Below are 72089 nucleotides of genomic sequence, written 5' to 3' on the forward strand. Positions count from 1 at the left end.
ATCGAATCGAATACGAATCGAATATTTCTATGACTAGCCGCTACTTGCTGAAATATTCGTAAAGACAACTATTTCTGCGAAACGACGAAGAGTTAGATAGTAGAAGAGTTGTGGCTCACGGAGTCAAGCCTGCAGCCGTAGAAAGATGCAATTCTGATATCCACTATGAGGCACCCGGCACGAAGGTTATACATAAGCATGGGGCCTTCCCTTCATGTGCCTTGGAAAATTAGCTTCTGCTGCTGACGATGGCGTAGAACAAACTAGCTCCGCATCTAAATGTATGGTCCGGTACGATGCAGTACGGTACGGTACGGTACGGTACGGTATGGTATGGTATGGTATGGTATGGTATGGTATGGTATGGTATGGTGTGGTGTGGTGTGGTGTGGTGTGGCATGGCATGGCATGGCATGGCATGGCATGGCATGGCATGGCATGGTATGGTATGGTATGGTATGGTATGGTATGGTATGGTATGGTATGGTATGGTATGGTATGGTATGGTATGGTGTGGTATGGTATGGTATGGTATGGTATGGTATGGTATGGTATGGTATGGTATGGTATGGTATGGTATGGTATGGTATGGTATGGTATATGGCGTTCAACGACCCAAGTGACATGGGCTTTGAGGGACACGGGAACATAGCGTTTCGCATCCATCGATACGCGATCGCCGCATCCGGGATTGGCATCCGGGATTGAACACGTCCATACGGGCTGATCGAGCGATCGAGCGCCCTTATCACTGAGCCTCGTCTTGCGGTCTCGGTTAATGAGATATATGAGAGAGACGAACACAGCCTCCGATATCGGGCATGAAGGAAGGTCTCGCTGGATCTGGCTTCACCCTTCCGCGTCGCCCAGTGTTGATGGTCATATGTTTGACCATTTTGGGTTCTGGCCCACGAATGGACCATGTCGCAGCGCTGTACGCGCAGACCAATAGTGACAGCATTCTTCAGCGACGTCGGATCAGCCCTCTTTTTGAAGCAGCCATTGAAAGATACTTGAGAGTGCCCAATTCAAACTTGGTTACTCGAAAAGCGCTTGAACGCCTGATACCCTATTCGATTCGTTTGGAATATTTTTGAGTATACACTGTTTAATTCGTTCAGTGAATCAAGCGGAATATATTCTATCTGATACTTGAAAATTTGAACAATCGCATGCACTCAGCACACTGAACATTTTACTCACGGACCGCTGAGGCTCAGTGACAGACTGTGCACTAACATGACGTTTATAGGAAGCACCGCGCATTGACTTGACTCATCTATTAGCCGTTTGTCGTTAAGAAATTATGCGCTGCAACAGCCGCCTTTGTTGACTAGGCATTGTCGAGCGAAGCCCGGCACGGTAAAAGAAGCGGCATCCGTGTTGTGTCCCATATTTTTGCGAGCAAAAGTTCCCGGCTTCTTGACGTATACTACAAAAGAATAGCAACGACAGTCCAGACAGCTCAAGTGTACTGTTTGAGTCACAGTTCAAGGACACGTACTTCGAGAGTACACGAAATTTCTGCCTACACTCAACAGACGCCCTGAAAATGAAATGTACCTATACATCTGCCTAAGTCGTTCACAACACCAATGCCAATTTTTCGTTTACAACGCCAACGCCAGCGCCGGCGCCGCATTTTTTCGATGTACGGGGCCTAACTATATAAAGCCACGCTTAGGATCTTAATCTCATGAGTCATTGTTGGGTTAGTCATCGTCAGTATATATACTTGCCACCTTTCACTGGTTGAGTAATCCCAAGGCACGTTTATTGTGCCTAGTCATGATTAGTCATAGTCATAAGTGCAATCATCATTAGAGTTCTTATCTACTAGTTGCCATCAACTCTTACTCCTGCCACCATTTCTATCATCGCTGCTCACCTTACACGCGCATTAACTAGCGAAGCTTCAGGCAGACGTAAATGGGCAGTTTTCGCCTTCATGGCACTCTTAATTCTTCGTGCATGAAAAGTTCCCATAGCAGTTTCCCGCTTCTTTAGCCCTTCCTGCGCGAGCATGGCCGAAAATGCCGCTTCATCGAGTTTTGCCTCGCTACGAAAGCAGCCCAACCCTGAGTGACTCACGTTCCTTAAGGATAAATGCTTTACGCATGCCATAAGAGCTCAGCGTACTCTGTCCGCTTTTTTCCCCTCAAAGAGCAAAAGAGCGCCATCCCCGAACCTTGAACATCCCTCGACGTAGACTGCAGAGCAAGATCTGGAACGAGCATCTCGGCTGGGCGCGTCTAATTACCTGGCCATTCGCAGCGCTTCTAATGGCGCTCGGGGCGATGCAAGGGCTGTAAAATGGCGATGGGCGTCTCGAAAGAGAAGCGCCAACTCCTCTAGCGCCAATTATGCAGATACGAGAGAAGCGTGGATTGCAGCCCGTCACGGAGGCGCCCGCTCTGGGGCCGCAAATATTTGCGAGCAGGCAACGACTAGCACGCCTCGCGCGGAAAGAATATGCGCGATAGAGACGTAAGACGCGTGGAAAAGCCGCGAATTTGCACGTAAAAACTGAATCGAACGAAGACGTGACGCATGATATTGAGATGAAATAGTCTGAAAAGGACAAAACGCGTGTTTTCCTGTTTTACGTACGCTGCGCTGAATCTCAACAAAAAGCCCTCATATTGTACGGAATCTGATGGTCCGAAAAATATGTCTTCAAGCAATCTAAGCATAATACTGAGAAGGACCTCTATATCTAACGAGGCAGTAAGAAATGGATCTGAAACTAAAAATTTAGGTCAACTATACAGTCACTAATTGCATTTGAAGTTGTTTTCGCTAACATGGGCCGGATTTTTACCTTTTTCTTTCTCACCAAAGTAGACAATTATGCATTTTTCTTCTAGCAATCAGTTCATATTACCTTGTTTTAAAAGTGTATGGTGGTTTAGGATGCTCTATGTCACGACATTTTATTTTCTATGGATCTATCAACGCAAGAAAAAAATTTCACTGCGCAAACAGTGCGTTAATAATCAATCTAGCTAAATTAATAGAAAAATATACTGAGATTGTTTACAGTCGGGTGAACTGCATTATGTATAGGCGACAATTCCGGAATAACGCAACTATAGGCTCCGTGCATATCAAACCCCGGAGTGACGCGTGCGTCCCAGTGGCCATTTCACTGCCTTCATCAAAGTTGGATGGCGTCCCATTTGCATATATGTTAACAAGAGCTTGAAAACCCTTTTTTGTGATTTTATAGAGCACCTGGGATGTCGTACGTCACTTCGTGAAGAAAAGCAAGCAAAGTGCACCCGAGAACAAAAATAAATTAGCATTTAATTTCATACCAAAGATATCATTTATATTAAAAATGGGGAGGGGGGGGGGGGGCGGTACTTTAGCCTCACCTCTGGGGGTACGACGCGAAATAGTTACTGACTCCATCTTGCGGATCCTCCCAGTTATGTGAACAGACTCCCGACAAAGTCCAGCTTTACAAAGTCCCGTGCGGGTGGGCCTGAGTGGCCTAGGAGTAGCGTGTCTTACCCATCGCCCCAGGGTACTGGAAGGTTTGATTATTTCTTCACCATCCCGTCTCAAAGGAGAACCCCTAGTTGGCACCACCTGCCTTGTCACGTGGTCTCGTAACGTCACACAACTCGCCGGCCCAATCAGTGCCATGTCATCTGCCTACTTGCACCTGTCATAGCCATATTAATTGGTTGATAGGAAGGGAAAGGCGCAGTATCTGTCCCACCTGTTTCTGTGGCCACCTGAACAGCGCCGTAAGGGAAGGGAGGAAGGTGGGAGTTAAAGTGGAAAGAGGAAAAGAGGAGCCGTAGTGGAGGGCTACGGAGTAATTTCGACCACCTGGGGATCTTTAACGTGCGCTGACATCGCACAGCACACGGACGCCCCTTCGTTTCGCCTCCATCGAAACGCAGCCGCCGAGGTCGGGTTCAAACCCGGGTACTTCGGCACAGTAGTCGGGCGTCTTACCACTGCACCACCCCGGCAGGGTAGCATGCCCTTGATTTTTCGCCCACAATATCGACAGCGACGATGACGCCGGAATTTCGGTAGAGCGGAGCCTTTAACGCTGTCGCCTTAATATTATGCAAGGAAAGTCCTAGCGCAGGACCTTGTGGAACTCAGTACTGAATATAAGAAACAATACTTACAATGCCTCTTATCCTTACTAATTTAAGGTTGCGAAGATAGCTCGAGAAAAATATGGGTATGGGCCACGGAATAAAATGCTTTCTAACTTGCCTCAGAAAGCAGAGTACTTGCTGTACCTAATGCTCTCGATAAATCCAAAAACAACCCGAGCACACACTGCTCGTCATCCAAACTGCCATCGATATAATCACAGCAGTACGCAGTGATGTGTACTGAAGTGCAAACGAGTTCAATCCTGAATACTCCTCACAAAAAGTATGAAAGTATACTACGAAGGACCTTTTGTTGGGCTAGTTGGTGCAGCATTTTTTTAAAAAAAAGGACAAAGCGCTAACGACACATTCACATGAAAGAAGACACGGACAAGCGCTCTTTCATGTGAATGTGTCGTTAGCGCTTTGTCCTTTTCAAAAAAAAAAAAAAAGTATACCACGTTCTGGCAGACAATATTCTCCATGAGAAAGGTAATAAACTGGAGTATGACAATATGCCTGTAATTACTTTTATGGGTTTTCTGCTCGTACTCTTAGATCGGTGTTAAAACTGAGACTTTAGGCGTCCAATAAAGAGGGGAAAGGAGAGAGCGGTGGGTTGAAATCGGGCAGACGTAGAGGAAAAGACCAATCAAACGACGGGCAGACTATTCGGACACTTGCCCTTTCGTTGCATATTCGGGCGTCAATTCCAATTGTAATGTCATTCGGAAGCCATCACAAAGCTCCGTAAATACCGAATACGTGTCCAGCGCGACCTCTTCGTAGCCTTCGAACATTTGCGTCGCACTCATTGTAGTTGTAGCTGTAGAACGTTGTAGCGCCGCCGCCACAACTTCCTTATTTCGATGTCTTACTCCGACAGGAGGATTCCGCTAAACGAACTGCTTTAAGATCCACCTGCGTTGAGTGTTTTAGAGGCTTGGAAGTAACGCCGACGCTAGTAGCGTGGCGCCGCCAAAAAAAAAAAATTGCTGTGTGCACTGACTTTCGCCGAGTCAAGACGAGCGCACAGCAGGATCGTTGTAATCAGGCACTGTAAACCACGGTGCGACCACCTCCGAAATGATTCATGCGTTCCGCGGGTGTTTCTCTGGTGCCGACGATTGGGCATCCTCTAGTTTCGCTTTAGTGTCCATTGTTAATATAAACAGCGCGAACAGGAAGATACAGGACAAGATAAAAGGAAGATAAAAGGTGTCTTCCTGTTCGCGCTGTTTATATTAACAATGGATGTTTACCAACTCGCCCAACAAAGTATCTTGGTCCCTCTAGTGTGTGTCGTAGTGGACACTTTGGACATTAGCGGTTGAAAAAAAAAATCTAAAAATCTGACGCTACACAACAAAAAGCGTGCTGCAGATAACGCCAGTATGAGCAATTTGGGAGACTTCCGCCCGTGATTCTAGGGGGCGAACCATCCATCGCGAGCGACAAGGCTGTTATCCCGAACGGAAATTAACCTCACTGATTTTCTTTACTCTCATTTTCTTCCGCTTTTGATATCCTTGCCGCTAAACCATTTAGAGTCGCGTCCCACGTGCAGACTTTTCGTATTCGTAAAAAGAAAAGGGATTGTATGCGCAGTGATTCAAAGATATTCAAAGAATCATCGATCCGTTGCCTTGCTTGAGACGAAATGCGAGAAATGATATGCCCGAAAATCGGGCGCGCCTCAATTTTCGGAGCCGCCTTCCAGTTGCTTTATGTATTCGCTGACGCATGATGTCACGGCTGCAACAAAGATTTCCTTTCTACCATACGCCTCGGCACTCCCTCTTTCCTTTTCCACTTTTCGTCGTCTTGCATAGCGTGCCACGTCGGAAATCCAGTCTACGAAGAAAAGGAGAGTTGAAAGAATAAGAGGGAGCCGTTGCAACAGCTGCGGCGCCCTCGCGACAAACGCACAGCGAAATTATTATGCGATAAGGCACAACGCGAAACCCGACAAAGCCCATGGTTCGTCACGTCGCCGAGACTGCCAGCATGAAGTGCTTAAATAGGGCACAGACGCATAGCACAATACAGGACGGCATATCACATAGATGCTGCTCGCCGTGCACTGTACGGATCAATCTCCTCCCAGTGTTTAGGGCAGTGCCCGGTCATTTTCCTGCGTTTCCAGTAGCAACATCATCTCAAACATGCAGCGCGTGAGGCTCTTAGAAACGCCACCCTTCACCAATGTTCTCAGCCTAACCACCTAGCTAGGAACTCCCCCATTCCCAAGCAGCACTTCTTGAGCAGCTCATACATCAGAGGTACGAAAAAGCGGATATGACATCAAATTCAAGTAGGCGTTGGAAAAGCGATCAATGCAAAAACCAAAATGTACAATCACTGATGTTAATTCAGTTTTGTCCATCTTAAAGATCGCCCGTCAGGTTTACTGCGACAGCAGTATGAGCCACATTTTCCTAGAGGGCGGCGTGTAAGTCCCACCGGGTGAAGCCTCCATACTCCGTAAGTGCCGCCCACCATCTGTCTCCTCACTCAACCCTTCATGCAGAGAAACTGTTCAATTTCACCGTCCACCAGTCTCCCTACCACACCTCAGCAATTCATTAGTGTCATCCGTCCACTCTCCAAACGCCCACACAGCAGCGAGCAAAACCGCAACGGCAAAATATAAAGTTTAGATGCGTAGAGAAAGTGGCCGATCTAAAAGCGAAGCTTACAAGTGCAGCTAACGCATATTTGTCTTACTGCATCTGATGATGGCCCAACCGTTTTAACGCGATTGAAGTACCAATGACATTATGGGATAATACCTTCGTCCTTTGTGAGTAAAGGCTCCGGCCTACAAAAGCCCCCCCCCCCCCCCCCCCCCCCCCCCCCTGGTTTTGTGATTCCCGAGCTAGAGGGCAGTTCAACCCACTTTACGCCAACTCAATCCACCTCCTCACTCCATTAAGACCAACACGTCATGAAGTCATCCCTGTTGCGCTTCGTGAGCTCCTTTCAATCAATCAGTCATCAAGCAAGCAAGCAATCGAATTAATTTATTCAAAGAATAGTAAAACAATATACATGTTAACCATCTGGGCTCTTAGCCATTTTTGGCTAGACGTGGGTCCATGCAGAAAGTACGAGAAACAATGGCAGAACAACACTACTTTGTGCATTAATTTAGTTTATCGTAAAATTATACATTCATTACAAAAGTAAAAAGTGAACTCCCGAGGAAATATTGAGTAGTTATATAAGTAGCAAAAAGTGACTAAGAAAACACATCAATGATTTATAATGGAGCACTGCGAAACAAATGTATGCCCATAGATTCCCCACTTCCGTATGTACGTCAGTGTGCACCCGATCACGCGGAAAACTGCGGAACTCAAAACTGGCCGTTCGCAACTTCACGAGGCGTGGTATTTCAGTCACATCGTTTCGCGCTCTTAAGAGTGTAAGCCAACAGCCTAGAGAGAGAGAATAGATTTTGGGTCCCGGCTCACTCGGGAAAAAGGCAGCTTACTACGTAGCTCGGGGCTTTGTTGACCGGGCAGCGGACTCGCCTGCTTCTTCAAATCTTTCCAGAGACGGCTTAATTTCAGTTCACGACACTGCCAACCGTCTTATGCACGAGAAGCGTGTTCACTCTCCCTCGAACAAATATTTAACTAAAGCTGATGAATCCACTTTGCGTCGTCGTCACACTCGCTCGTTTCTAATCCCTTCGCTGCTGACTCATATGTATCTGAGTATAACCTCCAGTTAATCACTGTAGTGGCACTTATGATCACATCCTATCGGACGACAAGAAATAACCACATCCAGATGATTTATTGCAAGTTCCTTCCCTCGAGCAGTGGGAGCCCGTGGTGGCGAACTCAGAGTCAATGATGCAAGTCCGGGTGATTGAATGTGGATTTTGGATTGGATTGGTACTGGGGCTTCCCTTTTTTACCAGGTGGACCAGACAGGTCCTATAGTCAAGTCAATTCCCTGCCAACCGTGCGGGTTGCCAACAGGCATGGGCGGACGAGCGCTTAACATGACTGTCCTATGACTATCTCATTTCGAGAAAATGCTTTCCATCTAAATGCGATACGGAATCCGATCACGCGCGTCTAAATATACTGCCCCGCAAACTTTGGTCTTCCGAGCTCTACGGAGAACACTGATGCAGCATAACGAGCTCGGCGCGCGGAGCAGCAACGACTTCGAGCGCAGCGACAACGGAAAAGAGTTGCAGAGTCAAGAGCAAGACGATTGAGCGACGTCGGAAGCAGGCGCTTCCTCGATTAGCGCTTCCTGAGCATCCTTGTGCGTTAATCGAGCCGAGCAACTGCGATGACAACGGGAAGCTGAAGATCCTGCTGTGCAGCGCTAGAAGTCAACGTCGCAGCGACGAGGCTACAACGACAAACGACAAATGACAAACGGAGGCTGTAGCGGAAAGGCGAAGGAGCCATATGCCGAGTGTCGGAAGCGGCGATGTCTGGTGAATCGCTGGCTCTAGTCCATGAGCAGCGGAGCGCTATCCGAGACCAAACTAAGACTACACCATCAAATAAAATAATCGAACTAAAACTGCTGGAGTAAGAAATAGCATTGATGTCATTGTCGAGGGTAAATCAAGCTGCTTTTGCAGCTTATTCGCATCGGGCTCCGAAAAGTAGTCATTCTTCACAAAATACTTTCAAAAAACTAATTAAATTAAGCTATCAATTAATTTTGTGAACGTCGCATGGATGCAATTACATTACATTACGAGTTACCTCAGCTAAAATTAATGTAACCTTACAATTATATCCGAAAATTAGTGCGGTTGTTCTTAAATTACATTTTGTTTTTCATGCTCACAGAAACAAAAGTAAATAGAGTAAAAAAAACATCAACCCCTCTACAGGCCACACGGCGCCACATCGCCTCGATTAGGACCTTCATCCAAAACTAGTTCATCTCGCTACTGAACGAATTAGACAAATCCAGCATCCAGCACAACAAACCAGACCTGACTTCAACCTCACAGAATAACTCCAGCTCAGACAATGGGTGAATACGCAGCATTCACAAGGCCGTGGCCGTTATATGCTCAGCACAGAATTAACCGCAGCAAATGTAGTGCTGTACAATAAACTCCGAGTAGAAGTGATCGACAGGGACGAATTCCTTCAAAGCCGGCAAGACGCCACAGATCAAATCAGAGATCTAGACTCACGGACGCGCACTTTGTTTCTGAAACAGCCGAGGTCACCTTTTCGATCCCTAGCCACCAGAATACAGAGACAGCAGACAGTCGCCTGCTGCATCTGAGAAGCACGCGTTAGTCTGCAGAAGAAATCGATTGAATCGCCCGCATGATGTACTGGCTCACCGATAATTGGGCCAATGTGGCGACTATATGATTGCCTGGCCTCCGAGACGGATAATTTTCTTGTGTATACTGGAGCAGTAAGCTTTCCCCTCATACACCGGCGCCCCAAACCCTGGTTAGAGCTGCCGTGCAGAAATTCCGCACCACATCAGCCCCAGGAGCAGATAAAATCCCCAGCAAAACGTCGCGAAATCTGAATAACTGCACGCATGCAAATACAAACCGTTTCAAAGCCTGCTGGCAAACCCTACCCGCACAGTAGACTAACTTGATACTAACTTTATTCCAAAACCCGGCAAAGCTCTTTGTTGCCTGCATGCTTCAAAATTATTTTTGGCATAAATTTGCTGACATTAAGAAATAAAATATAGTTTTTTATGGCATCGAGGGCCGCCAGTTCCTTTGCAAATCATTGTAGGAAAACCGACAGACGACATTTTAGTAACTCAGAGCAATGTGTCATCTGCTTCAATAAGCGAGAATCCCATGTAGCACCGGAGGTGGAGGACGGCGACAGTGAGGTGGTATCTCCTGGAATGCGTAGGTATTCTTTGGATGCCCCGTCATATTCTGTCCCAATTAACTATTCCCTCATCTCTCTTCTTTCCTGAAGAACGCATCTTTGCAAAGATAAGACAACAATATGAAGCAGAGCTGATTACTCGTCACTTTCACTGCACTCAAGACACTAACGAGCAGCAAGCCCAACAACTCGATGCCTAAAGCTGTCTCGACAGTTTGAAGCCTCCGAAGCAGGTCGTTCATCGTTCAGAAACGATCGCAGCAGCTTACGCTCAAACATATTTATGCCGTCCGTACTTGCGTCTAAGTTTGCACCCTATGGCGATAAGCGTAACAAATCACCGCTGTGCTACGCAACCTTGGCAACATGCGTGGGAGTTCCTTCGCGCTCCGACATGTTTCATTTCATTTCCTTTTATTACCTTAAAGACCGCTCGTGGGGTATTACATAAGGGGTGGAATGAGAAAAGGTACAAGACAATGCAATATATGTGATCATGTACAAAGAATGTTGCTTAGATTACTAGCAAACGATAAAGGGCAGGTGATGTCGACGATATGCATGCTGGGGAAGGCCGTTCCAATCTTTAGCTGCACGTGGGAAGAAGGAGGTTGAAAAAGTAACAGTTCGGGCACGTGGGCGAAAAACTTGAAGCGTGTGGCTAGTGCGGTGGGAAATGTAAGATGCTGGCGTGATGTAGGGGGCACGTTTAAGTGACGAGTGAAAGAACTTGTGGTACAGTGATAGCGTGGCTATGCGACGACGAACGGAAAGAGGCGATAGTGCTGATTTAGCTTTTAGGGCTGAAACACTGACGTCATACGAGTAAGAAGAATGAATGAACCTTGTAGCGCGGTTTTGAACGGCTTCTAGATCGTTTATGAGGTTAATATGATGCGGGTCCCATATGGCGGATGCATATTCAAGTTTAGGTCTAATAAGTGACTGGTAGGCGAGCAATTTCACGTGACGCGAGGTGAGGCGAAGGTGACGTTTAAGAAATCCCAGAGTTTTGTTGGCAGATGATATCACGTTAGCAACATGTGCATTCCATGTTAGGTCATTAGATAATGTGACTCCTAAGTACTTGAAAGATGATACAGATTCTATGGACTCGTTAGCGATTTTGTAATGGAAGGCATGGCTCTTTTTGCGACGGGTAATGGAAAGAAGCTTGCATTTGCTAGGGTTCAGGGTCATAAGCCAATTTTTGCACCACTGTTCAATTTAGTTAAGGTCCTGCTGGACGGCTTCTTGATCAGTTATATTTGTTACTTGGCGGTAAATTACGCAGTCGTCAGCGAACATTCGATTTTGGCAGGATACATACTGTGGGAGATCGTTAATATATTGTCACGCTAATGACGACGATGAAGGATGGTGATGGTGTGACAGAAGAGGAAGAAGAAGCGTTGGATTCTGGGCGCTAGTAGGCTTCATCTTGTTCCGCTACATCAGCACTGTAAATAAACACCCCTTCTTATTTCATCGTAACAATATATTGAAAACAGTAGGGGCGCAAGAACGGAGGCTTGTGGGACGCCGGATGTTACAGGGAGAGGGTACAGGGAGATCTAACTGCCCTTTCTGCCCCTTCGGTCTTATCTATTGGAAGATGCTACCGACACGCGTACTCCTGCTTACGCATCGGGCATACACGGGCATTTGCATCACTACTGAGGATACCGATGGTCTCGCACGTACAGTCCTACTGAATTCTATTCGGTCTTTTACGCTATGGCCCAGGCTTGAAGCGCGTCGTTCTTGTGTTCGCGGCACCCTGCCGAGCGTACGACGCACTGGAGTATTTCCGACGCACAAAACAGTGGTACGTTTTTAACCTGAGCGAGAGGAAGGCTTAGTAATGTGTGGGCTTAGGCTAGTTGATAAAACGCAGGAAAACAATTGGCAGGGGTTTAGCTCCGGTTAAACCTAGTTGAGTTGCTGAAGCAACAATTGCATGGCTACGCTTAGGATAGCTTAGGGCTACGGGCTGAGCAGCGACCGGGCTCTCCTCCATAGTTGGTCGATTCTGGCCTCTCTTCTCCGCACAACCAACGGAGAGAGTGATGCACAGCTGGTGCCAGCTGTGGTTATGACGTCACTTCTCCGGCACCGGCGGAGCGCACGGCGACTGAGCGTGACCGCGACGGCAGCTTCGACACACCAGCTGCTGCCTCTGACGTCACGCGGCTCCTGGCGCATGCACAACTTGGCCCACGCTGTACCACGCGAAATGGCTCGACGACTAGTGTAGTGTTGCTTTCGCAACAAAAAAAAAAAAGCATTGAAGGCCCTGCTCTGCAGAAAATCCGGCGTTGTGAGCGAAAAATCACGGGCAGGGCTCTGGCAGGGCTGAGCGCTGATAGGGCGATGGGCTGTGTGACGTAACAATACCACATGACGTCACAAAGTTGTGAGGAGCTGTCAACAGTGGTTGTCCATGGGAGAGTCGGATAGGAATCAACCTTCCAGGGCTCTTGGATGCCAAGTCAAGCATTCTATACTTCGTAGGCTACGCAGGCACTTTCTTACGGCTTAGTTAAAGCCGCTCACTATATCAATGTCGGGTGGTCCCTTACGGTCGGCAGCTGGATAGCGTGGTACTAGGACTGCAAGCTTGTAAGAATGTGTAAGATTATTAGAGGCACAAGTTAAGATATTGGTAATTAAGCGAGCAGAGCCAACACGTACGTAAACGAGGAACCTCATTAACACTGTCGCCTCATGCCTTTAAAGGCTGAGCTTAAGTGTCGGTCGTAGTTGAATTTGAATGAAGTTAATTTCGAAAGTAAGTTTTTAATTTCCTGCTATATTACGGCCATAAAGTCAGTGATTTCGGCCAGTAATTACTAGACCAGTAGAGTCATTCATTACATTAGAGGTTACTGAAAAGTAATTCCATTTAATTCAATTACTTCCTTGTTTAGAAGTAGCGAAGCAACAGAGGCGAGAAGACAGCAAAATCTGGAACCGATGTTCTGTCCACGAAAGTTGGCTGGTTCTTTCTTTTCCTCGGAAAAGTTTTCAAGATAACGAGGCGTAAAAATAGGGGTGATCATGCAAATCACCACGATTCCTTCGCAAAGTGGGGGTTCTAGCCAAGAAAAGAAGCAAATCTATCGGGGCCGTAGATTCTCACAAGAACCCTGAGCCTTGATCGAAAGTAATCCCTGCAGCCTCGTCGTATCTCTCATCAGGAGCAGCCTTGCGATCATATTAAGACTTAAAGGGAACACTGCAATATGAGAAAGACCCTCGCTTATGCGCAGAAAAGTAAATAAGCCTTCCACGGTCGGAACTGAATACTAGAGATAAATGGTGTGGGTAAAAGCTCTCCACACAGACGCTCACTGAAGGGGAAGTATTGAAAACGAGAGAACGGGATAACAGCAAGAAAAATTTCTTTGGGAGCATTCAAGCAGATAAGAACAAAGCTGCTCAGGCGAGGACGTCCTTACTTCGAATTACTTTTGAGCCTGGGAAAGGCAGCCGTAATGCGATAGAGCGGCAAATTGCTTCCACGCTTTGAGTCGTCCGAAAGAGGATAAAGAAGGCGCACGGCTGTCAAAACCAAGGCGAAGCAAACAGATCAGAAGGACTGGAGAGCTCGCACTGACATCTGCGCACACAGGGGGAACACTGCAAAAGGTGCCTGGCACTGTTGAGTAATCGGGAATACGGACGGGGCTGTGAGTGTGGCACACCAGGCAGGCAAAAGTGAAGCCGTGCTGATCGCCTTGACTTGTCCGCTAAACGTGGCTACTGATTTCGTCACCGTTCGCCCGCAGAAGGCTGTAAATGTCTACTACCAAAAGGTAGGTGGAACCAAACAAAGCCAAAGAATGAACGAGCAGTTGCCCCCAAAATAGATCGAAACACTCGAACAGAAAAAAAAAAAAAAAAAGAAATCACAGGATTAACCAGCGAAGATTTTCCTCAAGCCCGTTCATAGATTAATTTTAAAAGGGCCCGTGTACATGAGAGCGCTCGCTCCTCCGAAGGTATGTCAGAGCAGATATTGACCAGTATTGACCACGATGATGTTGGGCGCCAACTGCAACAAAAATGCAAGTGAGCTATACTTGGGAAAAGTTGATCGTTGGGGAAAAAAATACACGACACAAATATACACGACACAAAAATACACGACACAAAAATACACGACACAAAAAATACACGACACAAACGCGACGCGCTACAGGTAATCGTTGCTTGCGATAATTTTTTTTTCTTGAAATTTCGAAATTCAGCGATTACTTTTTTTTTTAAAACGTAAAGTTATCGGTTACTCAGTAACTTATTTCTTTAATCGCTCAGTTGCTGCTTACTAAAACAAGGCGCAACCAGCATGAATAATCTGAACTTAGAGGTAAGCACGGGTTCCAACGGTAATGTCTCCTTCGCTTCGTGAAAACATAAAAAAGATGTGCGCCGGCGTTAGCGTTGTGAGCGAAAAATCACTAACACGATGTTTGCAGCGTGCAGGCCGACTTTCCGCAATAAAAAGACGAGCTGATAGTTTTCTTTACGGCGCCTCTAATGCTGTGGCATTATACCCTTAAAAGCGAAGCTTGTCGCCCAAACTTTTGTTGGCTTGAAAATCGCTCTAAGGCTTAATTGTGCTCTCGGCTTCCTCTTCATTTCCTTTTGCTGTGCACCGCCGCTGTGACTCAGTAGTTGAGGCGCTCGACAGCTGATCAGGCGACCAGGATACGACGGAGGAGAAAAGCAGGGCGCCCATGTGCTGTGCGATGTCAGTGCACGTTAAAGAACCCCAGGTGGTCGAAATGAACTCCGGAGCCTTCTACTATACGGTGTCTCTCATATTCTGAATTGCTTTGGTATGTTAAGCATCACAAAACGGAAGGAAATTTTTTGGTGTGTAGTACACGATCGACTATACAGAAAGCTAGGACCGTCTCCTCGGCTGAGCAGCACGTGTTGCGTCATTTTCGATGGGCAGTTTTTGTGCACGTGACATCATTAATCTTAAAGCATTAAACAAGCATAAATTGCATCACAATAGCAGTTGGCTGCGATTTCAGTAACGACGCGTTACGCCCTCTAACATAGTGAACATTAACGGCTTGTGATATCTGTTTCGTCCTTTATTTAGGGAAGCTTTCAATATTGTTGTGTTCACAGTATTCAAAAGCATTAACAGGGAGATTCGTTGCTGTTGAAGTCTTTTCTGAGGCTGCCAAGGCATTAAAACAATAGCGTTCGTGGCTGCGCATTTGTCTTGCGCCCATTGTCTGTTGCACAGGTAACCTTTCATCACAGCATTTTGCGCAATGGTCATAAAACTCAAAATAACGACCACACTTCGTTGAAACAGCCATTGTACGTTCACCTTGTTCAATACAAACCCTTATAAGCAGGAAGTTAAGGAAGATTAGAGCACTAATTAGCGGGGTTTTTTTTTTTTTTTTTTTTTGCTGCTAGCTTTTTTAAATCAAGGAAAAGTTTGAAAAAGGAAGGGAGCGGGATGACTATATTTTCTGAAAGTGGTTGCCTTCAAGTCCGGGGGATTTGAGCAGCTCTTCAAGCTGAGGTGTCATCGAATACTTTAAAGAATGAAAGTTGAAAAAGTTTGCAGAAAATACCTTTATTTCCCCAGCATTTATCTGAACAAGTAACGGTTAGAAAAGGCTTGGTATTTCCTGAAAAGTTTTCGAACTGTCAATGCTGGACAGAGTGGCCATCCTAGTTTTCTTAGCGTTTCGTGAACGTTGAGGGCATTATCAAGAATCACCACGAGGAGCCCTATACTCCAAGGTCGCTGGCCGCACACCGTATAAACATTACTTGATCTCTCGCGCTAAAATGCAAACTCAGCCCCACCAAGCGTGACAAGTTTTGTTGTATTGTTCCTACTACCGCGACTTATATTTAGATCCATACTGCTCCCGTTCTCTTACTGACGCGCTATCTTAATACGACTATAGCCTCCTCTAAGCTGCTTACGAAAGCTCGTAAACCCGAAGTGGCGGTTCCTACAGCTGCCATTTTTCCGCTTTCATCGGATTGCCTTGAAGTCGACCGTTCACGGGCCCCAGCTTCATACTCAGCTTTTAATGGCACAAATAAAAGCAACAAGAAAAAGAACTACGTGGCTACTTCAGGTACCAACGGCTGGAAATGAGTTAAGGAAAAAAGCATCGTGGAGTTCCTGTGCAGCTTACCGAGTTTGCCCCCGGCCCTGAACTATAAAAGAACTCAATTTCTTACCCCAGCCTTATAAGACCTCGGAGGAGCGGCTTTTTTTCTTTTATTCATACCGTGGCACAAGGATCGAAACGATTTAGTGGCGTTTAACACGTCCTGAATCTCTCTCGATCTTTATTTTTTCGCTCTGTGCATTGTTTTACTTATCATTACGATCACGTCTGGCAGTGATTGTATTATTGACTACTCCCCGTTTCGTTCATGCTTTCACCGAAAGTTTGCCGCCTCCCAACGGCTTTCTCTTTATTTTTATTTTTATGCGTCACCATTTTAAAAAAGAAAGATGGGCTCTGCATAGGAGTTTATAAGAAAAAGTTGTGGACTAATACCCCAAAGAAGCTTGGTGGCTGTGGGGATATGCACGTTTGAAAAAAAAAAAAAGAAAGCAATGTTGTAATCTGTCAGTTTTGATCACAAAGCAAATGTGAACCATTTTCAGCTGCTGTTATAGAAGTACAAAATCTTTCATTTAAAATTTGTCCTCTTTTTTTTATTTTTTTGCGTCACCATTTTAAAATAGAAAGATGGGCTCTGCATAGGCGTTTATAAGAAAAAGCTGTGGACTAATACCCCAAAGAAGCTTGGTGGCTGTGGTGATATGCACGTTTGAAAAAAAAAAAAAAAAAGCAATGTTGTAATCTGTCAATTTTGATAATAAAGGAAATTTGAACCATTTTCAGCTGCTGTTATAGAAGTACAAAATCTTTCATTCAAAATTTGTCCCTCATTCGCTTCGAGTGGGTCATAAAAAACCTATGGGGAACATTTTTGATGGTAGCAAGAACATTCAGCCTCCCGTAGAAGCGTCCGCGGATAAATTGTTTGTTGCAAAATTTAACGATATGCAAAATATTAGAAATCGTTTCGTTTAAAAATTTACTTCTAAAAAATTTCCGGACAGTGTGGTCCCTGCGACCGAATCGCAGGCGTATATACCTCATGATATGACGATGCCAGGGCATAACCCAGGTAGACCCAATCCCCAACCCCTCTAAGAGCAAAGGGAGACCATTCTGTGCAGATGACTAACAAGACCAGAGACAACTGGTGAACCAGGTTGAAGCTGCGCTGAAGATCATTGAACTGCCGGACTAGGACGTCTACCCCCCCCCCCCCCCCCCCCCCCGTGGCTCTGAAATAACATTTTGGAAGCTATAAAAGATTTTTATCCATCCACCCACCCAATATGATGAAGCGATGTACTGTCAGCAGGCAGGCCCAGTTTCTGCTTTGGGGTCGGGGCAGAGTGTTTGAGAAGGTGTCTAAACGGGGGGCCAACGATACTATATAGTAAGTAACTCCCCCTCCCCCCTTATCACCTTATTAAAGTTCCGAACATGGTCGTTTTCCATGGGGGCGCCGGGGGTAGTGGTAAAACTTTATTTTCCAGCAGATAGAGTATAGGCGTCAAGCTGCCCGCCTAGACGACAGCCTGAAGTCCTTGGACCCGGGTGGCGTTTTCGGGAGGCAAAAAGTGACAGTGAACCCCTAGCGCTGAGGCCTGTTGTGCTGGTGGGGTTATCACACAGTAGCCCACCGTCAACAGGGTTTTGCCAAGGCGTTGGTTACGTAGCGCTCGTCACCCGTTTCGTGAACGAGGGCTGTCAGCTCCCTGGGCGGTAGCGATGAATCCAAGTCGGCGCAGATGAGATGAAGAAAAAGCTTTATACACTATTTACAGGCATTTACACAACGAGTTCGGCTCTGGGGCCGAAAGCTATCATAGCCATACGCGACTGTTCTCGCGCAACGACGGGCGGTGAGATTCCGCCGCGTCTGCTCTCTCAGGGGGCGAGCTGCTCCCGATGGACTCTAGTGACGAACTCACACTCGGAGTCTCGAACGGAAGCACTTGAGTCTCCGTAACCGAGAACCGTTGACGCTCAAATGGTCCAATCCGACGGCATCATTTTCGCAGGGCCAATGGGAGAGCTTGCTGCGCTCTTTCTTCAAATATGCCGCGGGGCGAGAAGGGGTCCACCCCAGGGCCACGGCACCGTGCTGTCTGGACGCTCAGCTCATGTTGAAACACGTCGCTTTTCTCCCTTTGGCACGGCTCGCCTCCAGTGCACTAGTGCTTAGCAGAGAAGTATCCGGATTTTGTGAAGGAGGCGTTCGCCGAAGAAGTTTGGCGTCCGGATGAATTTCTGGGCGGCTTTGGCCGGGCACAACAGCACCCCAATGCGCCGGGAAGACAATGCGCCGGGAAGACGAGCTGCTCGCATGTGGCTCGGATGCCGGGCGCGCTCGTTCGCCAGGTTCCTCCAAGCTCACGTCCAGTGTCCGGGCGCCAGGTAGCCTCAGGTGTCTCGGGTTCCACTCGCCAGGTCAGGATCTCTGCCTACAGCCTTGTTGCCGGGGCACGCCGATCAACTTCGCTCGGGTCGCTCCGATGCCCTTGCCACTCGCCACTGGTAACGGTGGACTGTTCTGCGGCTTACGAAACCGACCGACAACAGGCAACACCCAACACAAGAAAGTACCCTAGGTCACCCGTCAAACACCAAACAGAGGCAAATTTTCAAAGTTAATTGCTACATTGTTGTCCCCTTTTTGGTCCCACTATAACAAGAGGCAAGTGTAGGATGCAGTACACAAGGTTAAAACAGCAATTTTGCACATTAATGGTATACATTAAATAGGATAGAAAATTAATGAACAGTAATGCAAAAGTCTTCTTGAAATCACTTGGACCGTAAACCACAACTGAGGAAGCAAGGAGGTCATTCAATTTTGCCCCGATCTGCCTACAGCATTACCGTTAGCGACGAAATGCTCGTCGAAGGTAGCTATGTCTCGAATGCATGACTGAAAGCATCCGAGTTCGCACTGTGCTGCTCTCTTCCGCAAGCGGCAGAATGCCTAGCAGTATTCGGGCGGTTTGGCTCTCCTCCCTCCGCTACAGCTTCGGCTGTCCATTTCTGTACGAGACCTTTCTTTCCACTTTGTGCGCGAAAGAACAGACGTGCACAAGTTGCTCGCTTTGTTAAGCGATCTGTCTCGTTCCTTACGCTTTGCGCACCAATCGCGCATTTTCTCGGCGCGGGTGCATTTGCGCCGCTGGGATCGCCGCTTCTTTTCCTTTCGCGATCGTTTGCGTTTTCTCACCTTTCGATAACAACATTCTTTCATGCACCTGCCTTTCCGCTCTTTTCGGCGGCAGCACTTGAATTTTTGCTGTCTTTCTTTAGGTGCCAGTACGATTTGCTCCGAGACTTTCTGACTATCTAGCCATTCGGTTACATCGGCTTTCAATTGATACCCCAAATCCAAGAACGCTTTGGTACAGTTTTTCTCCCGCTGATACCTGTCCCTAAGTTCCATTGGTGACAGCCGATGTCTTTTCAGTAAAGACTCTTTCAGGTAATCGCAGTTTTTCAAGTCACCGTCTAACACGCGCTTGATTTCCTCCGACACCTCAGCGGAGAGAAGAGCTACCAATTTGTGTGCCCAAGTATTTCGCTCGAAGCGCCTACTTTTGCAGACACGCTCAAAATCTGCCAAGTACTCTGCCATATCCTCGGCAATGAAGAATGGTTGCAGACACTCTCGCGGCTTCGAACTGTTACCTTGAATGGCAATTGAAGTTTCATGCCTTTCAACACTTTTTTCATGTGCCGAAAGCTCGAGCTGCATAAGCTTCTTTAAGCGGGAAAACCGCTTTTCGCGTTCTAACCTTTCACACTCATAGCACTCTTGGCGTTTTAGCTTTTCACGCTTCTCGCGCTTTTGGAGTTCTAGCCTTTTGGCTTCCTCCTTCCCTTTTCCCTCTTGAATATCATTCCAGGCGTCTGCGGCTTCCTCAGCCGTCACTTCCTCTGCCTGCATGATCTAAAGAATTTCCTTTTTTTCTTTTTGTTGAGCCCAAATCGATGCCCAACTCATCACAAATTTGGAGAAGTTCTCTGACCTTGTAACTCTCCATCTTTACACCGGCCTCTTGTTGTTTGCCTTTTTAAAATAGTGTACTAAAGGTTCGCTATCTCGCTCCTAGCAAAAGACGCGCAAGCCTTTCTCACACTGATTGCCCTCTCAGCATCCCTTGGTTTTCAAAACACTTCCTGTAGGCTTGAAATACGCAAGGTTAACACAGTGCTACTCTCAGCTTTTCTCTAAGCTACCCTGTGTGTCAGAGAAAGTCTTGCGTTTGAGGGGAACTTTAGGTACTCACCGCGCCGAGGTGCCTGACGCCGGTCAATCCCGCAGCTGCCATCCAGTGTTGTCGGTGGGGTTATCACACAGTAGCCCACCGTTAACAGGGTTTTGCCAAGGAGTTGGTTACGTTGCGCTCGTCACCCGTTTCGTGAACGAGGGCTGTCAGCTCCCTGGCCGGTAGCGATGAATCCGAGTCGGCGCTGGTGAGATGAAGAAAGAGCTTTATACACTATTTACAGGCATTTACACAACGAGTTCGTCACTAGCGTCCATCGGGAGCAGTTCGCCTCCTGAGAGAGCTGACGCGGCGGAATTTTCCCGGCCGTCGCTGCGCGAGAAGAGTCGCGTATGGCTATGTTAGCTTTCGGCCCCAGAGCCGAACTCGTTGTGTAAATGCCTGTACATAGTGTATAAAGCTTTTTCTTCATCTCACCAGCGCCGACTCGAATTCATCGCTACTGGCCAGGGAGCTGATCAGCCCTCGTTCACGAAACGGGTGACGAGCGCGACGCAACCAACTCCTTGGCACAACCCTGTTGACGGTGGGCTACTGTGTGATAACTCCACCGGCACATCAGGCCACAGAGTGGGCAGACCTAGACACTAAAGTGCCTCGATGCAAAGTGCCTCAAAAGTGTGCGCCTGCTCGTGAGCATCGAAGCACCCTACTAGTCACCAGGAGTGCATAGACATGTGCAGTGGCGCCCCCATACAATGCGTCACGATTAGGAACTTCTAGGGACTTCACTCACCTCATTGCGGGGGCTACTTGATTTCACATATCTCTTGTTTCTGCAGCACGACACGGGGTGATATGGAGGTATGTGTGGGGTCATTATAGAGGCGCTCCTGTATAATGTATACAGGCAAGCATTATTTGATATGCGCTGACAGCTTTCAGGCGTTCCGCCTACATCTAAATACAGTCGCCAGGGCCGAGTTACGATGCAACGACATTGGGCTTAGCTGCGAATTCCAAACGCCGTAGCCAGCCTGCATGGCGGATATGAGATGCTCATTCGTTTTTTATAGTGCTCCAAATTTCTCGTTTTCTAAAATATAATAAAGGCAGGCGTTTTAAAGTGTCCCTGCATAAATATGCGGCAGCCACCTCCGGGATCCAATTTCGTGTCCTCGTTCTGAGAAGCCGAATGCCGTTGCCAAGGCATTCAGTGAGCCGCTCAATGTTGCGGTGCTACACGCAAATTGGCGCAGCAAAAAGGGTAACTCTGAGGACGGCACATCTTGAGGGCCAATTTGGACTCTGCGATACGATCTCAAAGACTTTGTTTTTCACTCGGCATGGAATTTCAACCATCGCACAAAGAAAGTTACATCCGAGCGCTATACCAAACTCTCGCCGCGGCCGAATGGACGAGTGCTAGAAAGAAGAGAAGAACGATCTTTCGCTGGCGCTTTTCATCTTTGTCGAGAGGCACCCCGAATAGTGGTGCCTTTTATTCGACTTGTCAGAGCGAAGGCAGAATGAAGCACGGTCGCGGCTCACGAGAACCGAGCTCTTTCTCCGTCTTGGGCACGCCACAACTCTGATCTCTTTACTGTCCGTGCCCAACGAGGCGCTCTCGAAATCCTGCCTCGGGGTTCGAGGGGCGCGTCTTTTCATGGCGAGTACAAAAAAGGGAAGGAAGAGTTGCGCGATCGAGACAGAGAAATGAAACGCCCAGGGGCTCGTCCGCTGGTTTCCGGCGAAGGCCACGTGACGAGGAGCTCTGGAGGACTAGGAGATATTTCTGGGAACCACGACGTCCTAAACATAAAATGCCAATCGCTCTGCATTTCCCGCACGTAGAGTCGCTATTATTCCTTATTTGAGGCCATTTTGAATGGAAATCTTCGTAATAATTATTTCCGTGTCGAAATAGCTTGGTCATATCAGTCTGCCTCACTGCGCTAGGAAAGAGAGAAAATAGCAAAATTACTTCTGCTTAATTACGTTACCAATGCCCTTCATAATGATCACACAACGAATATAAATTGTCTCACTAATTACTGTCCACAAAAAGCAACGACACATTCCTATTAATTATGGGGACATTTAAACTCCGCCTTTAAGGATATGGCGCGAAAGCGTTAAATGCTCCCATTGTCTGGCTCCCCTTGCGGATATTCAAGCGTGTGCATGCGATTAGCTACTCATATGACGGCGAATTCCTTTCTTCGTGCCCCTTATCTCACATACACTCGTAACTCTCTTGAGCTTCCATATTATGTGCAAGAACCAACCGACGTAGACATAAGCAGTACGAACGTGCCTGAGTGGCCAGTGCAGCGTGTTTGTGTCGGGAACCAAATGTGCTGAAAGGCCATATGACGATCCACCTGAAAGGCGATGTCTTAGGTGGCGGCGTATGCTGGCTCCGCATGTGGTTTCGTGACGTCATAACCCGACGACCAATCAGTGCAGGTCCACGCCACCTGCCAACTATCCGATGCGAGAGGCATCCCCGTGATTTTTACCTAACGCTTCCCTAATGTTCCTTAATTTTCTGGAGAACAGGGCCATCAATGTTGTGCCATTAAAACATTCGAAAAAGCATTACTTTAAATTACTTTTTTATGTTTTCGTGCATGCAAAAGAACACTGCATTTAGAAGCATTTCATATTTCTTATTTTATTGGACCGCAGAAGAAACTTGGCTTCAAAATTGACGTGAAAAGTATTGGCCCGCTTTGAAGAAAGTCTGCTTGGCCATGCTGAATCGCTGTTGAGCTCACTAAAACGAAGGCAAGCTTGAGTTGCCTGCTTTTTCGACCTTGGAGATTTGGAATAGAGCGTGTACGTCACGTCACGTAAGCAGCACGAAAGGTGAAGTGAGTGCTCAAAATATGAAAGAAGAGAGCTCAATTGCTTCAGCGTAGAGATAAAATATGTTGCTGTTCTGGTGAAGGGAGCATTGTTACCACGCTGCCAGAGTTGCGTGCGTAACTCGCACCAACGCGATCTGACACGCGATTCTCCGGACATGGGCCTCGATAGTAAGTTGCCAAAGTTAGTACGCAAACGACACCGCCAATGCTACTTTGTGAAACTCTCGGGCATGAGCGAAGAAGCGCTCCTTTCAATTGTCTCTATATATTTGCACTTACTGGCATGAAAGCGCAAGTACGTGATAAATTCACTTTCTGTCAGTAGGTGTAATATATATATATATATATATATATAAGTGACTTGTGCTGTTTAACACGTGTTTTCTCAGGCTGCGGCGATTGCTTATTTGCATAATGCAGCCTCCAGGAAAGCATATCCGCGCGCTTCATCATGACTTTGTGTCATATTTGTAACCGCGTGGTATTTTAAGCATGAAATGATATTAGTTCCCACTATCGGCGACCCTGAGGCAACTTCAAAACAGAACTAGATCCAACATCCGGGCAAATATTTCCAGTCATCCGGGCAGTAAAACACAATTATCTGGGTTCCAAATGCGATTTAACGAGAAGAGCTCTCTCTCTCTCTCTCTCTCTCTCTCTCTCTCTCTCTCTCTCTCTCTCTCTCTCTCTCTCTCTCTCTCTCTCTCTCAGCCTTATACATGTAGACCGGCATAGAAACGCTAAGTGCTGCCCAAACGAGTTCCTGCCTCACTGCATTCTTGTTTTGAGACGCAATGCTGATGGCAAATTTTTGACTGGAAGAACACAAGTTTACGCTATAAGCTGTTGACATACCTCTTTTCTCAAAATCAGCAACGTGCGTGCCCAGGTCAGAAATTATTTTTTCCCCAAAATACTCTGATGTGTCCTGAAAGCCATAATTACGATCGTTAGCTAGTTATAAGCTGCTAAAAGCTGTTGTTAGTTCTCAAGCGTGTGCGTTAGTGGCATCGGGTCCAGTGTTCGATTCCAACACCTTTCTATAAAAGCAGCGCATAAACGTGAAACCCGCCCTTATAGTCACATAAATGCAGCTGACAAGACCAAAAGGCTACCGCAATGACTTTTGACTGTAGTAAGATCATCACCAATATGTACGACGCAACAGAACGAGGCGTAATGGGCGGCAGGTTTATGCGGGATTCGCCGTGAAACTGAAGTCCTGCGAAGGGCCTATTATGGACACGTCCGCGAAGGGGATATAAAATGAGGGCGACCCTTGGAGGCCCATGCAGTCATGATGCCGGTCAACTAAGGAATGTTCGTGTGGTATCGACAAATACTGAAGGAACGTGTTGACCTCTGTGCGATTTCTGTGATGTCTCTTGTCGGGCAGGCTAAGCAGAACCAGGCGTAAGGGCACGTGCTTATGCGTGAAGCTCTTTCCCGGCTTTTTGAACAAAATATATTTTTCACAAATAAAAACAAGATAACACTTTGCTACACTCACTAGACAATAAGCAGTGGCTTCCCTTTCATTTTACTGCGAATTTGAGTGATAATAAAAAAATTCCAGTAGTAATCCTAAATGGTGCCCGATTTTCACGAGTATACTAAATGGCTCCAAAATGGCTACGGTGTATAGCTTGAAATCGCAGTTTAGAGGCAGCATGCCTGAAATCGTTTCAAAGGCAATGCCAAAAGGTGCTCAAATATTATCACTTCCTGCCGCTGCCTTGCATGGAAGAGAACAATGAACGACGGACACTGAACTGGTGATGCGCTCTAACTTTTTATTAACTGGGCGAAGTTGTGTTTAAAAAAAGAAACACCTCTGTGGCAGCGATACTAGCAAGCCCGGCTGTCGGGTTTATTTTATCATTGTCGGTTTATTGCCGGGAACGCCGAGTTAAAACACAGAGACCAAACACCAAACATCTAGAAGTCGCCAGTCGGGCTCATATCATGACAGTACTCCGAGTTTGCGTCGTTTTCAAAAGTATCGTTTTCGCCATGACCTCAACTCATCTGACTGGTGAAAACGCTGGAACCGGATGTCAGTTCAGGTGGCATCACTTCCGGTACCGGTGTTTCTAACAAATCAGATGAGGGTGAAAACGGAGAAAACTACACTTCTCAAAACGACACAAACTCGAAGCATATATAGGGGTTCTCGTCGTGCTTCGAGCGGCAAAGAAAGTGATGTCGGCGGCGATATTTAGGCAGATAGAACAAAAGTCGCGAAATCATCGTGGCATTATTATCTCTAAACTAATCACAAAGTCCGCCGAAGCCCTTAGTTACGCGTCTCTCTCTGCAAGCATTCTTGACGGTCCATGACTGTGCCGCATGCGGTTAGCATACAAGCCGCGCCTTACCGCCATGATTCGCCACGTGCCACGGGGCAGACCACCCGCAGACTAGCCAGCTGGAAAAGGAGAGAGGGACATAGCAATTTTCGCAGCCAGTAACTCCAGCTGCAAACAGCACGCCGTCCGCATGGCTCAAATGGCTGAAGCAAGCAAAACCGCGGGTGAGGGTGCCAAATGCAACCGCTGCCGTCGCGGCACGTCAAGCATCCACGGATAGCACCGCGCCTGCATTCCTGTGATGCTCATCTGGCATTTTTCAGCGAGGCCACTGTAGCCAGCGAGTTCCTCGAATTTTCCCCTACGGAAATGAGATGCTCCGGTCATTTCTTCACCAAAGTCAACTGACTTCGCTAACGACTGGCTAAAGAAACTGATTTTCTTTGAGCCTAACCTTTTCGGGCTGCTTTGCTAATTTTCGCACCCGCCTAACGTCACTTGAAATAAATTTATTGAATAATTAAAAACGAGTTAAGAATATTACATTTTGCGCTTAGCGGGAAAAATCGCCCCGACGCGACGCTTTGATCCCAAATCTGTGCTTTCGGCCATGCACTAGCCAAGGCAAATTTTTAATTAATTAATTTGTTTGCAGAAAAAGAAAGGCGCAGTATCTGCCACCTATTTTGTGGACACCTAAAACGCGCAAGTAAGGGAAGTTATGAATGTGGGAGTGAAAAAGAGCAAGTGCCGCGCCGTATTGGACGGCAGCGGAAATATTACGACCACATGGGGATCTTTAACGTTCAGTTTAGATCGCGAGTCGGGTCGTGCGGAGACCCAGGAGGCCTATAGGTGCCTCACGTTCTTCGTAAAATAAAGTTTTATCCCCCTCCTTTAACGTTCACTGACATCGCACAGCACATGGACGCCTTTATGTTTCGCTTCCATCTAAACGCGGCTACCTTGCTTGGGTTCGAACCCGTGTTGTCCGGAGTGTAGCCGAGCGTCATTGAACCACCGCGGCGGGTGAAAGGGGTAACTTTTTCTCGCTTAGGTCATCATCATCGTCATCATCAGCCTGACTATACCCACTGCAGGGCGAAGGCCTCTCCCATATTTCTCCAATTAACCCGGTTCTGTGCTAGCTGCGAACTTCTTAACCTCATCCGCCCACCTAATTATCTGCCGCCCCCTGGTACGCTTTCCTTCCCTTGGAGTCCAGTTTGTTACCTTAAGTGACCATCGGTTATCCTCTCTTCGCACTACATGTCCTGCCCATGTCCATTTCTTCTTCTTAATTTCCACTAGAATGTCAGTAACTAGTTATTTCTCTGACCTACTCACGCTTCCTATCTCTTAATGTCACCCCTACCATTTTTCGTTCCATAGCCCTCTGCGTTGCCCTCAATTAAGTAGAACTCTCTTGGTTAACCTCCACGTTTCAGCCCCATAGGTGAGTACAGGTAAGATGCAACTGTTGTATACTTTCCTCATGAGCGATACCGGTAAGCTGCTATTCATAATCTGAGAGTGCTTGCCAAATGCGCTCCATCCCAATCTTATTCTTCTTGTTATTTCCTTTTCATGGTCCGGATCTGCGGTTACTACCTGTCCTAAGAAGACATATTCGCCAACTACTTCCAGTGATTCGCTACCTAACGTAAACTGCTGTTCCTTCCTGAGGCTGTTAAACATTACTTTAGTCTTCTACATATTGATTTTCAAGCCTTTCTACTTTTCCTGTCTAGGTCACCATTCATTCCTTGCAATTCATCTCCTGAGTTACTTAGCAAGGCAATGTCATTAGCAAGTCGCAGATTACTGAGGTATGATATCCATCTACCCTTATCCCTAACTGCTTCCATTCCAAGTCTCTGAATACTTCCTCTAAGTGAGCTGTGAATAGTACTGTGGAGATTGTGTCTCCTTGCCTAACACCTTTCTTTATGGAAATTTTGTGACTTTCTTTATGCAGAACTATGGTTGCTGTGCAGCCACTATATATATCTTCCAGCACTTTCACGTACGTCTCGTCTACCCCCTGATTTCGCAATGTCTGCATCACCGACGAGGTTTCAACTGAGTCAAATGCTTTTTCGTAATCAATGAATGCTATGTATTAGGGCTGGTTATAATCCGAGCATTTTTCTATCACCTGACTGATGGTATGGATATGATCGATATTAGAGTACCGTTTCCGAAAACCTGCTTGATTCTTTGCTTGATTGCAGTCTAAAGGAGTCCTGATTCTATTAGCGATTACCTTAGTAAATACCTTATACGTAACAGACACTAAGCTGATTGGTCTGTAATTGTTACGGTCCTTAGAGTTCCCTTTCGGGTACCGTCAATGACACCAGGCACTGCGTATATAGGGTGGCCAGTTTTTCAAGCACGACATCCCCCACGCCCCTTCAACAAATCTGCAGTTACCTGATCCTCTCCAGCTGATTTCCCCCTTTTCATAGTTTCTAATGCTTTCTTGACCTCGTCCTTCGTCACTGGTGGAACGTCTGACTGTTTTCCCTACCGCCGATTTCATTACATTCCTGGCTACTTTGGCTACTGTAGAGATCAGCATAGAACTCCTCAGCTACTTTGACTATCTTGTCCATATTTAAGATGACGTTTCCCGCCTTGTCCCTTAGCACATACATCTGATTTCTGCCTCGCTTAGGTAATACTGATCAACTCTGTGCTAGTGCAACCTTCCAGACGCGTCCGCCGAGCGATGCGCACACGCGGTGCTGCGTTCACGAACACTCGGGTGTATAACACCGTTCCGGGGAGACTGAGCACAACTCTGCAGACAAGCTGCATAGCTTTGTAATCGCGAGCAGTTTGATTTTAAGCTAGCCTTCCGTGCCAATATTGGGGTAGTCGGGGCAGAGTTATTTTTTTTTTTATTGTTGCAAAGCACTCGCAGGCCGCAATGGTAGCGTTTGGCTGGTGGCCCGGGGCTCAGCGGAAAACATCAGAAGGCACCAGTAAAAGACGAGGCTTCGTCTAACAGCAGTTCAGTTCAGTCGTTCAGTCGAATCCGACTCTTCGTGACCCTATGGACCATGTCACGCCACGCTTTCCGGTCTCTCACTATCTTCCTAACACCACACAACTTCATCTGCAGTGCCTCGAGGATGCCATCTAACCATCGCGTTCGCTGCCTACCCCTTCTCCGGTGACCCTCAACCTTTCCCAACATCAAATCTTTCTCCAGCGACTCCTCTCTTCTCATCAGATGACCAAAGTAGCTGAGCTTTAACTTTAGAATTTGACACGCCAATGAGCAGTCAGGGTTTATGGTCGACAATATTGACTGATTTGATCTTCTGGCAGTCCAAGGAACTCTCAAGAGTCTTCGCCAGCACCACAATTCAAACGCGTCAATTCTTCGGCGGTCAGCCTTTTTCACAGTCTAACTCTCGCATCCATACATCAACAACTGGAAAGACCATAGCACGAGTTATACGGATCTTGGTTGGCAGACTAATGTCTCTGCTCTTTACTAGGCGGTCAAGGCAACAACGCAACGGCAGCAACGTTTTATTATTGCGTAGCGCAAATGCGGTCAGACAAGCACGCCCAAGAGAGAAAAGAGATACATTAACACAGCAGGTCATCGACTTCGAATCTCTTCAGGCTGTAGCGACCACCGCTTAAATCGTCAGCCCATCTGTGTGGCGTAGATCGCTCCACTCAGGAGATTTCGTCACTCGGCTATCATCACCTGAGAGCCAGGCGGGAGTGCGGCGATTCGTTGTGAGTTTCGCTTTGACCATGTCCTCGCTGATTGCCGTCGTATCAGTACGCAATGCGCACTGCAGTCATTTCGCCTGCAATCCGGCCTGAAAGCGCCACAGCGGAGCGTTCTACGTCGGGCGTGCCCTCTGACGCCATGTTACGATGTGAAACCGCCTGTCAGGCCGATATCTGTGGGGCTTGTAACGAGCCCTATAAGCTTTCTAAGATTTCTTTTTTCTCGGCTACAATATTTAGAGGACGAGCTCCAATTCTGCAAGTACAACGTACGTCCTAAAACAAAAATTTCACCTAACGTCTTTATTTATTTAGCGTACTAATTGAAGCATTCTGCCCCTTACCTGGCGTCTTCATAGGCCCCAAAGTACCGAATAAAGTCCCAGGTGTAAAATAAACCTGGAGCCAGTTACCCCCTTTCTTTTTTTTTTTTTTTTGTAATTTTGGACCCTCTAAAAAAGCATCCGGTATATGTTAGCCATCCTATCCTATACAGCATCGATACTTCTGTGGCATGCGAAGTTGCGCCAAGCGTTAACAATGCATGGTCACTTTCACGGTACATCTATAGTACAAACGTCGTTTTCATGCAAAAGCCTGGTAAAAAATAATGCCTTAGCCAACAAATTTTGCTCCCTGATACTGCAGCTAAACTCGCATATAGATGTATACAGCTTCAACTTCAGTGTAACATTCTTCTCTATAAATGCTCTGCCAGAGGAATGTGAGATGAACGATGACCTATGCAAATGCTGAAGACTGCCTACTCCCCGTTACCCCCATTCATGGCATTGATCCTTCCAGTCAATAAAAACGTTTCAACGCAACTCAACTGCCAGATCGATGCATATATGGCGCTGCGGACCGACGAATGCCTGGAGCTGTACAACAGAGCCTTTTCGTCGATTTTCACTCCGAAAGAACTAGCAATAATGCGACCGTTCTCCGGGCAGTAATATCACGATGCTTCTATGACAGCGAGGCCATAGTGCGCGTACCTGCGAACATGCTGTGGCGAGGTTTTGCACCACCCTAGAGCAATGGTGAATGATTGCCCGACTTATTTACTCCGGTCTGGGATACGGCGCACGAACCTTTCGGCATGTGCGTTCCTTCTACCTCTTTTGCAGCAGCCATACTCCCTATTACTATTTTTACCATTACAAATACTGCTTTATACTACTGTTACGGCGCAACAGTCGTGCTGAACGTGCATGTTTCTCTCGCTGCGCACAACATGACAGAGCCTTTAGCACATAAAGTCGTCGCCTGCAGCTGACGCCGACCATTTTGGGCTATAAATCAGAAAAACGAATAACAAATTCGGGGGAAAGTCCGCCTCTAAGGATATGACGCAACTGAGTTAATTGCTCCGGTTTGCTGCTCCCCTTGCGGATATTCGATGGGATATTAAATGTACTTTAATTGCTCCTTGTTTAATCATTAATTTCTTAATCGGTTCCTCTGTCATCCCACACATTCCCATTAGCATACAGCGTTAAGCTGCGACAACGCGACATAAATATACAGAAAGCGCTTTTGAATCGAGCCGTGCCTGGTGTATAGTGTGTCGGACTCGGGATTCAAGGCTCTGGGGTTCGATCCCCATCTAATAGGAGCCACTCGAACCGCTGCCACCTCGGCCGTGTCATGTGGCTTCGCAACGTCACGCAACCTGCCAACCAATCTGTGTACGCCGGCTATATCACCTGCCAACTATGCCAACTGCCAGTGGCAGGATGTTTCGCTCACAGTGTTGGCAATTAACGGCATCGCCGACGCTGGGATTTTCGCTGAAAGGGGTGTTCGTGAAACCATTTAATATTATTGTATGTATACAGAGAGGTGCTGGGTGCAATGACCTGAAAGGTGGGAGCCTGAACGTTGTCGCTTTAAAGTAATGGCGCAGTGACACGTATAGAAAATAAAATAAACGGCGCGCAGGTAATCACCCCTCTGTCAGCACACATTATCAGCGCTTCCGCGTGCTGCTGATGCAGTTCGAAAGTTTCAGCACAGAGAAGTTCCAGCGAAGGTTTTTCGGAGTGAGCTAGGGTGCTATCCGTGCAATTCCAGTGGCTGCAGGTGCGGTGGCGGACTTGGCTGTTTTGTCCACTGTGACCACTGTGCTGACTGACCCCTAGCGGCCGGGAAAAACACACTGCTGCTTCTTCGCTGTCCCAGCCCGGCCAAAAGTTTATGCACTGCACAAGCGGTGAAGAAAGAAACGTAGCGCACGGAATGATCTTTTCTATGTCCGAATGAAAGCGAAATCGTTTTTTTGAGCCTGATTGACATTGGTGTCTGCTCGGCCGTGCTTCAGCGCGTTCTCTGTGTTGTCCGCGCAGCCGCCCTGACGACGAGCGGCGCGGCGGCGGCGGCGGAGGAGCCCCCCGTGAGCGCCGTGCTGGTGCGCTGGAGCCCGCCGGCCGTGCTCGTCCGCTGGCGCTACCGGAACTACGAAGAGGAGGGGCTGCATTTCCGAGTGTTCTACCAGGGCGTCCACGACAGGTGCGTGCTCTGTGCCATTCTGCGACTGTCCGTTGGGGTTTAACGAAGCCTGCAGATCTGCCACAGGTAGAATGGACTCTCGCCATTCTGAGATCAGAACGCCAAAAAGACCAAACCAACAAGAGATCGACATTTAGAGTGTTGTTACCGTATACCGTTGTCACCCTGCGTGCGCAGACGTTCTAGGTGTGGCAAGTCAGATGCAGATCTGCCTGGCTCCCCGCGGCCACCTGCGCATGCGCTAGCGGTACATATAGAGGTACACTATACGATCTTCACTGAATCGGCACAGCTAGGATTGCCCGTAAATCGAGGCACGCTAAATGTGCAATGGGAGCCCGATCAGTCTCCAAGTCTTACCAGGCATCTCCATGGCCATACACTACGTTCGGGGACCAGTAACGGCGAGTGCCCCAAGCAGAAAAGGCGCAGTGAGACAGTGCACTGCGGCGTCAAAGCCATCTTCAAAAAGTATGTATGAATACAGCTGCCGCTGTCAGTCGTGGTGCACTATATAGGCGACAATGTGTGATTTTGTCTGTACGACATTCCTGGGATTTGTATTCCCCCGAGGACAGTCAAGCCCTGCCGGCGTGCGGCAGGGATAAAGAATAGCCAGGCGACGCCTTTCACCCGACTTAACCCACCTACGGCAGTCTGTATACCACTGCTACGGTGGGTGCAGGATAGGAGTGCCCGGGTTCGCACCCAACAGCCGACGCCTGCGTTTTGATGGAGGCGAAACAGAGAGGCTTCCGTGTGCTGTGCGATGTCATTGCCAGTGCACATTAAAGTTCCCTATTTGGTCAACATTACCCGCAGCCCTCTACTACGGCACCTCTATCTCTCCTTACACTTTCCCTTCAACATTCCTCCCTTCCATTACGACGCGGTTCAATTGTCTACTGAAAATTGTGACAGATACTGCACATTCCCTTTCCTATAATTATCTCTGTAATTTTTGTACTCTGCCAGCGATTATAGGTTGTCCGAAGCGTCTTGTAGCACATTCCATAGTCGTATGAAATGCGAGAAATGAATTTTAGGAAAATGAAAGGTGAAATAACTTGTTCACTTCTCTTAGACACTTCAACCACATCGTGAGAGGAGGCAGTATGTTGGGAGCAAAAAAATGATTACGGTTTATCGAGTCTGAGGTCCTAAAGAAAGTCAGGCATTCGAGGTGGGCTTCTAGTAATGTCTAACACCGGGTCTCTTTGACGTGCTTTGGCACCGCAATGTACACTGGCGAATTACGGCCTCCAGGAAACGCGGCCGATATAGACGTTCGAAATGCAGAAAGAGATGCAAGTAATCGAATGCTCAGGGAGTATTCTGGCCCCATGGGGATCTTTCTTGTGCAGTGACATATCACACAGCAGAATGGCGTCATGAGTGAAGGCGCTGCCTTCGCCGTGAGGAAACGGAGGAAAGAAGCAAAAGTTCGAAGAGAAAGAATTGCAGGAACGTGGCACCTATAACTGGGGCGCGTGCCCAGAGTTTAACTTCACCTCACCAGCATTTAAGATAAGAGCCGCTCTTCTAACGTGTCTCTTCTTTGGTACTCAAAGGCGTTGTAACTACAAATCGATGGCACGACGCGCGACTACACAATTAACGACTCCAAATTGAGAAGAACGTGGCGAGAATGCCATTGCTTAAAGAACGCACCCAATCTGATCGTGAAATATAACCACTCTGCCAATAACACTATAGGCTAAGTACACGACTAAACGAAACGCAGCTGTGTAAAACCACGCAAGAGTACAGAAAACAATGGCTACGATCGCACGCAACAACATCGATATTGCCAAACAAAAGACACGGGAGCCCACATATCACGCTTATCCGAAAGCCTTTTATCCCCAAAAGCGGGGACAAGGCCGTCAAAGGACATTGCGGGGCGGATGGACTCGGTGCACAAACAAGGGCACAACAGAAACCACCGAAACAAGAGTGGCAGGGACGACACATAAGATCTCTCGTTATAGCAGACAAGATAATTACATTCCCCCTCCGCTCGTGCTGTCGCTGCTGTTTTGCTGTGAGGTGTGCACTCTGAGGTGCAGACAGGGCGGAGCCATTACCTTAATATCTGGGCCCGTTCATTGACGACCCCTGCAGTGGATTTCTTAATGTGCTGTATTGCAAGCATTTTTCTAGGTGTGGAGGTCATCTGAAAGGTGCGATGCAGTGACCACATAATGGTGAGTTTTCGAATTAGCCTAAATTTCAACAGCGAGAGAGATAAACTAGTAAGAACGAAGCCCACCAAGAAACTAGCAGTAAGAGAAAAGCTATAAGAATTCATGGTCTCGCCGCAGAATAGGTATTCGACTTTAACCGAGAAAGATGACCTTAGTGAAGGAGCAGTGAAGGATAATTTCAAAGATGTCGTCCCTGAGTGCGCGGCAGTAGTAGGCGGTAGAATAGTATGACAGGATAGAGATAAATTATCTAAGGAGACTGAAGATGTGATTAAGAAAGCCGAATCATGAAAGCTTACAAACCAATAGACAAGGTAGGACTGACGGAACTATTAAAGCTAATAAACAAGTGTAAACTGTTCGACATAACGAAATAAAACCTGGAGATAATAGAGCACGTAATAAAGACAAGTGATAGCCCGAGCACGACCAAGAGGAAAGTAAGCAGAGGCAAAAATCAGATATGTGCTCTAAACGACAAGGCTAGCAATGCTAAATTAACAATACAGATGTGATGGATAATCAGAGTAGTCAAGGCGTTCTATGCTGATTTGTAGAGTAGCCGATGTAGCTAAGACGTAATGAGAATAGCAGTAACGCAGAAGAATCAAACTTTTCCCCGGTAACAAAGCACATAGCAAAGAAAGCATTACAATCAATCTAAACTTAGAAAGCACCTGGGGAAGATTAGGTAACTTCATATTTTTAAAAGACCATGCATGGAAATATTGTTTTAGTAAAGCTGGCCACCATGTACACGCAATGCCTCATGACCTCAGGAATACTGGGAGCATGTAAGAACGCTAATATTATCATAATCCATAAAGAAGGGAACGTCAAGAACTTGAAACAAACCGACTGATCAGCTCGCTATCGGTTGTGCATAACATATATACTAAGATATCAGCGCAACCTTACACTTCAATCAACAAAAAGATCAACAGAGTTTTGTAAATACGGATTAAATCCACACTTTCAATCAGATGATATAAAAATGCTCGGAATACAACCAACCCTTACATAGCATTCAGTGATTACGAAATAGAATCTTCACCCAGTCGAAGTCTCACCAGTCTTTCAGCCGTTGCGAAATCACGGTGTAAACGAGCCATATGTGAAAGGACCAGAAGATATCTACAATGGCTGTACTGCAACCATAAGATCATAGGCAAGGGCACACGACCTCTCCAGTACTATTCAGTTATAATTATCGACGTATAACTGGAGGAACGTATGTTCCTAGGTTCGAATCCATGTCTCCAGCTAGCCGCCAACTTGGCTTTTTTGACATTCGAATATTCTAATAAAAGTTTTACTGTAGATTCTCCTCTCCGTCCTGACGCATTCTACAAAATTTGGGCGCCGTACGATAATCCGTTCGCGCGCAACACAACTGTACAATATGCTGTTTTCGTGGCTTAAGTTGAGACTATTTCTGCCGGCAACACTGAGTTTCTGACGTCACAAACAGTATACCGGCGTTACTGTCCACTTCCCGCATGATTATGAAATTGTGAGGCTTATATTGAACTACTTGAAATATTTTATGCAATGCTTCACGATTTCCATACTTTATTTTCACCATCCAACGCCCGTACGAGTGTTTTTCTAATACTGAGTGTGACGTCACCATTTCGTCACCTGGGACGTCGTTTCTGGCCGTGAAAGCAGTTTCGGTTTCGATTTGCTGTTTTTTTTCTTTTTAAAAATACTTCTAATTGGAATTTCGAAATACGGTTTTTTGTGTTCGAGTCAGGACGTGCCGAGGAATGTAGTTCAACCAAAAACACAGATTGATGGAAAAACCACCGGAGTTGACCTTTAAGGTTGCACAAAGGACGGCTGCATCGAATATTGATCTGAAATCACGTGCGTGCTTTCGACAGATTTAGATCCCGAGGGCCTGCAAAAGTATTTATTTTTATTTCTTTGCCTCCTGATGGATTTTGCGTTACACCAGACCCTTATGCTAGCGCTTAAGTTAGGGTGCATACATAAGCTCCGCCCTCAAGTGTATGATAGGACAGCGTTAATGCCTCCTGTTTGCCGACTCTCTTTGCGGCTTCTCGCAAAGTCCCAGTCCTCCCGGGCTGGGTTGGGGTGAGGGGGGATAGCGAAAATGGAGAGGCAGGCCCACACCATGTGGTATATTTCCGAAGATACCGCCCCACATTGCGAGCAGCTGCCAGAGAAACCAGGGTCAAAATGTTTTAGGGCTTCCGGGTACAGCAATGTAATGGTACAGACTCGCCCGAGCGGCGGCAGGCGCCACTGGGGTCCTGTCTAGGGACCTCCACCTATTGTTTGTGGGGGATGGCTTCTCAGAGTCAGCTCATACGTAACCTCCTGTATTTGTATTTGTCGATAAATGTTTTCAACCACCACCAGGTAGAATGAAATGAAACCAGCCGCCGCAGCCGCTTTCGAACCCAGCCCCGTTCTCCAGCACAGTAAAACAAACACTCTGATCTGTGGAAGACGTTCGGAAACTTGTCATGCGGCTTCTCCATCTTTCCCACTTCACAGAGGAGAGACAGTCATCGGGCTTTTCCTGTCACCAAAACATTTTTAGACAGGTATGCAGATATCTGTTTCAGTATGCAAAAGATTTCCACTACGGCGTCTGATTAACGCCTTTCGCCATGCCACCCCTCACGCCGGCAGTGTTTCTAAAATGAGGACCCGCGAAGCCCACGCTCACGAAACAGAAAGGTCGAACGATAGTTGTGGCCTGGCTAGGCGCAGTTTTGCAGGGTTAAAAGCCCGGAGGTTCAAAGCCGACTATAGTTTCTCCAAGCGAAAGAAACGTCAAGGGAGTATGGAAACAGAGAGCGCACGCAAGAGAGAGGGAGGGTGCAATGCAAAGCGTCTCGGGTGTCCGAAGGGCGAGCGGCGCGGTGTGAGGATGAATCGAATCTCTTTTGTCGGCATGCATACCGGCACTGACGCGTCGCCTTTTCCCTGCGTCATCTAAGTGCACGTTTTTTAAAAGCCAGTTTGGTCTCAACAAAATCAAGATCGTCGACCTAGCTGCTACAAGAACTTCAGCAGCAGTCAGCACAACCCCTCCCCCCCCCCCCCCCCCCTTTTCTGGGCTCAAGGGGTCCTCCACCACTTCCACAGGTCCACAAGGGATTCTTCCACTCGTATGAACATTTTAACGGCGTGGTTAAAATGTTCACACGAGTGGAAGAATCTGCCTCCGCCGTAGACGGCGGTCGGGAGAAATATGGTGAACGCTTAAGCTCCGACTTCTAAGTGTGTGATGGGACAGTTTTATGGCTCCCGTTTGTCAGCTTCCCCTGCGGTGCCTCGCGGAATGAAAAGACAGTATTAACGGCGCTGTCTCGTCTCTTAGGGCAAAGCTTAGGCGCCCTCCTTATTTTACGCGATAAGGGCCTCAGTTGTTCTAACCAGGAAATCAGCGAGAAGCAAAGAAATAAAAAAGTCTCGTACACCCATGGAATCAAATTTGTTTATTCCCAAGTTGGGGTGGTAGTAGTAGTAATAGCGGTTATTTATTAAAATAATAGCACAATTAAGCTCCGTGGTGTTGTGTTTATTGTCGTTCTATGTGTTAGCGCGGTGAACCATGAATAACATACTAGGCCCAATTCTCGCCATTTTAGAAGTAAAATGATTTTCGCTTCCCCGGTATCTACTTTCTCAATTCCTGAAGCACCTGAATTGGGTCGGGGAAAATAAAGAGATAGCGAAGAGAAATAAAGACGAGAGACGAAATGAAAGAGGTGAGCGCAGGGAGAAAGTACAGGGTATACAATAAGTTAAAATATAAAACTATAATGCACTATGTTACAGGACATGGCTTCGTATATCAAAATTGCGACGCAGCGCAGCGCTGAGGCTGACCATGTTGCTTCTCATCGGCATCAGTCTGCTAATCAAGGCAATTTAGCGATATGAATTCGAACCTCGGACATATATATGTACGTACATGTCTCACATTGTATGCCGTTAATTGTGTACGTGTAGGTGCCCACCGAAAAGTGGGACAGATACTGCGCGCCTTTCCACTCCTCAAAAACCCAACTAACTAAAATCGTTTAACACGTTTCTAAACTCTGTGGCAGTCAGTCCCGCAGGCCACTGGGCTGCCAGAATAGACGGACCACCCACAACTCCGGGAATTCCCATGCACTCAATAAAGTTTTCAATCAATCAATCAATCAATCAATCAATCAATCAACCAATCAATCAATCCAACCTGCCAAGAAAGGCGAAACTAAACAATGTCAAACAGTTCGTCTTAATCGGTTGAAACGAAGTTTATTCCTGACTAATTCTCTACAGAAATGGCGTTTTCCGTGGCCTGGCACCGCTCCAACAGTCGCCACACGTGTCGGAAAAACACGCACGTCTTCACGTCCACTCTTGGGCTATAAGCGCATTTTACCTTTGAATTCGAAACCGAGCGCTCCCTTCGAATTCGTCTACTCTTCGTTCGGGCTGCGCCATCTAGCTTCTTTTTATGCTGGGCTTGGAAAAACTAGTATATTCTAGGCACTGTAGAAAAACTGTTGGGAAAGCAATCTGTCAGGCGATTTCGACATCAATGAGGGCTGGTGCGCCATCAGTTTCAAAGCCCGCGAAACGATCAGCTAACCAATAACCGAGCAGCACGAAAGACAGAACCGGATGTTTTGTTGATGCGCACGTTTCTTGGAGGGTATAGTAGTGGGTGGCACTTTAGCCAGGATGGCACGCGGGCCATTACCGGGAGCTTACTGCCGAGGGCGCTGTATACGGCTAGGCTTTAAAATCCAGATAAACTGCACGATCACGATTACGGAACATTGGGCGGCGCTGAACCCAGAAGCGATGGAGAGCTGTAAACGAGATCTGACTGTCACGGCTCTCTTTTTCAAGCTTCACCGGAGCCTGCGGGCTTGACATCAGGAAGCGCTCGGCACTAACGATCGCAGCGACCATTTTTCTCTCGCACTTAGCCGGTGTACTCCCTGGAGATCCGCAGTATATAAAAGATTCAGGACGGCCGCCCGCTTTAAGCTCGAGCCAATTACGCTGCTCGCATCCAGCGAGCATATAGGTGAGAACAACCGGGCGGATCCAGCGCCGGAGCTGCAGCTCTTGGCACGGCAAGTTTTTCAGAGACCGGCACTTTGTAGACAACGAGCACGTATACGATTGCTCCTCGCCGCTGCTCTTGATTCGCCCGCTTCCTGTTCGCTGTTTAGTGTCAGAATGTAAACAAAAACTTTTTTCAGAGGCTAGGCCGGAGTGTGTTGACGGGATCACGGAAATTTGCATCCCCTATACCTCTATCGAATAACGCTACGCATCTTTCCACAGTGGCTGAGTGGTTAAGCGCCCTTGGATGCCGAGCTTGAGGACGTGGGTTCGGTACTGCGGCCACGGCGGAAGCGTTTCGATGGATGCCAAATTCAAAATGTCTGCTATGCGATGTCAGTGCACTGGTGGTGCAATTAAACCGGAGCCCTCCCCTTCTCCACTACGGCGTCCCTCGCAGTCCATTGTGTCGCTTTTGGGCACTAAACCTCATGCAGCATATGATTGAAATTTAAATTTAAATTCCTTTATTCAGCACCGTACATGATGTCTGGAGCGTAGTGAAAAAGCCACCATGAACGCTGGCTTGAAAAATACCACACCCCTAATTGCAATGGCGGCAGCAACGGCGTTACTCCAAAAATGAACACATGCACAAGATAATCTTACAAGAGAATTAAAAAATACAATGAACAGCATTATTTGCCATAAGGTGTTCTAATAATAAAATAAATTCCATATTTTGAAGCAGAACAAAACACAATAAATGACTAGTCTGAACCTAAGTTCAGGAAGTAACTATATGAAACACTGAGAGTAGAAAGATGGCAAAAAGGGAAGAGGGTAAAGCAAAGATAAGCCCAGTAAACTGCGCGTTCCGAAGACTGTTAGATTACAAAACATCAAATCAATACAGCACTACGTGAAATGGAGGTAACAGAAATCTTGGTTCAAGGTGAACACTAAGGCAGTGAATTTTCCATGACGGAGGTAAAAGTGAATCGATGTCAATATCCAGTAAGTGTTATTTGTTTAATATATGACGTAAGTGGTGCTTTAATATCTGCTCTCCGTAATTGGATCTGCTGAGTGGAAGATACCACGGCGGAATGTATCGCAGGGGTCTGATTTCCTGTTTGGCGTTATAGTTATGTAGGTTGCTTGATGTAATTGTTTATTAGTTTGTACTCGTATAACAGGTCTATGGGAATGACTGAGTTGCTGGTATAAATGTGCACTTGGTGAGTCAAATGGCACGTTTTGATTGATGTGCATAGGTGTCTTGTGTGTGTGTGTGTGTGTGTGTGTGTGTGTGTGTGTGTGTGTGTGTGTGTGTGTGTGTGTGTGTGTGTGTGTGTGTGTGTGTGTGTGTGTGTGTGTGTGTGCGTGCGTGCGTGCGTGCGTGCGTGCGTGCGTGCGTCCGTGCGTGCGTGCGTGCGTGCGTGCGTGCGTGTGTGTGTGTGTGTGTGTGTGTGTGTGTGTGTGTGTGTGTGTGTGTGTGTGTGTGTGTGTGTGTGTGTGTGTGTGTGTGTGCGTGCGTGCGTGCGTGCGTGCGTGCGTGCGTGCGTGCGTGCGTGCGTGCGTGCGTGCGTGCGTGCGTGCGTGTCTTGTAAGATCTGAATCTTATTCAGGTTGGCCTGTGTCATTGTACCCCATATTAAGTTACAGTATGTCAGGTGGCTAGAGAAATTGAGTGGTAAAGTAGCAGTTTTAGATTTTGAGGCAAGAGGTGTCTCAATTTGCTCAATACACCGCATGCTTTAGACAATTTGATTAATCATGAATCAATAAGCATGTTCCATGTTAGATGCTCGTGAAATGTTGCTCCGAGTGTTTTTACATTAGTCACACATGGTATATAAGCGCTAGTGAGGGTCAAGCTTGGGGTAGCGTTTAGTACGGTATTCCTGGTTCTGAACACAACAGCTTTCGTCTTTTCTGAATTAATCACCAAAGAGTTACTTAGGCTCCATTCATGGAGATTTTTGAGTGTAGTATTACCAATATGCGACAATTCCTCAGCAGTAGTGCCAGTGATGAAAAGGTTAGTGTCATCTGCATATGTCGCAAATTTTATACCGGGGTTAATATTCACAATGTCGTTTATATACAGGTTAAATAGTAGCGTCCCTAAGACACGTCCTTGCGGTTCTCCTACGTGAATCGACAAAAAACTTGATTTCATTTTGTTTATCTTTACGCACTGAACACTGAATTATAAGTAGCTTGTAATTAATTTAGTGCTATACCTCGGAAACCGTAGCGTTCAAGTTTAGTGAATAATATACTGTGATTAAGCCTGTCAAGCCTTAGAGAACTCAATAAATTTTCCAAGTGTAAGTAATTTTGATTCAAAGCTGTCGAGTATTATTTCTTTCTGCTGGAGGAGCGCATCACTGGTTGATCTTCCACGGTGAAATCCGTATTGTGCTTCGCATATGATGCGATATTTATCGCAGAGTAGCATGATCGTTGAGTAAATTAGTTTTTCTATTCATTTGAAAAATACTGGGAACAATGATATAAGTCCATAATTTGAGAAATTATTCCTGTCTCTGTTTTTACATATTACCCTCACTTCAGCTACTTGCGGTGTTGCGGGGATTTTTCCGGTAGATAGGCACAGGCTAGAAATGTGCGTAAGAATGGGCACCAATACGTCCAGTACGAACTGACCTGGTCTCAGCTGCAGGCCATCAATCACCACACTGTTTGTGTTACGCAGGGAAAGAAAACATAAAAACACTTCTGCTTCAGCAGCGGGATCAAAGCAAAAACTTTGTGCGTGAGGTTTAGAGAGGTATGAATTGCATGTCCGGTTAATGTTATGAGTTGTTAGTGTAGCAAAGTAGTCGTTGAAAGAGTTCGCCAGTGTAGATCCTGACAACACCTGACCGTTCATGCTTATCTGTTGTTGTTGTTGTTGTTGTTGTTGTTGTTGTTGTTGTGGCTGTAGGAAGAAGGGAAAGAAAATGCACGGGCCTGCTACTGGCTCTGTAGCTGAGCCACCTCCGCTGCCTCGTGCAGACGGAAGAGAAAATTTATTATTTATAGGAAAACAGAGAAGAAAGAAAAGGAAGAGGGAGAGAAAGACGCGCGCCGCAACAACAGCCGTCGTCCACCACCGAAGCGGTGGCGAGTGCAATGACGGCCTACAACAGATAAAAATTCGGTGGCAGGCTAGCCCCCCTGTCCCAGCCTCATCAGTTTCGAGCTGTACGTCTTCTGATTGCGTGCGGTTCATGAGCGAGTTTAGTTGCCTCCAAGTTTTGTCTGGCCTCGAAGCAATGGCAATGGCTTTTCAGCGAAGTGGGCGAGCCTAAGTACTGGCGCAGGAAACGTATTTTAAGGCGAAATCCTTAAATCGCTCGTTTCCAGGTCGCGTCGTGAGGTACAGAAAATAAGTAAATACGAAAACATGAAAGCAATGAGAATCGTGTCTACGCCAGAACTCAAATCATTATCCTTCCGTGCCCCAGCTGAGCGCGCTAACTAATACTCCACACCGACTCCCTGAAAACGAGTCCGTAATGCACGTGTAGCGTGTAGTCGAGCGGCGTTACCACAGAGACGTCTCTGCGGGGCAGTGATTGCAATCTTCGCTGCAGAACGTTAAGACCAGCGTTGTCGCATTCACGTCACGTCGCTACTCATTAAAAGTATGGACAAGAGCGTGATTTAACGCGACAGCCTTGAAGATCACGTGCCGCTGAAAATACAGCACCTTCGCCATCGGCGTAGGCGACCATGAGCGAAAAATAGTGATGGAGATAAAGAGTTAACAAAATTCAGGGACATATCAAAAGAAGTTCGGAATGCTGCCGAGACCCTCACGGAGGTTCCTGCAACCAAACAAGAGCAATTCAGCTGAAGGACAAAAATGTGTTCATTTGTGATGGGATACGAACCCAGTATCTTCGAACTGCAAGTCGGGAAGCTGCCCATGGACCCCGAAAGCTCGTTGATTGTAGATAAAAAAAGTTCACCTGAAAGCTTACGTAGTGACCACTGCGCCACCGCGGCCGTGCCACAGTGGCGCGGTGGCGTCAGCAGTGAGGTATACAGTTTTTCGGTAACTCTCACTACTGACGTCATCTGCGGTTCCATATTTTTCCGCACTACTTTCGCTCACTATCCCAGCGATGGTTCAGTGGTTAGGATATGCAGCAAGGGTGCTTGACACCGTGTTATGAAGTGTGAAATTCGAATCTGCACATCTGTCTCGTTGCCCCGCCAGGGTGGTGCAGTGGTTAAGACGCCCGACTACTGTGCCGTGCGTTTTGATGGAGGCGAAACGAAGAGACGTCCGTGTGCTGTGCGATGTCAGCATACGTTAAAGATCCCCAGGTGGTCGAAATTACTCCGTAGCCCTTCACTACGGTTCCTCTTTCTCTCTTCCCACTTTAACTCCCACCTTTTTCCCTTCTTACGGCGCGGTCGGGTGTTCACAGAGACAAGTGTGACCGATACTGAGTTTTTCCCTTCCTTTGATCCAATTATTATTTATTACGTCTGTGCCGAACTGACGCAAACGTGAATTTAAATATAACTGATTTAATTCCATATGAAACGCGTGGTCTTCCGAACGATATAGCTCGAAACTTAACTTCTCCGTCGACCCTCAAAATACAGGAAAGTGAAAAAAAAATACGACAGCTTTAACTCTCATTCTCAGCAGACTGAAGAGTACATCACCCAGGAACTGCTACGAACACTAGCCGAACATGACAATGTGTCTTATGCTGAAAATTCAGAAACTTTCCGTCAAAATGGCAGCTGGTTTACCGGCTGCGATTCCTCTACATCGCTCGGAAGCCGCAGTGCCGGAACGGCGGGCCTAGAGGGAGAAAGGTAAGAGGGAGGGCGCTTGCAAGGTGTTTGCACTCAAAATTTGGGAGTAAACAGTTAACCGACGCAGCACGTCGGTGAAAGAAGAGTACGTAGTGCCGCTGAGCCAATCCGCGGTGCCGTACAATATATCACTGCATGGGTTCAAACGAGAGTTGCAGCACGACTCCAGTGTCAACACCGCTGCCACTCAACGAGCCGAAAAAGAAAAAAAAAAACGAAGAAAGCACGCGTCACTTTAAACGCTTTTACGAGGGAATGCATTTTAGAGGGCGTTACCCCTTTGCTATACTATTCACTTCATGCTTGGACCACGCTCGACGACGAGATAGACTGCACTTTTTTTGTATGTCAGTCGTGTTGATTAGCGTAGGAATATAGCAGCTTATAACGAGAAGCTCTGTGAGCAAATTGGTATGCAACATAGAGCCGGCGATGTAACTCGGGAAAACTGAAGTTACTACTCTGGGGAAAACTGCATTGCAACGCCATCTATAGCAATCCTATCTGGGATTGAGACAGTCGTAGCGGTGCTCCATTTTATCGACATGCATATGTCACTGTCGATGCCCTTGTCGCTGTCGCCTGATAACGTTTCGATGCCATTTTCCCGAGCTCAGCCACCGCCTGCGTGGTGTATACCTCTTTTCCTCACGACTATACACATCTATATATCGGTGGCGGGATCCGAAAGCGTGACCTATACGGCATGTCGCTTGCAGCTCTGTACCAACTCAGCTACGATGGCAGATTTCTCACAATCCTATAATCTAGTTCAATCGAGTACACAAACAATTTACGCAGGTGCAGTCCGGAGAGAGCCAAGTTGTTTAAAGGGTCGCACAAGTTGTACCGAAAGTTTGTAGGTTCGAAACGTACAGGTGGCAACGACGGATGCACCTTTCTTTTTTTTTTTGCGCATTGTGGGTAGACTAATGGGACAGAGTAAATTTCACAGATACAGTGAGACGTAAATGCAGGTGTCAAATGCGTTTCTACGTCGGATACATCGTCGATCGTTGACGAACTTGATGCGCTTCGTAACGCCATTCGAAGCCTTAAGCAATGGTATACTTTCGCAGTCTGAAGAACCGCCGTCGAATGCCTACAGGCCGCTCCTTCGCCGTCGGCCCCGCCAACATCTGGTCATTGAACTTCGAGAGCCAATTAAGAGTGCCGTCATGAAAGGGTCCGGTCCACTCTACCACTGACAATACTGCAGTATTGGCCGCGGTATGCAGTACGCGGCAGCACAGGAAAGTGTTGCGTGGAAGAGTGTGTCTGATCTGCCCACAGAGATGTTTTTGCTACGATCTCGATACCAGAAGTGGACGCAATAGTGACGCTTCAGATGCATGCAGCTCAGGGTATCACGCTTGACTCAACGATTTCAAACCCTTTTTCGAACTCACGTCTACGTTCGGGGACCTTGACATACACCTCTCTTATATGCTGCGAAGTCGTGAAGCAATTTGGCTGCGTCACCAGTGGCTTTTCGTTGCGATCATAAGTCAATAAACCTATATTCCAATATTTTGTGTACAGGTGTAGACGGAGGACAAAAGTTATTAAAGCGAAGCTGACGGAGTCCCCGAGCTTTCGTACATGACTGAAGGTATATACAGAGTTGGGAGCAACTATCTGGCATTAGCGCAGCTAGACGACTTCAATTAAGCAGGCTACAACTGTTATTTAAAGAGAAATGCACTTGCTAAAGAGAAAGAAGAAAAATTTAAATGCATGGACTTTTTCCATATAAATTTAAGCCAAGAGGCAAAAAGCCATTCCATAAATTATACAACGAAACCGATAAGAAAGAACATGTTGCATGTTCTGTGACCTAGAATGTCACGATCTGAAGTGCAACCCTTTCATTAACAGGAAAAATGTGTTGCACATTTGCGCCCTTTGTTGAGCCTTATTATTAAAAGCTTTCAACTAGCCCAACTTTCCATTCTGCTGAAGCTAAAATGGCCGACTGTCGGTGTGGCTGCGTTGCGATACCTACGACTGCTAATTCTTCAATAGCTGATTAAGTCACTCTGTGCACGCGTTCCAGACATCTCTATTATAGCTCGCGCATCGGAGTTTTCACTTATGTCATTACGAGTGGCCTTGGGCTACAAACCTGGCCTTACAGTGCGCGCACGGAGGCATGGCTCGTTTCTACCTTAGTATGGCTCTAAAAGCGGTATTGCGCCCGCTAAGCACCTGTGAAATCATAAACATACAACAAAACGCAGCGTTCGAGCGCTGAAGACAAGTGTCTCGACAACTGTACGACCGCCTGGGAAAAGCATGCGCTGGGTGTGGCTATACGCAGTGCCCATTGCCTGCAGATGACAGCAATTGGTGGCGGCATCGCGCGTCGCCCTTGGAAACCATGCGTGGACAACACATGACTTGTGCGACTTGTGCAGATCGACGGCGGCCCGCGTGGCGCTAGCCTCCGGCGACCAGCGGAGCGTGCTGCTGGAGCGGCTCGAGCCCGAGGCAGAGTACCTGGTGCGTGTGTTCGCCTCGCCGGGCGCCGCCACGCGGGCCAACCACACGGACGCCCCCGTCGGCCTGGTGCGCTTCGTTGCGCCCGGAAGCGCCGCCGGTCAGTATGCCTCCATCGCTGCTTATATCGAGACAGGAGCTTGCAATTGATAAGTGTCCGCCCCAGCGAACATGCAGCGAAAGCGAGTGTAACCGAGTTCCAAGTCATTGGTATGCCCCGTAGAAGCTGTTACAAATCAAACGAAGGGCGAATGCATTTAAAGCAGAATAGTATATGAGCGCAAACATTGAAGAAAAAAAAAGAATACCGGAGTTCAACGCTGCTGAACCGAATGCAGAGCGATAGCTCTGTTGACCTAAGGCACAACACCGGTTTCCGTGTTTGCTTTATCAATTTCACGCTGCAGTGATTACGAACACAGGTGTGTGAAACTGCCGCGGTTTTTGTGTTTATTAGTAAAATTGTGAACTGGTGTAGAGGAAAAGAAAGGCGCATGTATCTGTCGCACTTGTGGGTGGATACCTGACCGCGCCATAAGGATAGGGAAGAAGGAGAGAGTGAAATAGAGAACTGTCATAGTGTAGGGCTCGCGAATAATTTCGACCGCCTGGGAATATTTACATGGTCAGACTCAAGCAGTGACGACTGAAGCGCGCCGCCGCCGCCTGAATGCGGCCGTGATCTTTAACAAGCGAAGCGGAGAGGTGTCCGTGTGATGTGCTATGTCAGTGTACGTAAAGATTCCTTGGTGGTCGAAATTATTCCGGAGCCCTCCACTACGGCACCTATTTCCCTCTTTTGAATGCCACCTCCCTCCCTTCTCTTAACATGACCACATTTCACTTCAATAACTTTATCAGTACCAGGGCTGAAGATATGAATTCTGAGCAGTTGTGAGCACTCGCGATTGTGGCCATTCAGCAAGGGTAAATGTCGTTTTCAGCAACCTCAATGGGGCGGTCACGGCACTTGATGGCTGCAGACGCGGAAGACAAACAGTCCCAACCGAGAAACAGTTAAGCACAGCAAGTGCGATGTGATCGCCGCAACCGTCTATTGTGATCCGAGCGCTGCATTGCTCTGAAGGGGATATGGGTGCTTCATTTGCGGCGTGTAAACGAGGACCAGGGTAAAGTGTACGAATATTTTTATGCGAGAACATACATCTGATCGTGTGATGGAAATATATACGCCGGTGTCAATTAAGGCTTCGACGAATATCCCTTCAACTTCTACTACTGACAGCATGTTAGACAGAGGTGTGGGAGGCATGATGCGCGGGCGGTGCAGCTTTACCTCCGGAAACTGTACGCAAGGTGAAAGCCTTTAATGGTTCATGGCTCGCCAGCGGGTCCGTCTATGCGTGCGTCCGCGAGAAGTATCCGCGAGATTCCGCAGGATACCGTGAGACTGTGACGTCATCACTCGGCTCACTTGTAATGGAGCTTTACGCTATCTGTGATCTGATGGAGGCTATAAATACCATACCGTCTATAAGAGAAGCTCACATTTGCATCGGCTCTCTGCGTTTGATAAACAACTCGAGAGATACAAAACCGCTAAGCAATACTCAGGAGATACATGCTCTAACAAGAAAATAAAGAAACGCATTTAGATACATTAGATACAAGAATATGCTTAGAACTTTGATTATAAAAAAAAGACTCCTTTATACACCAAGCCCCTAAGACGAGTGTCTCGCCCACAAGCCTCCCCTTTTGATCCCCGCTCCACTCTCCCCATGCATCTTAGCATGTTCATTAAAGAAAAATGGGGCTACTAAACTGCGATGAGGCGAAAGCCTTTGTTAGAAACCCCTCGATTCTTGCTTTACTGCGTCTGACACTTACAGCAGTGTGACACTTATCGCGGATGGACGGACACTCATGAGCCTATTAAGGCCTTCGCCCTAAATGTGTGCCGGCTAAGTAACACAGGGGGTAAATGCCCCGATTCCCACATGTACTTACTCCCTCCCTCATAACCTATTGGGAATGAAGGTATCCCTTACAAGGATTAAGGCTGGGACGGCCCTTACCCTGTCTGTGACGTCCCGATGGGGCTATTTAGGATGCAATGCCAAGTACATGCCCTAAGTGTCCGAGACCAGACGTCGAGGTTTTCGGCACGTTTTATGTACGTGCCGAGGGATGCGGAAATCCAAAACAAGACGACTACAAGAGGTTGGACTGTCACCTACTAGGGAGGAAGGCCTGCACATTTGCCTAATGAACCACGTTAAGAGCCGGAGCTTGCTTCGGTTTCTGGAAGACAATAGCCTACACGGCTTACTTAAGTTAAGACAGACCCATTCTATGCCCCATGGCAAGCCTTTAAATAAAAAAAAACATAAAGAAAATAATCGAACGCGTTTTTGATCAGTATGGTTGCGAATATCCGAAAATTTTGAATATTTGAATGCCCCACAGTTCGGTTACTCGAGTGAATCAATCGGTATTCGCTCAGAATTATTCGAAACGAATCTAATACGTTCTCAACTTTCTTTCGTTCAGTACTTCTCGAATAATTAGTGCGAGGTGTGAATAAGATCACCCGTATTTCTTTTTCCGACGACTGTCCTAAAACCGGACCCACAGAGACGCCACGCCACGTACCATCCAGCCGATATCAGTGTACGCCGAATGAAGGATGCAGTGCCATGGCATGGTCCGTTTCTTTGACGACGTTCATATATTATCATACGTGATCTCCTTGGCGTGGTATAGAGCTCAGGCGACTTCAGCAAACCCTTTCTTGATGCCAGCTTTTGTCAACCACTTAATGTCCTGAAGTGTGGCTCTTGTTTATTCTCTTTCATTGTGACTAGTAAAGGGCAATTTATTCTGTGTACGACTCGCTGTTAATAGAGTTAACATACTAATTTCTTGTTGCAACATTTTAGTTGCGCCTTTCAACAGCTATTGCTTTAAACGTAAACGTTATAGCAATAGAGAGTTTTAGCGGATCACGCCACCGCGCGTTCCACTGCGCATGCCCAGACCCTCTTTGACGCCGATAGATGGGGCCACATACTGGATGTCGGCACACAGACCTGCCGCGTCGGGACCAAACAGCTTGAGCGCCCCGCCCCGCCCACGTGCGGTAGAGAGTCACGGTAGCGAATCGCGGATCACGGTAAGCTAAATCTCTCTAATGTCTCACATCGTTGGCTCCGGCGCTTTAATGTTTCGCAGAATCGACTGCTTAATTTGTATACACACATTCGCGCAGGTTGTAAAGATTAGTATAAATATTCGATTCGTAATCGATTATGTTTTGTCAGTATTCGTTCGTATTCGATTCGGTTCGGGAAAAAAACGGCTTTCGTCTTTCTCAACCAGCTTCCGTCGCATTTTCGCGTATACTGAGAGTTCCCCTTCCCTCCTGCATCTCACTCCCATCCGCTTTCCTTTACCCTTGGGTGGCCGACCCATGCGTCTCGAGAATCGAGCGGCCATGCAAGCGCGCAGATGGCCTTTTCCCATTATCGCTGTATCGATAAATGGGGCGCCGACGTATTTGCCGTGTTAATGCATAGAGCATGCTTCCATATTAGGCGCACAATTTCATCACTGCATTTTGGTGGCAATGAAGGCATCTTCTGCAGTAGGTAAGGTGTCTGGTAATGATGTCGCGTTTTCCCTAGCAGAACAACTGACGCACGTTTACGCCCGATATATTTGCTCGCGCATTCACTTCGCTGGCTCACCGAGAAACGGGTCATGTGATGCGTAGCGCCCTTGTGTTCTCTCTCAAGTCCCTTTCTCATTTGTCTTTGCACTGTGTGGGCCTTATAGAGATTAGAATAGGAAACGTGTACACATGAAAGCTTTAGTTCAATGAAAGCGCATGGGCATGCCGTATAATAACTGCACGTTTCTGAGGGCTGCCGTGACTTATTACCATTGCGCTGTCAGTGGCGTTCTTTTTCACCTTTTGTTGGAGTGTTTGCAAACTGTGACGCGGTGCTTAGTCGGACAGCCTCTGTTTTTGTGCTCGACATCTGCCTGTCGAAGCTGTACCTTTTCTTATGAGCGTGAGATTTGTAATTCAGATATTTGGTGATGGAGGTTCTCAGTACTCGCTTTCGACATTCCTTAAATGTATGCAGTCGTATAAAGTAAGCCGCTTTTAGTACATGATCTGCCTCCAGCATGTGTGGCCATCGCCAAACACGCACACGCACATAATACATACATACATACATACATACATACATACATACATACATACATACATACATACATACATACATACATACATACATACATACATACATACATACATACATACATACATACATACATACATACATACATACATACATACATACATACATACATACATACATACATACATACATACATACATACATACAACGGGATTCGATCCTAAAGACGCGGGATCGAATCCCGGCCTCGGCGGCAGCTTTTCGATGGAGGCAAAAAGCAAGGCGCCCGTGTGCTGTGCGATGTCAGTGCACGTTAAAGAACCCCAGGTGGTCGAAATTTCCGGAGTCCTCCACTACGGCGTCTCTCATAGCCTGAGTTGCTTTGGGACGTTAAATCCCAGAAACCAACCAACCAACATACATACATACATACATTGGTAAGACGCCCGACTACTGTGCCGGAGTACCCGGGTTCGAACCCGACCTCGGTGGCTGCGTTTCAATGGAGGCGAAACGGAGTGGCGTCCGTGTGCTGTGCGATGCCAGTGCACGTTAAAGAACCCCAGGTGGTCGAAATTTCCGGAGTCCTCCACTACGGCGTCTCTCATAGCCTTAGTCGCTTTGGGACGTTAAACCCCACAAACCAACCAACCAACCAACCATACATACATACATACATACATACATACATACATACATACATACATACATACATACATACATACCCGCCGGGGTGGCGCAGTGGTTACGGCACTCGACTACTGTTCCCAAGGACGCGGGATCGAATTCCGGCCTCGGCGGCCGCTTTTCGGTGGAGGCGAAAAGCAAGGCGCCCGTGTGCTGTGCGATGTCAGTACACGTTAAAGAACCCCAGGTGGTCGAAATTTCCGGAGTCCTCCACTACGGCGTCTCTCATAGCTTAAGTCGCTTTGAGACGTCAAACCCCACAAACCAACCGACCAACATACATACATACATACATACATACATACATACATACATACATACATACATACATACATACATACATACATACATACATACATACATACATGCACACATACATACATACATACATACATACATACATACATACATACATACATACATACATACATACATACATACATACATACATACATACATACGTACATACATACATACATACATACATACATACATGCACACATACACGCACACATACGCACACACATACACGCACAGATACGTACATACATACATACATACATACATACATACATACATACATACATACATACATACATACATACATACATACACGCACACATACGTACACATACATACATACATGCACACATACATACATACATACATACATACATACATACATACATACATACATACATACATACATACATACATACATACATACATACATACATACATACATACATACATACATACATACATACATACATACATACATACATACATGCGTACATACATACATACATACATACATACATACATACATACATACATGCGTACATACATACATACATACATACATGCGTACATACATACATACATACATACATACATACATACATACATACATACATACATACATACATACATACATACATACATACATACATACATACATACATACATACATACATACATACATACATACATACATACATACATACATACATACAAACAAGAGAAGTAGGACACGATGCGGGCGCTAACTCTTATCTAGGTCATGTGCTCTTCAGTAGACCAGCAAAATATCCTGAATAAAACATTCCCAGTATGAACTCTCTTAAGCAAAGCCCATCACGCAAACCGTTGAAAGGAAAGCTGTGAAGGAAAGCGGGTCCTGGCCGTCCTGGTTATGGAAGCTGGTAGAGAGACTTCCCCGGAAAGGGGGCGGTCTCGGGTTCGATCCCCGTACCAGGGCAAATTTTTCTATGACTGCGACGTCTCCGAGAAAGCTGTGTAGCTTTCTTTTTTTTTTTTTTTTTTGTAGCCGTATAGATGCGCTTGGGTGGACGTCAATGAGTAATTACTTCCTTATTACAAATGTACTCCACATTTTGGGATTCCGCTAAATATTAGACCAAATCGTTCAACAAGCATCCATCCAGTAATAAATATCCCCCAGTCATACTACTGACTTACTCACTTGCAGTCTTTTTATATGGTAAGCTTCAAACACCGCTAGTGCATCTGTCCCTGAAGCTTCTACACAGAATCTATCTCGTGCCACAGGGGTTCACGCCGTTTGCAGTGTCGCAATACTCTGATAAATGCCTCCCTGCGTCCAAGAGCGAATGTTCACCCTGCACGGCCATTAATGCAACACCACGTCCGGCCTACGCGGCCCTTCCCGCAGGTCATAAGAATTGCATAAACGACCCAGCACAGCAATGCACGAACTCGAACCGTTTTACATGTTTGTTTTTTTCTTGTCTTCGTTCTTTCTTCCATCGCACGTGATTCGCTGGCTAAATTGAACGGCTACTTTCAGTCCGGTTTCCCTGCGCTCTATTCACGCCAGTTGCTGAAGCCATGGTTTAAAACCAAAATAGGCACGTTTGAGAAGCAATGTGAGATGAAAAAAGCTGCTGTTAAACCCTTAAGTGGTGCAGTACGCAAATCAGATCGCCCATTATGTAAACAAAGTGTGTAACGGACACGGTGTTCTTGTCTTGCTCCTTGCTCCTCAATATCTCGACCAACTTAGCTCGCGCATCACATACGGCAGAAGAAGGAGTGAATACGAGAAAGAAAAAACAGGCCAGACGGTTCGTCGATTGAGGCAGTGGGGTAATTTATGCAATTCATACAGCCTGCAGGAACGCGTAGGAAACCCAAGACAGGTCGTTGCACTAATGACTGCGCAATGGAACATTCGCTCGTGGTTAAACGATGAAGGAGAGAAACATTTATCTGAGCACTGCATCCAATACGAAAGGTGTTAGCCACTGTGGCACGAGACAAAGGTTGTGGCCAGGAGCCCTGACACAGAGACACCAGAAGTCTTGCAAGTTTACGTATAAAACAAGAAGTGCAGCGTATTGGCGATAGATCTGTGGAACTCTTTAAGGCTGAACTAATGCTTCTTGAAAGACTAGCGTGAATGGGCGTTGTATGTTGAAATTTTCGAATGCGCTGCAGTGCATTCTGAAACTATGGACCGTCAAGTACGTGCGCAAGTTCAGGTTTAGGAAAATGAAGAGCTCGCCTACAAATGGGAAACTCGTGCACACTCCGCAGTTTCCTTATGAAAGTGTGTCGTCACGCCCTTTGGCTCAAATGAGGACAAGCGTTGCCCAGGTGACCTTGGCGAAGTCCATCCCTCTCATATGCTGACTGATGACAATGCAGCAGGCAATGGCAGCAGCGGCAGCGGCGGCGGCGCGGTGGCGACGGGTGGCCGTGGAGTGCCCGCGGTGGCGACTGCGACACGGCCCGTGGTACGCGACGAAGAGATCGTGATCGTGGTGCTGGTGCTCAGCGTATGGCTGGCCGTCATCCTGCTGTTCTTCAACAAGTGGGGCAAGATCCGCATGTTGGAGCCCTACCAGCCACAGTACCAGGAACAAGAGCCGCCCTCGCCGCCCGTGCTGCAGGTATGAATGCGCTGCTGCTGGTGAGGCCCATGCTCTCGGGTCATCACTGCGGAATTCCTAGCAGGCTGGTGGGTTGTAGCATGAGACAGTGACAATGCGGTGTCAAGTCAAACCATACTGCACCTGCCCTTCGTAACCAAACGAGAGAGTTAGCTTCACGGCCATTAGGTACTCGCTCTGTTGCGAAATGTCCGCGTTGATGCGCTGGTCACTCATGAAATCATTCTGAAAGATGTTAAAAATACTTTAATCCGACTGGCCGAACACGTCGCCCGGGTCTACATAGGCTGCCTGGGTCCAAGGACTGCAGGCCGCCCTCTAGGAGGATAGCTTGACCCTGTATATATGAAGATTAAAGTTTTACCACCACCACCATTTTCAAAACCGGCGTTAAACATCATCAAACCATAGAGTTTCTTACTCTTACCAAGCTGGGGGCGCTGCACTTTAGCCACCATGGGCGCGCTAAGCATCATGGGCCGGTGTGCCGATTGGTGCGGGACAGTCGGATTTTTTCGGGAACACAGAGATGCGTTACTAAGCTGTCTCATCACGACCATCACCATCATCTCGAGACGCGGACTTAGACCGCAGAAGCCATAGTAACGAAGGCGCAACAGCAAATGACGACAATAAAAGGTTTCTGTTTTCCTAAATGCCGCTAAAAGACTTTCTAAAGAGATAAAGCAACCATATATATTTTAAAACATTTTTTAATTGTGTCTATTAGGTGCAAAATATTATTTTCCGTACTGCTCAATATTTAGCCGATAGGAAAGAGAGCCGTCGCTTATTTTGGACAAATTTTACACTTAAATGCTGTTTCGCTCGCTTTTTGTCAGTCGTAGTCAGGATATTGAATTTTGGGAGAATTTTTATTGTAGAACAACATTTATTTGTGCGTTATTTTTGGCAAAAAGTTATAGTTCTTCATCCGCTAGCTCTCCGCATCATGATGCTTATATATATATAGCCCATAGTAGCTGAACTAGCCGTCAGGAAGCTCCATGCAAACCCCCATACATGACGGCACAGCTTTCCCTCTAGGTAAGAGTAAGAAACTATACGCTTCAAAGAGAACACGTTTTAAATGCTCTTATGATTATCAGCGAGTCGCTCCGCCATTCACAGCCACCCCACTCAGTGACTGCCGACTAAACAAATGAAAGCTAGAGTGATTATTCTTGCATGCGCACGCAGCGAATGGGATGCTAGCATGTCGCGAGACTTACGCTGGTGACCACTGTCCAGGTAGCGGTGGTGGTAGGGGTTTATTTAAATAATAATCAAAAAGGAAGTAAAAGAGTGCTGCCGGCAGCGGCAACTGCTACCTAATACCTAAAGCATCGAAGCTACGGTTGGCGGGTAAGAAAAGGGATAGTGAGAAGATAGCAAGATGGCGCGGCATTTGTGCGCAGGTGAAGAGTGCGGTGCTGGAGCGTGAGCTGCGCCGCCTATCGTCCCACGCCAACGGAGGAGGCGCGGCAGCGCTGCATCGGCTTCAGCGGCTGCGCCATAACTCGGTCTTCGTGGGCAGCCAGATCCTGGTGCCGCTCTCCAGGCGCGTCAAGAGCGCCGAGGACATCAAGTCCATGGTGCTGCAGATCGAGCACCAGGCCAGCACCCAGTCCACGGCGCTGTGAACGAGGGCCGCCGCCAACTGGCCGTGTGTCTCGCCATCCACAGGACGCTCCTTCAGTGTGGGCTTGCGCAGCAAGCTTTGCCCTCATTGCTGTCATCGGCTGAGGAAAGTGACCAATTGCGTGCTCTGCAGCAAACGCGGGTCCACGCAGCGTCACGTTGCTGTTGCTTCCTCGAACTTCAGTGGCGCTTGACTGATTCGGCGAGGAACCGAAAAAGGAGCCACGTGACTGTTATTCACCTCGCGCAAAACGCACTGTATAGGTTGCCACCTCTGTAAATGCCGACATGAAGAATCACGGGGCCAACGATCGTCAGCTGCAGTCGCAGCTGGGAAGCCGCTGGGAAGAGGTCCCCGGGGAGTGGACGAACCCCCCCCCCCCCCCCTCTCCGGGGTTGTGCGTATCATCGTCAGCCGATCTGTGAAATCTCAAAGGCGACGCCGTGATACGGGGGCTAGATAAGTGGGTGTGACAACCGCAGGGGTGGGAAGCGTAGTTTTAACTACTTCTCCCCTTCATGACAACAAAAGGGGCGCTGTGGTCAAACAGCCCTATGGCACAGTTGCGCTCGTCGTCCGCTAGTAGTGTCACTCAGCTTGGCCTGCAATTACGACCAAGACATGGCCTTCAGTATAGATGTAAACAAACATGACTTATCTAATTACATTCTCATTTCAGTCCTCTGACGGTCGGAAGTCTGAATTTATACGTCATCCTGCAGCGTTTGGTTTGCCGGTACAAGCAGATGAAAATTAAATGTTCACGCACTTCGTGATGGAAGAGAGTTATCGGTTAACTGTGCTTTCAGGGTTAGAAAGAGCTAACACCATGAGCAGCTAGGAACATAACTCGCAAATACATTGAACCAGGATCAAATGGTTGCGCTTAAACCGTAGCCTTGCCTCACTTAAATTTATTCAAAGAAGCAAGAATAAAGCATTTTGTGGTTGTTGTTGTTGTCACGAAGACTAATGAACCAAGGAACAATCCAGTTTTGTGGAGTGTTAGATACAGTCAGGAAGAGTCGAACTCTCCATCTTACAATAAGGGAGTTGCTTGCAAAAAAAAAAAAAAAAAGAAGAGAGTATCTATCAGTCGGCAAATAAAAGATTTCTTTTTGTGGACTTGTTGAAAACAAAATGATAGTTGCAGTAACAATATGGATCCCTTATAAGGTGATGGTGGACATCGTAACGGGCATCTACATCAACGGGATGAACAGCTAGTTGAGGTGTTTTTGAGTATACAACAACAGTCAAAAAACAAACTATTAATTTGCTGTGCCAAGAGCATAAATTTACGCCTGCTAGTTTTCGCCAGTTTATGACTAGTTTTCGCCATTTCCTCCGTTGTTGCGATTGCTGGCCATACCGTTCAGAGCTCTGATACCGTTTACGTATTGGCAGACAGTATAAATAAGCACCGTTCTCTCTCTCTCTCTCTCTCTCTCTCTCTGCTCAATCAACAAAAGTGTAATTATTTGTGTTTATTTAAATGGACACTCGCAGTGTAAAATATCATCATCAGCAGCAGCAGCAGCAGCCTGACTATACTCACTGCAGCGCGAAGGCCTCTCCCATATTTCTCCAATTATCCCGGTTCTGTGCTAGCTGCATCCACTTGACCCCTGCGAACTTCTTAACCTCATCCGCCCACCTAACTTTCTGCCGACCCCTGCTACGCTTTCCTTCCCTTGGAATCCAGTTTGTTACCCTAAGCGACCATCGGTTATCCTCTCTTCGCACTACATGTCCTGCCCATGCCCATTTCTTCTTCTTGATTTCCACTAGAAGAATTTCCACTGGTGTTAGAACAGCCCCAATAACAAACGACACGTGCCATAGCAACAGGGTTCAGACCACAGCGCCGAATTCGATGTCATGAAGAGGAGAAGCTGGGAACTACTCGGGCTGGCACAGCTACCCATCCAGCCGTGGTAGCCATATCGTGTTGTATGACATAGCGGTTTATTGCACCATCTGCTGGTGAAGCTCACGCTTCGAGGAAGTCCTCTTCTGTTCGTGCTCTGTCGCCAGACTGCGAAAGAGTTCTTCGGCTATGACACCAAACGATGCGGGGCGTCTTGAGACCTTCCAGCGCCGTCCCCGCAGAATATTAAGCAGGCATGTGGCTCTAGGCTGGCCCCTGATGAAGAGAAATCGCTCCCTGATGGCACGAAACATGCTATCGTGTCAGCGTTTTTTTTTTTTTTTTTTTTGCGGTTCACGATAGTCGAGATGGCAAGGTGCGCGGCTGTAGCCGTACTTTATTGCAGAGAAATGCTTTTGCAGTCTAATAGGATCACCTTCGACAAACCGCGCGACATGCTCTCAGGCATTTGGTCTGAAGCAGACAGCGCGCAGTGGCCGCAGTTGCAGCGTAGTGTCCATCTCGACCTGTCTGTCCCGCGAGTGCAATAGCTACAACGTTGTTTTTGTATATGAAATAACCTCACCATCTCCATATTTAATGTTGCGATTATTCGAAAAGGCATGGGCAGTATCACTCCCGTTAAACAGCTGGATGGTTCCGTGTGAAACCCCAACAGCGCAAGCCTGCTTCCCAACTTCCCAACGTTTAGCTACACAAAATGACTGTGAAATTTCAAACAAGAGGATTTCAAGACAGACATCTTTACAGCATTTTTTTAGCTACCATGTACTAGCTAAAACAAAACATTTCATCGTCGTACTAAAAAATCTTCGGCATATATTTTTTGATAGCACAATGAATAAAAACGACAGTTTCGAGCATCGATGCTTACGTACAGTCTTTGTGCAAGGGAAATGTACAGCTCAACGAGACTTCTTGTTATCTGCGATTTTGCGACTGCTGAATATGCCCAACGAGCTCTGTTCCACGGCTTAAAAGCAAACAGCTTGGGCCGTAAATGTTTGACAAAGGCTGTACCTACAAATGTAGTCACTGCCCGTTTACGGTAGTGCATGCGAAGCTGCCAGTGAAAAGGCCAAATTCGGGTTAATCCCTTCCGGAGATATGGCCCAAAGCAGTAATGAGGAGCGTGTGTCGAAGGAAATAGTGACTGCATAGTTTTCTGGTTCTTTTCAAATACAAGTGTTCTGCTCAATATTTCAGTTTTTCGACAGTACGCGCACTCCAGAGCTCGAGCAGAGCCTTTCCACCGGTCGCGACGCCGGTATGTGTGGGGGCAAGACAGGCGCATACTTTCGCCATTAGGCGTCGCTGCGTGTCCTCCGGGGATATTGCTCCGTGATCGCATAACAAAGATTTAGCATAGCGTATATACCATCCTGTCGTCACCGCGGCTTACACCTGTCCATTCGCATGCTCAGACGGCGCCGACAGGCCAGGTGTAGGCCCTTGATGTCATCTACACATGCACCTTAGAGGCAGGCGGCCACAGTGACTGCAGTGCGGCATGCGCTATGCTAAAAATCTCTGTATTACAAACCAGGCCGTTTTCTATAGAGTGCTGCTGTCGAGCGACCGCCTGCCAAACGCGCAAACTGGGCGGCCGTTCCGCTTACAGCATGTCGCACGAAGGGATTCCCAGGTCATATGGGTGCCGTGCACGTATACCGCGAGATGACGACAGTAAAGCGTTGCTCCCTTCAATTAACAACCTGTCGCGAGTTAATTAGTATTACTCTTACTGCATCAAAGGCACTTCTCCGTCTTGTGCAACGTTCTTTTCTCTCTCTCTCTCTCTCTCTCTCTCTCTCTCTCTCTCTCTCTCTCTCTCTCTCTCTCTCTCTCTCTCTCTCTCTCTCTCCCTCTCTCTCTCTCTCTCTCTCTCTCTCTTCGCTTACGATGTACGAGGACCTCACAGTCGCGTTATCGCCGACTACTGAGTCCCGCGTCGCCGACGAGTTTCCATAAAGCGCGCGCCTGAAGCAGGTTCCTGCATAGCGAGGCCTGGCAGTGAACTCTCCTGTTTAAACCAAAACTGTCGGTGCAACAGCTTGTTTAGAGGAAGTATTCAGAGACTTGGAATGGGAGCAGTTAGGGATAAGGGTAGATGGAGAATACCTCAGTAATCTGCGATTTGCTGATGACATTGCCTTGCTAAGCAACTCGGGGGATGAACTGCAAATAATGATTGATGACCTAGACAGAAAAAGTAGAAAGGTAGGCTTGAAAATCAATATGCAGAAGACTAAGGTAATGTTCAACAGCCTCGGGAAGGAACAGCAGTTTACATTAGGTAGCGAAATACTGGAAGTAGTAGGCGAATATGTCTACTTAGGACAGGTAGTAACCGCAGATCCGGACCATGAAAAGGAAATAACAAGAAGAATAAGATTGGGATGGTACGCATTTGGCAAGCACTCGCAGATTATGACTAGCAGCTTACCGGTATCGCTCAAGAGGAAAGTATACAACAGTTGCATCTTGCCTGTACTCACCTATGGGGCTGAAACGTGGAGGCTAACCAAGAGAGTTCTACTTAAGTTGAGGACAACCCAGAGGGCTATGGAACGAAAAATGGTAGGGGTAACATTAAGAGATAGAAAGCGTGCAGAGTGGGTCAGAGAAATAACTCAAGTTACCGACATTCTAGTGGAAATTAAGAAGAAGAAATGGACATGGGCAGGACATGTAGGGCGAAGAGAGGATAACCGATGGTCGCTGAGGGTAACAAACTGGATTCCAAGGGAAGGAAAGCGTAGCAGGGGGCGGCAGAAAGTTAGGTGGGCGGATGAAATTAAGAAGTTCGCAGGGGTCAAGTGGATGCAGCTAGCACAGAACCGGGTTAAGTGGAGAAATATGGGAGAGGCCTTCGCCCTGCAGTGGGTATAATCAGGCTGATGATGATGATGATGATGATGATGATGATGATGATGATGATGTCGGTGCAAAGAATTCAAGCTCAGAATGGGGATGCCCAGCGGTCGAGGGCGGCGAAAAGTGTTCGCCTCTTTTTACTGGAGCGGAGATATTACCCTCGTCGAGTTGGCGTCGCTGCCAATAGAGAATGTCGTAATTTCTAGTATACAGCCATTGCTATGTATGTTAAAACGCTAAATTTCGGTGCTTTTCTGCAGGAAATGCTACTCTATCTACGGTCTTCATGCGAAGCGGTCGCCCAAATGCGCATGCGCATGAGCATGCGCAATGTGATGATCCTGAGTGGACTGGCCTCTCCGTTCCGCAGTCTCGCCGGCTGAAAGTAGCGTCGTATTGTACGAAATGTTTAAATATGGTTGCCTCTGGCACTTCGGTGGTGTCTGAGAACGTTGCCAAAGGATCATTCCCTCAAACACGCACCTTGAAAGTGATTGGCGATCGACAAAGATAACTAGCTCATTGCGATGCGAGATTGTGGTGAATCTTTCGAGCGTGTGCATGCATGCGCGAACACCGGTGCACAAAAAGTAGCAGTAATGCACGATTTGACGCTGCGCGTTATGAAAAGGAGCGCGTAGGCCTCACTACCGGCTAGTTTTTGCAGAAAACAAATGAAATAGACGTTTTAAAGGAAGAGATCTTAGGTTAATTTACCTCAAGTTCAGTCGCCAGTGAGGGAAAGGACAGTGCGGGGCTTTGAATTCTTGTTGTGCACAATCCACTCCCTCGAACAACAGAGCGAGTGATTGGTATAAACATATCAAACAGCTCCAGATGCAAGCCATTCTTTGCTTGATCAGCGGCATTATCAGATGTCTTGCAACTAACGGCTTTGCTTACCATCAATGAAGTACCAGAAGAGCAAATGACTAGGCAAAATTTGATTGTCTTCTCAGTGCTGTTTATTTGTCGCCGCCAGGTGGCACCACTAGTCCCAGCATCACCCGATGCAAAGGGGATAGGGAATAAAGCACCTTCGCTTACTCATGCCGTACCTTACCAGCGCACTCCTCATTCTAAATATCATGCCGAGACTCTGAGCACAGCGCGTACCGCTTGCCGAAAGAAAAGCCTTGGCAAGGACGCTGAAATGAGGGGACCTGGCAAACTGCGAACGAGAACAGCTGCGTCGGCCTCGGAAAGTTTCCTGCTTGTGAACTTCTACCCGCCGAGCTATTGCCTGCATTGACAGAAATATGCTCGCAGTCCGCACTTCGGTTAGGGTCTTGTTTCTGCTGCGGTTGCAAGGAACGGGGGCAAACAGGATACAGCTCAAGGAAACAGAAGTAACAACGGGCAGTATTTTGCGAAGTGCTATTTAACTCCGCTTACCGAACTGTAAACAAAATCAGCATTTTGATGTCTTATCAAACAAAACAAAGGAATCAAAATTCTGGAGCTCTTAATTTCATCTGGTGGTTAACTTCAAAGAAGTTTTAAGAGAGGACTGCTTTTTGTCGGGCAAGAATTGCGTATGACGGTCACTGCAGGCTCAAGTTGCATCCGACTATATAGTTCTCCCATAACCTCGTGCATTGCCTAGTTGTAAATTTTCACGCAGTGTTGTATGTGTATTTGTGAATTACCTTCTGATCGAGCAAGTCCACCTGGGAGAAAGGCTAATCAAAATTTCTTTAAGCTGGCTTCCCCGCGCTGTGCGTTGCCTCAATCATGGCGTCACTGGCTATCAACAAAACGAGGATGGAATACTAAACTTGCATTTTGCAGCTTCTCAGCTTCACGTGGTACTGTCAATTGAGCAACGTTGACATATCCCTGTTTATGAAAGGTGGGAACTGTGCGTCTGTTGTCGTTATTTTTTATTAATTCTCCTGATTGGTCGGGCACACACCATCGAGGTGAACTGAATTTATGACAGGGTTTTCGCTACTCGCGAATAGCAGTGCGCCCTCGCACAATGTCCCGGTCCCCGCTCACAATTTGTGACGTCATTAAAGCAGCGGAGCACGAGGAGCAGCAGGAGCTCACTCTGCGTGGCCTGCCTACACGTGAACCTCCTTTTCTGCTCACAAAGATTCTAAAGTTAACTGTGCTGCCCGTTCCTTGGTGTTTTCTTGAAACATAGATGTTGAAACAAACGGAAGCGCTCCGCTTCGTTCAGAGAAGCGCATGTATGGGATTCCAACACCGCGCTCGACACGTGTTCCCTCTTTCTCCATCTCAAAATCGCATTTACCGCGAGGCTCTATCGCCACGGTGTGCTTGTACTCCGAGTGGACCAAATATACAGTCGCCTATGCACAAATCCGAGGATCCAAAGTGGAAAGTGATCCCTTTACACCAGGTCTTTCCTGCACCGTGCTAACGGGTCAGACACGTCCTCCATCACTCACTCCTCGTTTTACGTGTCCCCAATATGCGAAGAACGCGGACCACTTGCAATAGTAACGACTACATGACAGCCTCGTGTTTTCTTTCTTTTTTTAATTATTATTCTCTCGGTGCATTTCGCGCTCGCATTCCGTGGGTACATTTTTACACTCGCGAATGCAAGCCCACCTGTTTCGAACGGTCATTTGTGAAGGCTTGGAGACATCGCGTTTCGTTGAGCAGGTGCACAAGAGGGCGAATGAAAACGCGTTCACCATTCCCTGACTGAAGAGCGCTCTGTGCCAGAGATGTGACAAGGTTTCTTTTGCACTGGTGCTACTTTCCTCCTTACTCTTGTTCCCGGTATTTGATGGACCAGTTGCGCTTCTTAAAGTATATCGATCTTGGAGCCATTCGCGATATCGCTGTCCGAATGTAGTCCCGATTTCCTTCGGAGTTGTGGGGAGTGTGCAGACGGCGTTACATGGCGCCCTTCTTACCGCACGTTGCAGCAGCGCGCACGCGCGCACATGGTAGATATCCGACAGCTTCGAAGGATTTCTTTCGCTACGACGCGACGCATATCGTGGCCGGACGCGGCGCCTCGGGACCAACAATTCATGCGTGCTGCAGCTGCGCCTCGTTACAGTGGGCGACCCAGCACTCCCTGGGGAGAGGATCGCGTTGTACGGACCTCCCTCGATCCCAGAGAGTCCTCTTTTGGAACCCGCTCAGATTCCTAGCGAAACAACCATCCCCGAGCGGTGCCATATCGTGCACAGACTGTGCCGTCAAGCAAAAGGCACGGCATCAACAAATCTCACGCTCCTGCTGCAGGCGCGGATCGCCTCGGTTCTATGAATGCAGCACTTCTCTGACCACAATTAGAAATCGCTGTCCGACTTTGTCTGGTCGCGCGCGAAGGCTTTTGCCTCTGATCCAAGCGTCTCGCTTTTTGTACGAGACGAAGAATAAACTGCGCCGAATTCGTTTGCTTTACTTTGTTTTCCCCTAAACTCACAGACGCTGATATAAACTTGTATCGGAAGTTCCGCTAGGTATTAGACTTATTTCCCAGGTGATTAAGGAAAACTTAGTAATGTTGGCGTCACCGACAATATCTCCGGCATAAATGTATGGATACGGCGCGCCTTCTATTTTTGACCTTAAGTCCTCCTTATACTTGGACACATTCTTCTAAGGATTGGTGAATCATTCCTTGTGGCTATTCTTGGTTATGAAAATCCACATCTCACTCTTATCAGCGGTATCGTTTAGAGTCTTTTCTTTGATCATTTTAATATTTTTGTTTTCCGCAAGTTTGCGCATATCACCGTTCCCACCAGTGATGATTGCCTTCGGGACTTTTTAAAGGCGTTTGACTGTCTAAAGGGAAGGAGGCAAGTATATGGCAAAATGTGGCAACCCCTTTCCCAAACGAGAAATTTTTAATGGTAAAACCTCGCTTAGTGATACTTTTTGACGAAAAAAAAAAAAAAGCAGTGCTATGTATGGTTCAAAAGGGACTGACCCTTCAAAGAGTGTCCGATAAATACACTTCCGAATGTCATGCTCATTCCACATTAAACTGTTGCTATTAAGAATGCCGCCTCTCTTTCCAGTATCTGTTAAAACTTGCGTGTGAGCAATAGTGCTTGCATGTGTGCTCGTGGCATCGCTAACAGTGGCTAAAAGTTAATAAAAATAAATATTTCTGGCAATATGTCCCAGGCGCTGTAATAACAGGAGGCGCGATCTTCTGTAGCATAGCTGAACATTTCCATGAACAGAGTAGCTAGTTGCAATGCGGCGTGTCACGGGCTTTCCGAAGCGTCATCCAGCACCGTGCTGTGATGTGAGGTCAGGGACCACGGGTTAAGTGCGCCACTAATTGTCGTGAACGACAGTTAAAACCAAGCCCGGGCATTGTGCGCGAGCATGGGAAGGAAACAAAATACTAACACTGGAAACACAAGATTCATTTCCTCTATTCGTCAACGAGAACATGGCAACCATCCAGCGACACCGCTGCAGCCCCCGCGCCGCTAGAATAAGTGGGCAGTCTTTCCTGAATTTCCACGTGACCAACAGGAGCTGCATATATGTGTATCTTTGGCATATCTACGCAGCTGTGTATACCGAAGCGGCCTGTGCCGTGTGGAGAACTGCGGAAATAAATGCTATCTTTTCTCAAAGTCGTGCGAGAGAGTATTTGCTTTGGAGGCCGCAAAGAAATCCAACACACAGTTCGCCATCGGGCGCCGGCCGCCCGGAGGGGGGCAAAACCCTGCGGCCACCACTGTGAAATGGCTTGAGGACGAACAGCCTGCTTCACTCTGTGACTATATATTGTTCCTTTTCTCGCTAGAACAAACATTGCCAAACTGCTCTGAACCTGGGTGCCGAATTCGGGGTAACGCGAACAGATGCGTTTCGCTAGCCACTGCACGCGAACATAGCCGCAACCGATCCCTTCGCGCGTTTATCTGCAAGTCGTTGTTGTTGTTCTTCTTCTTTAAATTGATGACACATACAGGGGTATCGGCCAAAAATTGGGGTGCAGAAGAGATATTTTTTTTTTTTTAGATGTATAATTACACCGCCAAAAAAAAAAAAAAGATTCCTAGGAACAGAGAAGGAAAGTAAAATATAAAGCACCAAAATTAAAAGGACAAATCATAACACACGCAGGAGGTGAATACTGTGAGATAGCAACTGATCAAAAGATTGAAAGCATATTAGCACGGCAGACGTTTAAATTCTATTAAAACGTTTTGAATGGCGTTAAAAACAGAGCTGTGGCTGCACACAAGTATGGTGGCACCAAACGACAATAAAATCTGGCTTCACAAATAAAGTCCCAGCTGTAGCAACGGCCTCTCCAAATACCGTCTTCTCATCATGGTGAAACGGTAGCAAAGCAACAAGAAATGTTCCATTGATTCCACCCAGCTCCTGCGAATTCTTACTGATTATTATGCTCATTAAAAGTTTTCTCTCTCTCTCCATTGATTCCGCTTCCCCGCAGGATGCGCAGACGGGAGTAAGCGCTAAACCAGACCTGTGCATATAAAAAGTTGGTGGCGGGATACGGCAGCGTAGCCTTGTTAGAGAGACTTCCATTTGCCGTGATTGACATGGTTGCCTGCTCCAGTAATACTTCAGATGCAGGTAGTCATCCAATGTTAAAATAGATCCAGTCTGCGTGCTTAATAAGGAACACCTGCGAAATCGCGCTGCTGCTATGTATGTTTTAGCCGGGAGGAAATGATAGCCAACACAGGGCCATTGACAGACTCCTTAGCCAGGCTATCAGTGACATATAATTGACTGTCACATTGCTGTCACCTGGTACCCACATCATATGTATGACGCTCAGATGTGAAGGGAACAATGAAAGAAAGCAAGATGTTTAGAATTGGCGAATCGATATTCGGAGAAAACGACGAGCACGAGGAATAAGAGTCTGTAATTACAGTCACTGCTGAATACGGTGGCTCTAGTTTGCGCAGAGCAAGCACCACCGCCAGAAACTCCACCTGGAAAATTGGGGTGAACTCCGGAAGCCGAACAGAAAAAGCCCTGTCTAGAAGCGGATGGTATATTCCAACGTCTGCCTTTTCATGGCATTGAGAGGCATCAGTTGCTATCATTACGTTAATCGGAAAACTTTGTAAATGTCATTCTAATAATCCATTTAAAATACGAGGCGATGAATGTTTTGCGCTACTGGTGAAAATGTCATCATAGACAATTTGACTCGAAGATCCACCGGCTTTTGTTGGAATGATGATAGAGAGGATTACATTTAAAGGTTGTAACAAATTTTGCACTAGTATTGCCTGCTGGGTATGAAACCAAGGCCAGCTGACTAAAAAAAAAAGAAAAAAAAAGCTGGCTGACAACAAAACATTGACAGGAAACGATGAAAAAGTAACTCATATATCTTTAGATACGTCTGTACAGTCAAAAATTGTAATCTACCTAACAACGGTGGTATTAGGGCTTCAAGTTAAAGTACATTGTTAGCTACAAATTTGGGGAGCCCAAGGCATAACCTATAAGCGCATCCGGCTCAACAAGAACGAGCGTACGAATTTTGTTAGCAGGAGAACCAGAAAACAACACAGATCCAAATTGTCGGACATAGATAACATAAATCACTAAAAACGCGTATCTCCGCATTCCATACCGGGGATTGCTTAACCTGCGAAACATGCCCACAGCACGAGCCCCTTTCTCTGCAACATGGTCAATGTGATCCCTCCATGTTATATTATCATTGCAAATGACACCCAGATGCTTTAAAGAGTTAACTTGAGAAATCGTTTCTTGCTGAAATGTTAGTGAAAGATTTACCGGATCCTTAATCTCTAAAACAAGATCAGCCCACGTTTTTACATTTAATATGAATCGCAAGTCACATAACCAATTCTGAAGGGAGCTCAGGTACGATTGCAGTCGTTCATTGAGGGTTTGAGTGTTAGGTGCAGCCGTAATGAACGCGATGTCCTCCGCATGGACATACGTGCAAACTTCTTGATGAGTTGGAGTCAAACTCTATAGAATGTTAAAGAGCACGGGCGAGAAAACTGCCCCTTGAGGAACACCTCTGGTTTGTTTATATCTGCCACAATGCGCACCATTTATTACACAATAAAATTGTCTGTTTTGTAGGAATGCCGATATCCAGGCAATTAAATATTGCGTAGACCACAGAGTTTGTAATCTTTCCAGTAAAATTCTGCGCTCTACACTGTCATAAACCTTCTATGTCCAGTGTCACAAAAGCAGCATGCATTTTCTGGCGCCGTGCAAGAATTCGACTCTCAAGGTCGGTATGCGCATTCCATATTGAACATTTTGAGCGAAAACCTATTTGACTGGGACTAAGAATATGTTCTTGTTCCACAAACTCTGTAGCACGCATAGTAGTAAGACCCTTTACCAAGCTGTATGTTAATGATATTGGTCTAATATTATCCAAAGTATAGCCATCACCATTATGTTTCAGTAAAGGAATCACTTTGGCTAGTGTTCATTCACCATGATATCCAAGATTGATTAATTGAGTAATTTACCAGGAATTAGGAGACACCTCAAAGGGGATCTTTATCATTTTTGATGTTACTGCACCAGGGCCAGGTGCAGCAGCTGGCAATCTAGTCACTATCGGAGAAAGCTGAGAGAGTGTAATTTGGGGGTGATATTTAACCATATCTACTGGGCCTACAAACATAGGAGATAAAGGAAGTGTCTACAAAAAACGCTTTTTCCAAAACCTGTAGCAATTGTTTCTATTATTTTGAGAGCTTCTTTAGGTGTCGAAACACATGCGGATAAATTTTCTGAGACAGGAATTTTCTTTCGCGATTTTAAAAACCATAGGAGTGCACGTCGGTTATTTTGAAAGGTAACTGAAATGCTCAGAATCATAATTGTCTTTCGCTTGTGCGACGGTGCGTTTAAAAGTAACTGCAAAAAATTTATAACCATGCCAATTTTTTGAACACTGGTTGTGAGGGAGCCTCTTCTATAATCACGCGAACAATCTGCATTCCATTATCTTGTAGATGTATTGCCTTTTGATGCATGCACCAAGAATTGAGACTTCTTACGAGAAGATTCAATGGCCTGGCATAAGCGTGATTTTAGTTCTTCCGTAGTGTTAACCACTGACGCAGGAGTATAACTCAAAAATAACTGAACGTGGATATAATTAACATATATGACTTCAACTGAGAGGTCGGCAGAGTTAAACGGCAGTTAATATAAAAAACAATGGGCATATGGTCGCTAGAAGGTGCCACCATCAACTGTCGACCAGTTGAGTACAGTAACACTAAAAGTGGAGAAAGTTAAATCTATAGAATATAGGCACGTGCGAAAGTAGGCAAACCAGAATTCATCCAATAAAGGTTATCTGAAAGTCAATCCCACAGGTGCTTGCCGCAGAGGTCCGTCCTGTAACCACACGAAACATGGTGAGAATTAAAGTCTCCAGCCAAAATAACCAAATTTCGACCATTAACTAGTAAGAGGTATAGCGATCTGGTGTCCTAAACACCACGAGAAAAATAAACATTCGATAATGTAAGCGGATAGAGCCCTGGAATTTCAAAATCTAAAACCAATAATTCAGAAACTGAAGTAGACTATTGAAAACAAATCTTAGCCCTATTAAAAAATTTTGAAGAAACTAGTATTATTAACCCATCACCTCTTGACTGATGATCTTGCCGGAATGATCGATAATTTAGAAAATGAAAATGTTTGCAAATGAAAATGAAGTATCTTGCGCTGCGCATTGCGCGTCGTCTTCTTCATCATCTTCCGTCCGTGCACGATGGACCCAGATCACACCGCTATCACATCACCATCTGAAGGCGTTAAGCTGTCCTGAAATGTTATAGCATGCAGTTGCTGAAGCCCCGAATCCCCGATTTCGCCGATCTTTGTCTGAAGCCTATAGCCTTAAAACCTCCATACAGCATCGAACCGAAAGCGAAATGAAACGCGACGTGCTTGCGCGCACATGCTTCGCCTTTGGCAAATGAACCTAAATCGACCTCAATTTTATTAGCTTATGTTTAGGTTGGAATACCCTCATTGGGACCGCCCGCTATGAAGGGAGGAGCCTCATCTCCAGCATCACGGCGAGAAGCTTTCGACGCGTGTGGGAATATCTGGCTTCTCCAGGAACTCCGTAAATTAGGCGGCCATGACACGAGGTCTCTTGTAATTTGTTGGATATTGTCTTACTGCACATGATGAGGCAATATACTGTAATAGAAGAGACATCTGGGCGAGTTGGTATGGGGACATGATGAATAAACAGCGCTACAGACTATAGACGAAGATCAAGGAGCAAACTGGATGGGCGCTGACTCGCAATTGAAGTTTATTGAAAAAAAAAAAAAACACAGTGTAAATATCCAAGCCAAGCCGCACCAAACCACACATTAAACAGAAACCAAATCATGATGACCCAGCACACACACCACGTTCAAGAAACCCAACCTCATTATCTGTTAAAGCGATTGACCGTTCACTAACACATATTTCACCTAATCGCATGATATGCCTGGTCCAATATTCTTCCACCGTGGCCTGGCCTCAATGATTTCCCGGTTAATCTGTGCCGTATGGGCATCCAAAATATTTGTCTGTGTTAGAAAACGATAACAGCCATCACACCCCTTACAATGTGCAATCAGATTAGATCCTCTACCAGTCTCTAAGGATCTCTCGTGCTCCCCCCTAACCGAACATTAATACATCTGCCCATTTGACCAACATACACTTTATCACAAGATAGCGGAATCCTCCATATCACTCCTACTTTACATGGAACATAGGAAAACTCATACTTCACCCGACACGTGTTTCTTTCCCGGACTTTTTTCACTGCTTTTTTCTTAACAGTGCTACATATTTTTGACAGTTTCTTTGGTGCTGAGAACTCCTTTGAAATTCTGCAACGTACCTCTGAGTCAAAATCATCTAATCTAGCAATGCCCCGATTCTCCGGGAGCTAAAGAAACTGATCCCCTTGATCAGATTACCTGGGAGTCCTACATCCGCAGCCCAAATGCGGATGAACAAAAGATCGCCCTACGCCTGGCGGAGGAGGCTTACTCCAAGACCTTCTCTGTGGCCACGGCGCATGGAGAGCAGGCAAGGAGACCCTCCCCCTGGCTGAGCCCCTGCCCCGAGGTCCATGTCGGTGTAAATAAAGTCTTCTCACTCACTCACTCCCGTTATTGCTCTAGCAACTTGTGAAACTTGAAAAATACAGCAACAGCTAGTGGACCAATGAATTATCATTATGGCTTGCTTGTCTTTGGCAGAGAATTTGCGTCTACTTGTCGTCTGTTCCGCTTTGAGGAGGGAGCCAAAGCTAGGTGTCTTTTTGACCGGATCCGTTCAAATTTTAGCAATGGTTATGATGCCATGCTTTCCGTGGCCACAGGTTAAACAGGGCGGCCAAGGGATTCACTGGGTGCATGGCTACGAGCATGAATCAACGTTCACCTCGTCTTTGTGCACATCAGGGTTAATTTAGGAGTATATACTGTGTAATGCCAATCGACAGCAGCTCACCCGACACATCGAAGAGGTCGACGAAGTGAAGCCGAAGCCCAGTTGATACTTTCGGGTGTTTAGATTAGATAGCCCAGGCAGGGGCGCTGGTATTAGTTTCGTCAAAATTGTGTCATAAGGTTTCAGTTTCATATGAATTCGTTTGTCAAGAATGTGGAATACTTGGTTTGGAGTTTACGCTGCCCGGTAGTACCCCTTTCACTTTGGCCAATGCGTACTTCCCAAACGGCGAAGCGGTGGCCTGTGGTAGAGCATCCGCCTCGCATTCGGGAGGTACCGGGTTCGATCCCTGGTGGCGCCGGTTACCCACCGGCTTTTCAATGGGTACAAACTTTCCCCCAGCCTGGTGCTCGGCTCCTCTGGGGTGAAATGCTTGGGAGCTGGATGCTTTGCTAACTCGTTGTTCTCAAAACCTGATATTAGCTAGTGATTTCAATTCGCATCATATTTCTCGGGGTGTGAAAACTGATTCTTGTGGACGTAAGTTATGGGACTGGATTCAGGATAATGGCCTCCATTGCCACAACACTGAGGATATCACCTTCATGAGGGAACACTACTCCCCAGCTCTGGGTCTTACTTTTTCGACTGCGGGTCTTCTTATATCATCGTGGGGGACCATATATAGCGGAACCAGCAGTGATCATCTTCCTATTACCTACAATTGAATTCTTTCAAAATCTTTCAAAAAAATTTAATCCGTGTTAACCGAAGCCTGGCTTACGCGTTTTGTGCACTGTATTTCTGATTTCACTTTCGAATGTCAAAGTCGGCAATAAAGAAAAAAAAACTATGGCACAGCGGTAAAGCGCTCGGTTGGGGATCCAAGAGATGGATGTTCGATTCCCGGATGGATACTATTTTTTTTTATTTTTTTAATGAGGAGGAGTCGCACACCTCTTAAGCGTTGCTAGGCAACGCCGGCAGAGCTTGGTGAGGGTATGTGAGGGGGATACGCATTTGGCCTTGACTGTTACGTCACGGCATATGGCACAC

The 72089-nt window shown here is 46.8% G+C and overlaps 1 protein-coding gene across 1 annotated transcript; it reads left to right on the forward strand.

The window, feature by feature from the left end:
* The first annotated feature begins 23358 nt into the window (after positions 1-23358).
* On the forward strand, positions 23359-56131 carry LOC146190986 (uncharacterized). The gene is made up of 7 exons (XM_084600263.1): positions 23359-23371; positions 31623-31785; positions 46310-46529; positions 52478-52501; positions 52880-52886; positions 53942-54186; positions 55605-56131. Exons 1-7 carry the CDS (start codon positions 23359-23361, stop codon positions 55827-55829), a joined length of 897 nt encoding a protein of 298 aa, XP_084456389.1. The 3' UTR covers positions 55830-56131.
* Positions 56132-72089: the final 15958 nt, after the last annotated feature.

This window comes from Amblyomma maculatum, chromosome 4 (genome assembly GCF_055883805.1).
Source record: "Amblyomma maculatum isolate TAMU_Amacu chromosome 4, ASM5588380v1, whole genome shotgun sequence".
NCBI lineage: Eukaryota > Metazoa > Arthropoda > Arachnida > Ixodida > Ixodidae > Amblyomma > Amblyomma maculatum.

Coding starts and splice junctions, on each gene's coding strand:
- LOC146190986 (XM_084600263.1), top strand. Junction 46,530..52,477: donor CTGCTTATATCGAGACAGGA/GCTTGCAATTGA, acceptor TTCCCCGGAAAG/GGGGCGGTCTCGGGTTCGAT. Junction 54,187..55,604: donor CCTCGCCGCCCGTGCTGCAG/GTATGAATGCGC, acceptor ATTTGTGCGCAG/GTGAAGAGTGCGGTGCTGGA.